The 72089-nt window shown below is 33.7% G+C and overlaps 5 protein-coding genes, 2 long non-coding RNA genes and 1 other non-coding gene across 8 annotated transcripts in view; 5 read left to right on the top strand and 3 right to left on the bottom strand.

Annotated features, from left to right (window-relative positions):
- LOC106709527 overlaps positions 1 to 1847 on the top strand; it is a 2919-nt gene extending 1072 nt beyond the window's left edge. The window contains exon 3 of the long non-coding RNA XR_001356949.2: positions 1770 to 1847. This is a non-coding gene — a long non-coding RNA (uncharacterized LOC106709527). The remainder of the gene's footprint in view (positions 1 to 1769) is intronic.
- A 720-nt stretch (positions 1848 to 2567) lies between these two features.
- Positions 2568 to 3335, top strand: LOC123722070. The gene is made up of 3 exons (XR_006756420.1): positions 2568 to 2632; positions 2960 to 3100; positions 3182 to 3335. It is a non-coding gene; the product is annotated as an uncharacterized LOC123722070 (long non-coding RNA).
- A 354-nt stretch (positions 3336 to 3689) lies between these two features.
- On the top strand, positions 3690 to 10503 carry LOC106709508. Its single transcript, XM_045682663.1, has 7 exons — positions 3690 to 3797; positions 3959 to 4027; positions 4124 to 4154; positions 4228 to 4271; positions 4589 to 5705; positions 6065 to 8626; positions 9302 to 10503. The coding sequence occupies exons 1-7, from the start codon at positions 3690 to 3692 to the stop codon at positions 10501 to 10503; spliced, it is 5133 nt and encodes a 1710-aa protein (XP_045538619.1).
- Positions 10504 to 16169: 5666 nt separating this feature from the next.
- LOC106709515 lies at positions 16170 to 18109 on the top strand. The gene has a single exon (XM_014501333.2). The coding sequence runs from the start codon at positions 16391 to 16393 to the stop codon at positions 17699 to 17701; it is 1311 nt and encodes a 436-aa protein (XP_014356819.2). The 5' UTR covers positions 16170 to 16390; the 3' UTR covers positions 17702 to 18109.
- A 3822-nt stretch (positions 18110 to 21931) lies between these two features.
- LOC106709519 (cyclin-dependent kinase 4) lies at positions 21932 to 26197 on the bottom strand. The gene is made up of 7 exons (XM_045682534.1): positions 25859 to 26197; positions 25394 to 25562; positions 24920 to 25061; positions 23977 to 24144; positions 23293 to 23453; positions 22600 to 22735; positions 21932 to 22063 (listed from the first exon to the last, which is right to left on the bottom strand). The coding sequence occupies exons 1-7, from the start codon at positions 25977 to 25979 to the stop codon at positions 21977 to 21979; spliced, it is 984 nt and encodes a 327-aa protein (XP_045538490.1). The 5' UTR covers positions 25980 to 26197; the 3' UTR covers positions 21932 to 21976.
- Positions 26198 to 26690: 493 nt separating this feature from the next.
- On the bottom strand, positions 26691 to 26762 carry Trnap-cgg. Its single transcript has one exon. It is a non-coding gene; the product is annotated as a tRNA-Pro (tRNA).
- Positions 26763 to 27238: 476 nt separating this feature from the next.
- LOC106709528 lies at positions 27239 to 55370 on the top strand. Its single transcript, XM_045682355.1, has 20 exons — positions 27239 to 27487; positions 35064 to 35257; positions 43670 to 45400; positions 45668 to 45871; positions 46124 to 46309; positions 46513 to 46699; positions 47079 to 47152; positions 47577 to 47692; positions 47899 to 47973; positions 48683 to 48799; positions 48885 to 49032; positions 49425 to 49503; positions 49908 to 50042; positions 50815 to 50940; positions 51332 to 51440; positions 51655 to 51723; positions 52893 to 52978; positions 53516 to 53598; positions 54828 to 54937; positions 55201 to 55370. The coding sequence occupies exons 2-20, from the start codon at positions 35179 to 35181 to the stop codon at positions 55321 to 55323; spliced, it is 3837 nt and encodes a 1278-aa protein (XP_045538311.1). The 5' UTR covers positions 27239 to 27487; positions 35064 to 35178; the 3' UTR covers positions 55324 to 55370.
- Positions 55371 to 57016: 1646 nt separating this feature from the next.
- On the bottom strand, positions 57017 to 62699 carry LOC106709520. The gene is made up of 10 exons (XM_014501342.2): positions 62605 to 62699; positions 60615 to 60698; positions 60263 to 60424; positions 60005 to 60174; positions 59806 to 59935; positions 59116 to 59257; positions 58773 to 58864; positions 58339 to 58480; positions 57993 to 58189; positions 57017 to 57192 (listed from the first exon to the last, which is right to left on the bottom strand). Exons 2-10 carry the CDS (start codon positions 60682 to 60684, stop codon positions 57071 to 57073), a joined length of 1227 nt encoding a protein of 408 aa, XP_014356828.2. The 5' UTR covers positions 60685 to 60698; positions 62605 to 62699; the 3' UTR covers positions 57017 to 57070.
- Positions 62700 to 72089: the final 9390 nt, after the last annotated feature.

Raw genomic sequence — 72089 nt, 5'->3', positions numbered from 1 at the left:
CGTATAGCGTAAAGGAAATGTATAAAGGGATATGTCTAAGCATTGAATCAAACCGTTAAAAAAACTGTGGTTACTCGATAAAAGACTCTGATATAAATCATTGAAATGTAAGTGTATTTTGTTGAAGGGAACTTAAAATTAATACACAATACTTAATATTACGTAAGTAATAATGGTTAGGTTAGTGATGGAATAATTCAGTTCGCAGTAAGAATATGAGAATATTTAACAAACAACGTCGTCCGTTTATACACTACAAGCTATCGTCCGCGACTTCGTCCGCGCGGGATTAAAAAAAACTTAATAAGTACTTAGCCTATGTTTTCTTACAGACTGTTGTGCATCTGTGTCAAATTTCATCAAGATCCGTTGAGCCGTTACGTACATACCTTAAAACAAACATCCATCTAAACATTCGCATTTATAATATTAGTAAGATTTATAAGGACGATGTTGTTTTCGCCTATAATATCTTTTGCTTACTTCAGCTGACCTCGATATTATTACAAGCAATGCAGTTATTAGAGGCTAGTTGGACGTTAACTAAATCACCATATTATATGCATTGTAGACAAATATATGTTATTACAATTCTTTTCAAATATCTTGACGGTCATCGACACGCTGCGACGCCCTCCCCCTACATTACGCTATGCCCCATTAAACCCAAAACTAAAATTATGTTCTGAGCAGTGAATCGCACGAAGTTAGAGCTGCCAAGATATCTGAAAACATTTATAGCTGTACTGACAAATTATAACTTGAAAAGAAAATAGTAAACGTTTCAATATTAAAAGCATGCTGTTTCCAGTCATTTAAGAAAATAATAATAATTTTATAAGTAAAATTTGTGACTTCAATCATCTTTTAGGCTAAATTACAGAATGAGTAGTTTACGACAGGCAAAAAATCTTAACATAATTATAAACTACCAATGGGATGCCATTTTCTAACATAAGTTTTTATAGTGGTAGATCCCACACGTGCACGAATGGGTTGGCTCGACCGGTGCAATACCATGACCACACAGAAAACAGGCATCAAGTGGAAGAAATTCCGCGTTTCGTCTAATGAGTGTGGTGCCGGAGGCCTAATTTTAGTCATCTTTCTCTTACCACCCTTTTCTTATAAGGAAAGGATGGATAGGGGAAGGGCATTGGCGAAGGCGGGGACGCATAGGAAGGGGAAATATCCTCTTTCTGGGCGTCCCCTTCTCCGTTGATTAAAGGTAGGCAACGCATCTGCATTTACGGATGTCTATGGGCAACGGTCACCTCGCTATTTCGGTGAATTCAGTTGGCCGTTTGCTCGTTTGCCATCTTTTGATATAAAAAAAGTTTGCACTGCATTTTCCAAAAGTCTTACTTATCAGATTAGTATGGTTTCCTGTCTGTCATTGAAGCACTATTGCTATGGGAGTTCTCTCACAATACCTATTGTGCTAAAACCCTTTGTATACTTCGCACATCACTTCAGTGATCATAATATTTTTACAGTTTTTTATAACATACACGATAGTTCAGTGTAACTGTTATCTTTGTTCAATATTTTTGTATTAATATAATTTTTACCCGACTAATTTAAGAAAGGGTCTTTGTCTATGCTTTTCGCGAGTATGTAAGTTTGTTTTTATATAGGTTTGCATGTAAATAAAATTTATATAAATTCTCTTGTTAGAAATATGTAGATGTGAAAGATAATACAATACGTATCTTTAAACTTCATTTTTCATCATTTCATAAGCTTATAAATTTTTTTTTCATCATCAGCACATCCCACTTCCGTACAACTAAGTCGAGCCTCACAAGATGGACGCCACAGACACTGCAGTCAGTATAACAAACAAACAACCCGCAACCATGCATATTATAATAGAAAATCAACCAACAGATGATTTTAAAAGCAGATTCATCAAACAACCAATACCTAGTAAGTATATTAACTTATTGCGCTACCCAAGAATATAATTTAAAAACCGATGGAGCGAAAATCTGATTTAAAAAAGCTTGTTGTATACAAATTGTCATAGTTAAACATTTCTGTAATTTTTTTATAATATTCTCAGGTATACAAAAAGAACAATTTCAATCGAAATCATCTCAAATTGATAGTAAGAAATCGCTTCAAGATTCGATCGGGTACCAAACGCATCATGACAGATTAGTCACAACATATCAGGTGATGGTAACAATATTTTAAATTTCCAATTCTATAACCGCCACTAAAAAGAGGATGGTGAACAGAGTTGCTAAAACGTACAGGTGTTAGAACTTCAGAAAATTAGCAAGCCGACGTTGAATATATTTCTTTATATTAGAGTATATGACGGATTAAAAATTCAGCCAGCGAGCTGCTTGCTTCATTATCAAGTTCCTGTTCTTCTCCGACTCACATGTCCAGATAGATCTATCTTACATCATATCAGTCATTATTCACTTCTTGATCATGTCAACTTTCACGCAATTCATCTTTCTAGCAGCCCCTCTTATCTCAAAAGGAAATCAAGACTCAGATGTTGTGTTACTAATGTATTAGATTTGTACACAGATTGCACACTGCAACGTCCCTGCAATTATCCCGGCATCAGCTTCCAGCGCTCCCACGGAATACCCTGTGCAAGAAGCGCAAACAGGTAACATTGGTATTATGTCCACTGTTGTGGCAAATTACTTATGTCACTGTCATTACACTGAATCTATTTGCAAGGTCATTAGCTAATTTTGCAAAGATAAAATTATTATGTTCTGGGACCACAATAATTAGGATAAGACTTTAAGATAAGAAATAAATAAAAGATTCTTCGTCTTTTGAGATGTCTGTCATACGACTATTTGGTTGATTCGCGTAGTAGACGATGTTGCGAGCTCGACTGCTTTCAAGTTTATTACATTTATCAATAAAATAAAAAAACTTAAGTATATAGCAATATGGATGTTCCTTTAATATCTTTTTCATTTAGGTTCGTTCCGTAAGTGCCGAGTGGCGCAAGTAGCAGACTCGTTCGCACAGTCTCTACGCAAGTACCCCCGAGCTCTGCCGGAGTTTGCTCGCTCCTCTGAAGTCATAGAGCGATTGCTATCCTCCACGCTTGCTAAACGACGTTAGTATTACTTGAAGGTTGATTTTTTTCTATACAGACTTGATTTGTATGTAACGCTACGAGTGTATTCTTTTTATTTAGTCAGTAAATCGAAAAAGAGTCATTCGAAACGTAACAAGAAGAACAAGAGCCACCATGAGGTCCCCTGCCTCAAGAAACTTCACCTGTACCCGCGGCGCCAAAGAATCGCGTTCGACTGCAGCAAGACAGCAGCTCAAGTTGCTATGAACATCCGGCCTACTTCCACAGGGATGTCTAGCCCGAAGAATCAATTTACAGATTTTGGGTTCAGGTAACAATAACTATAGTGTCTTCTTTGTAAAGTAAGATTGTTAAGAAAAACGCTTGTTTGTATTTTCTAAGATTTTGAGGAAATTCTGTGTTCCTGAAATATGCTTACGCTTTAATCCAACCAAACGGCATTCTGACAAAAAAGTGTCAAAAATTATATTTCGTTTTTGTTAATACAAAGATCTTTGTTAATGAAAATTGTTTTTAAACATTTATGGATTGACGGTTTGCGGCTGGTAACAAATGTTAACGACGCACATAAATTTTATGTTTGAAAATTATTTGTAAATACAGAAAGATGTCGCTGCTGCAGCCCATGGGAGGCGGCGCAGAAGTACGCTACCTAAACGACGTAAGAAAGTGCATTCGTGACGCCATCAAACACGTCTGGGACAAGAACGCGATGGTCAGTTACGTCAGGAAAACCATAATAATAGTATTTCCAAACAAAATCTAGTATATTTTAGTTTTATTTTTCTACAAAAAATTGTTCTTTACTTTCGTTGAATTATTTGTTTAAATTTTGTAAACAGCATCAAATGTTATTGATGTGATTTTTGCCTCCAGGTTTGTCCAAAAATCGAGCGACGGTTCTTACAGCACCAGAAGGAATATCACAGTCCCAACAACGATATGGTACATCTTTATCCTTATGCCTAATAAGTTAAAACTATGTTAAGTACTTAGAATTGATGTTGCTTTTAACTTAAAATACAATTTATCTATTGTCAGGCTTGCGAGACCTTTTGCATTGGTGCAAAAAGTAAGTAATTAGTAATTCTTTTATCTTTAAAAAATTTTATATTATCTTTTCCTTACTTACATTATCTTTTCAGGTCCTCCAAACAAAGGATTATTAAAAAACCAAACAGAGCCAGAGGTAAAGATAACAAAAAATGATCGTAATGCAACGGATTTTTTTTTTTCAGATTTTTTAGTAATTTTTAAAACAGCTATTATTGTTAAAAACGAATTAGCAGTTAATTTCCCTCTCATATTCCTACTTTTTTTAAGACGTTAATAACTACAATTCATTATATCATCCGTCGTTTCCATAGTCACCTCTGCATAAATAATAAATGTTCTAATTTATTTCATTCAAATATTCTCATTTATACTTAAAAACATCTAATAAATGAAAAGGTTTCCAAAATGTATTACAAATGTAAACAATTCTTACCCTGCGAATGTCCACAGCCGTCCATAAAGGATTCGCCAACAAACATACGCTTAAGAGTAGGTAAATGTTGCGATCGAAGTACAAGTCTTGAAGAACATATGAATACCGCATCTTGCTGTCATTTGTGTAAAGAAGAACAAGAATATTCCGTTCAGCTACTTAAACAAGTAATGGACTGGCAGCAGGAAATACCACTAAACGCCGATTGCTCTGAAGAAGATAAAGGTAAACGGCAACAGATAATAAGAACACTGGTAAAGTCATTACTGAGATTTAAAGGTATGGAAGACAAACAAAAAGAAGAAATTAAAAACGTTCTAGATATAATGCCAATGTGGCGACCTGTTGATAGCTATGACCGTGATCTGTTTATAAATAATCTTATAGAAAATCTTATAATTCGTATGTCCCTTTTAAAAGATGAAGACAACAGTTTAAAAACAATTGTCAATGATTGGATTGATAAGTTTTTCTTTAAGCAAAAAACACTCGATAAAAGAGTTGTAAGAAGAAACGATATTTTAAATAAATTTATGGTCAAAATTGCATCTCTGAAATTAAACGAAAAATCAAATAAGAACGAATATAACGAGACTATTCGATCCCAAGTTACTGATTTGTTTAAAAAACTTCTTGTTCAAATTCCCGATATAAAATTTGTTAATAAAGCTGCAGATGAGTTAATACATGAATTAAATAAAGTTCTCAGTAAGAAATGTGACACACTTAACCGTAAATATGGAACAAGCATGGAAGTTATGCCAGAAACATCAAAAGCACTTTTGGATATGAACATAGATAAAATTTTTGAAAATGGAAATATTGTCCAAAAAACAACTGCCCAGAATAAAGTCAAAGATGATATAAAAAAAATAATTGAAATTACTAAAACAAATAATTTGGATCCGAGAACTGAAAGTCTATTGATGGAAGCACTTATAATGAAAGTAAAAGCTTTGTCTTCATCGATGTGTTCAAATTCAGATTTCATGAAAAATAATACTAATAAGAATCCCAACATGCAAGATATTATCAAAATGAAAGTAAAACAAGTTGTGGATCAGTTACCCTTGGCTATTAAAAGCGTATTAAAAGATGAAATTGTTGACGTTATTTCCAAAAAAATGGGTACAGGTCAGTTTATTTTAATATTACAATAAATATTATGCTCCATATTAATATTATAAATTAAATGATTCAATTAAATTGTTTAAACTTTCGTGAGACATCATAATTAATTAATTAAGAAACGGCTTAACTCACGTTTGATCGTCCGGTGACGGCACCGACTAGTTTCGAACCCATCGGGGGTCCATCTTCAGGGCGAGTGTTTAATCCGAAGACTTCGCGGTCGCGTCGCGTCTCGCACTGAGAGAGTGACCTGAAGATGGACCCCCGATGGGTTCGAAACTAGTCGGTGCCGTCACCGGACGATCAAACGTGAATTAAGCCGTTTCTTAATTAATTAAATGATTCAATTAAAAACTTTTTAGAGTCGTCACTTAAATTGCCTAAATCATTAAAAGAGGAAATTCGAAGTTACGTGAGAGAGCTAGTAGCTGGTGTACTCAAAGCTAACGCTGGGGACATGAGAAATCAGAAGAAATTCCAAAACGACTTAACAAATCTAATTGCGGACCAAATAGTAAGATGTGATAATACTAGCAACTTCAAGGAGAAAGCGTACACTTTATTAAGCGAAGCAAATTTATCTAAGAGTGAAGTAGAGGATGTTTACAATTCTCTCTTAAGGCACACCATTGACATGTCGTTAAGTTTAAAACATAAAACGCATCTGTCGTCAACTTTATCAAGAGATGAAACTACTATGAAACGGACAGACCAATACGATTTGAAACCAACAGAAAACGAAGTTATTAGTTTCATAAGCCATATTAGTAGCAATTTAAATTCAAACTTAAAGGAAAAGTTGATGATATCTGCAAATCAATTAGCTGAAAAAATGGAAAAGATAATTTCTGACGTTAAATATACCACTAGAGAAAAAGAGGAAATGCTAGCCAAACTAGTTTTTAATTTTTTTAGAAGCCATGGCTTGCCAACAGATGATTCCTCCAAGCATAGAATTATAAAATGGATCCAGAGATTTTTAAAGTCTCCGCTAGAAGCATCCACTCCGAAAAAAATGTTGACTGAAAATTACATTACAAACCCAACATTATCATCAATTCAACAAGATGATGACAATTTTAAAACTCTATCCCAGGGCTCTCTTGTCCAAATTTATGAAAACCCATCATTAAATATAATATCACATGAAGTAGTAAAATGCATTGAGAGAATACCCTCAGCTCGCATGATTTCCCATGATAGAAATTATCATAAAATAGTCGCTAAAGAAATTGCACAACGATTACGAGAGGCAGCTAATCAAAGCTCAAATCCTGAAATGGTCCTAAAACAGACAGTAATACGGTGGTTACCGAAACTAGTAAAGAAACCCAACGAAACCGAAGTAACCTGGATGACATCTATCTTAAAAAAAATAATAGAAGACAAAGAATTGTCTGAGTTCTCTACACGGCCTGGATATCAGCGTCATTACATGGGTCACTCACCAATCACACCGGCTTCTGAATATACAAATCAATGTTCGGAAGCATTCAAAAACGTTATCATGAACTGGTTGAAAGAAACGTCCCTGTATCAAAACCGAAATGTCCATGAAAAAAGATTTCAAGAAAATTTGGTATCAGACCTTGCCCAAGATTTAGATCGAGTTATTGGTGACACTGAAAAAACTATTAATGACGACACTATACTCAAATTATTAGAAACTAAAGTAAAACAATTCCCAATGGATGCAAATCAAAAATGTGATAAGAGTTATCATAGAAGTTTGGCAATAGAAATTTTAAAACATTTAAAAGATGCACAATTAATACTTAGTCACAGAAGTACTTCATTAGATGAGATAACCAGACATGTACTGCGATGGATTAACAAAATACCACAAGACCGTATTATTTCTCAGGATATAAAACATCAAGAAGCAATAGCAAAAGAAATTGCTAAGCGAGTATTTGAAACAAAAAACAAAACTCAGAACCCTGATTTAGCTCTTGAATGCGAAGTACTGCGATGGTTGCCTAAAATTGTTAAAGAGCCTACAGAAACAGAACTACACGGTTTGAAAGGCAATTTGAAAAAAATTGTAAATCATGATGCTTCTATGAATGGTTTGCTGACAGAAACGAATCAATATGTAGACGCTTTAAAGTACGCTCTTATGAATTGGTTAAAAGATTCAGAAATGTATCCCAGACGTAACAAACAAGATGAATTGCGCCAAGAAACTGTTATGGAAAATCTCGCATTAGATTTAGACCGCATAAACAATAATTTACCACCCAATCAAAATATAGATTTTGAAAGATATATATTAAAAATGATAGAATCTCGACTCAAAGAATTACCATTGAACCCAAGAGTTCAAAATACTGACAATTGTAATTATACAATGTCTATAGATCTATTGAATTACTTAAAAGATCTGAATATGCTTCGGAGCATACGAAAAACTCCCGATGAATCAAAAAAGAATGTAGCCTTTTGGATTGAGAGCTTGCCACTGAAATGGACTATTAGCACACACGACGCTAGATCGACAGCTGATAGGATTTATTCCATTTTGTCTGATTATTTAGATAATGATTTACGATCAACTCAATCAAATAAAAATATTAAAAGTATCGTAATTAATGTGCTCAGAGACTTGCCCCTAAGAGAAGATTTCAAAAACGAAAAGAAATTAGAAATATTGGTAGAAAATTTATTTATAATATTGAAACATCATACAAAAGATACTTACGGAACAAATACTTCTGTAAATATAGCTTATTCTGGTAATAATAGTACAAATTTATTGGCAACAGAACTAGCGCATAAATGTGCTTACATTCCGATTGATTCAGCACAAGGTCCAGAAGATGCAAGAAAAGTTAGAGATGAACTCGTTTCTGGATTAGTTAATATGGTTAAGAAACAAAATTTAAATTATGCTTTGATAAATGGGGACACAGTTCATGAAACCAGTATTAGAAACGAAGTTGAACAATTACTAAACACTTTAAAAGTAAATGAACACTGTAAAAGAAATCTATTTTCTTTTAAAAATTATTTAGTCGACGTTATGAAAGACGTTTTCAAAACAAAGCAAAAAGAAAATTTTATAGGAAATTACAGACCACAACTTTATGATATTATCGAGAATACTTTACCGACGAATACGACTTTATCTTTAGACCAACAGACTTCTTTTAATAATTTAAAAGAAAAATTAGTTGAGGCTTTCGTTACATTGTTTAAAACAACGGATGTGAATACGAGCAAGTTCAAGTTGATTCTTAAAAATGAGGTCGACAAATTTTGCAATGATTATTTGAGAAGATATCCTGCCACACCTTTAGACACCGATAAACTATGTGATAATTTGTACAGTGTCTTGCAAAATATACGTATACCTGAAACAAAATCACCCAATTATTCACATGAAATAAATTGTACAAAAAACAAAATTAAAGACTACTTAGAAGAACTACCTTTAAAGGTTACCGAAGAAAATATATTACTCAGGAATCATTTTGTAAATTTAATACAACATTATCTAGAAAATCCATCAGAGATACAAAATACGAATTTGAAGGACAAAATAACAGAAAAACTTAAACAATTTACATTTTTGTCCGAACATAAATCAAATATTGCAGGAATTACCGAAAACATACTTCAAATACTATACAACAATGATCAAATGAATAAAGTACATAGGCAGTCTCTACAACAAGTATCGAGAACTTTACAAAATAATAATGTACGAACAGTGGATAAATTAGACAAACAAACAAGTAATATCAACAAAGAAGCCAAAGATACCTTCACTTATGATTTACCTGTAGAAGACGGAGATAGTTTCGTTCGTGATAATTTTAAGGAATCTTTCCGTGAATACGTAAGATATCAACAAGTAAATACAGGTAACAAAGATGTTCAAGTTAGTGGACCTTCAAATTCCATTGACAATCAAATAAATGCAAGGCCCGATTTGATTTGTGGAAAGAATAGAATTGATTTTCCCTCTTGTTCAGAATTTAATTGTTGCCTTCCGAATGTTACTGACAGTTGTTTAGATACTCTCACATGTCCAAAGCATATTAAAACAAAGTGTGCACAAACTGAAAAAGCATGCGACTTATCTCCGCGCATTATCGTTAAAGAGTACTACTGGGATTCAAATGACAATGATATGGTAAGCTCACACCAAGAGTTAAAAGGTATACATAACGAGTTGCGACGAACTGTGCCATCGTTGCCGTTCTGTAAAGTCGATTTACCCGCACCTCGCTGTAGATCTCGTAGACAATGTTTGCAAAGCCCCTGTATATCACATATTTCCATGGCTGAAGGTAACATAGCAAATTTCCCAAAGAACCAGCCATCAGTCGAAGAAGAAATTTGGGCGACAAGAAAATTACCTATGACAAGATATAGACAGTCCAACATAAGTTTGGGAAGAAATATCGACAGACCAGAAGTTCTACTCAAGCCGGTTTCCGAATCAAAGACTAAAAGACAGAACTTTTGTAACGATCAAATTGGATACGGTATATTTGATGAAGACAGAAGGTGCAGTAAGGATTATTGTTTGACTCCTGAGTTGACAGAGCGTGGTAGCGTCACAAGACCCCATATGAACCCGGCTAATGATGTAGGATACTCATTAGCACAAGACAGAGATGAAAAACAGAAATGCAACTGTTATGGATACGTGAACCAAAAAATTATAGGCGGACCTTCGCTTGAGTCCAGTGGAGTGGTGAGCCATCACAGCCAATGTCCTTGCAATATAAATAACTGCGTCAAGTGTCGAGGTGGAATCTGTCTTCATCCGAGTAACATTTACTTTAATTAGACTGATACGAAATTTAAAATTTACAGTAACAAGGATTTTTGAACTTCACTTAGTTTTTTTTTTCTATGTTTTTAATATATCTCTTTTCTTTATTGAAATAAAATTTACAATAGTACTTATTGTTTTTTTAACCCATTTCTAAAACTAGAAAGGGTTTTGTAGCTATTTTTGAAAAATATTGATGTCATTCTAATTGGCAAATAATATCTAAACATTAACTCGTAACGTTACATTAACGCTTATTAATAGTGTTATTAACGACCGTTAACGTTCCAAATTCAAAGGACAAACTGTTATAAAGTAAACATTGTTTATGGATCTGACCTGGCCCAATATTGAGATACGGAATTAGAATTGTACCGTTAACCGATTATTGAGAGGAGTTGGATAGCAGGGGTCAAGAGGCCGGGCGACGGCGGCCATTTTGAACTCAACGGCTTTTTGAATAGACGTCATTATTTGCATTGCATATTATGTTGATATATGATTATTTAAAATAAATAACTTTAAATAAATTAGATGTGCAAAAAAAGAAATATTAAATAAATATTTAGAGAAACTGTTAGATAATGAAATTATTAATCTAATTAATTTGAATTTGAATGAACATACACAAATCTAAATTGTATTATATTCTTTTTAATTAAGAACATAAAAATTATGACAAGGACTGTTGGTGAAATTCATACATTTATGACATAATATCGATCAATTCTTTAATCTGGTGCAAGGTTCAAAGTCTTGTATCGCTTGTGACTACGAGTATTGTACCGAATAAGATTAAGTGATCCGTGAAGTTGCGTAAACGAAAATCTGTGACATTACGACGGATGAAGCAATTTACGTCTTTGTTTGTTTACTGTGGGTTTCCGAGACATCAATGGTTATCTCAGTTTTTTTAAGACAACGAAAGGGTTGACTGTAAATGATCGTTATAAAACCATGTTCGAAAAAAAATTAATTTATCTATATGTTGAGGCTTTTAATAATCTTTAAACGTTCCGATCTATATATGGTTAATTGCTGAAACGACGTCGTTAACTATTTTAATTTTTATTCTTCTAAAGTTATGTAGTTGAGTATATTTTTAAGATTTAAACTTTGTGGAGATCTGTACTTGATAAATTATAGTATCCTTTAATATGCAGCTTAATTGTATAATATACGTGGGCGCAGAAATATTGTGTTCACAAACAATTTGTGTTGCAAATAGTTCAGATTGGGTTCATATAGTTCATTTTTAACAGTGTTAGACGCCAGCAACAACATCTGTTGCACGAATTGTTCGGCTCACCCGGTGTAATACCATGACCACACAGAAGACAGACGTGAAGTGGAAGATATACCGCGTACAGTTTGATGATTGCGATGTTAGATCTTAGTCCTCCTTTCCTTCCCGCCCTTTATACAGAATTTTTTTTTCGGAATCGAACATTATGTGATGTTTGCAGCGACTTTATGTCCCACTGCATTTCCATAGCCGCTGAATGGCCACTAAGCGCGTGATTTTATTTTATTCATTCATTAGACTAGCTGTCGCCCGCGACTCTGTCCGCGCGGCATTAAAAAATAAGTAGCCCATCTGTTCTTAATGACTATGTTCTACATCTGTACCAAATTTCATCCATCCATCTAAACATTCACATTTATAATATTAGTAAGATATCACAAGGGACAGTCACTCTTCTAAATTCAAATTGAATTAACGATTTCTAAGGCCAATTAATAATCATTGTTTTTGTCTTATTTGAACACAATGGAGTTCTTTTTCATTTCTTCATTGTTTAGATGTTTGTAATTTTTACGTGTTTACAGTTCGTAATACAATCGTATCTCGTAAAAAGTTTAGAAAGTATTTAAAACGTCTTTGTTACGGCAACACAAAAACTATGGCAAGTGAAAATATTGTCGGACTTACTTACATTTTGTTTACTGACGAATAAAAACAATTATTGAAGACTGTTTACAAATGTTTTCAAATATCTTGGACGCAATTAACTACGAACACAATTTTATGTGTAGCGTGTGGCGGGGGGAAGTCACTGCGCAGCGCGCTGATGACCTTGGACTGCCAAGATTTTTGAATAGAACTATACTTATGCATCATAGAAATTACCGTATTTTTGATTACGGCCACTTGCTACTTTCAATGCCTATTCTATTCTACGACAAGAAATTTTATATTGATTTCTCTTAGAAAAAGGTAAAGGTCTTAGTACCTTAATGCTTTATTTGGCACTTCAGGTAGAGGTTTGCTGTTTTTTCCGAAGTGCCGAAATAACTGTTATTTTGTCATACTTGGAGAGTTATTTTAATGAGATAGTTATACGTAATTTTTTAAATGCAGTATAAACATTTGACCTTATGTGTTATTCCTAATTAGGTATAAACATACATTTTAAGAAAACAAGTATATATTCGCATGCGCAACTTTTTACCGGTTTCATTACAGAATACGATGTACAATCGCAAACAGTTTTTATAAGAGACAAAAATACAGTCAAAACCGTTTATGGCGACATCGTTTAGAACAACATACCGGTTAAATTGACCAAAATCAAAGGTCCTGGCTGAATGTTATTACATATCTTTCCTATTAATACCTGTCACCGGTTGTTACAACTATCGGTTTTTACGACTCAATATGAGTAGTCCCTTCGATGTCGTTATAACAGATTTTGATTGTATTCTATTAAATTATAAAATTGTATATGCTATTCGAAATTTGCAATCAGAATCTAATAATCTAGAATTATTTCATGTATTTTCGAATCATCTACATAATACATTAACTAATGTTTATGATTATGCTCATTATATTTTATAGAAAATGCTTTCGCAGTTCCATTCCAGACAACTGAAATTGGTGAATAATATATCAGAGTTGGAAGTAAAGCTATCCCTTTCATACTCTTGGACAAAACAAAGACAATATGTAACAACACTCTATTTTCCCATTGTTATATTTTATTTTGCGTGCGAGTGTACATGCATAATTTTGTCAGATATACTCCAAGCTCAAGATCCAAGGCGAGGCGGTTGTAGATGACAAGGTCAGGCTGATCGCACAGTTTTTATTTAATTGCACGCATGGTCACGCTCCATTGTGTACATACTATGTATTATGTACATAGATATGAAATGAATATAACAGACTTAGTGTACCTTGAGTTGAGTTTAACCTTGTTTGAACTAAAACTAATTGCTAACATGCAATGTGAATAATTATTTAATAAAGTGTTTAAAAAAGCTTTTTCGATAAGTTTATAGTTGAAAATATAAGTAGTGTTACTCAATAGGATAGACAGAAATTAACTACTATTACTATTACTCCAAAAAATACAGTTATACGCTGTTTATTTAACCCTATCACCGCTGATATATAAAATTCTCGTGGGTTCTCACGGGGTTCGAACTTGAACTCCTCCGAAACGGCTTGATCGATTCTCATGAAATTTTGTGAGCATATTCAGTAGGTCTGAGAATCGGCCAATATCTATTTTTCTCTATACTATATATCTAGGTTTCTCAGACCAAAATCTCCGCTTAAACGTAATGTTATCCCTGTTTTATCGAATACATGAGGTTATTTTTATAGAGTTTTTTGGTGTTTGAAACCCACGGTAAGCTTTTTATGGTTAGGCGCTAAGAATTTTTCAAGAATAATGTTTTTCAGTGTAAAATAAAAGGTGTTCAATTAATAAATTCGAATCTAGGTTTAGATTTAGATTACAAGAGGCAACAAAGTTTTGTTCTTGTCACGTGGCTGGAGGTCAATGCCCCGGCATTCATTTAATTTCTTAATTTCACTAATTATTTAATAATATCATTCATTTATTAGTTATTTATATGTAACGTGTTTTATAGTTTTTTTTTCGTAGAAATGTAATTAATTAACTTTGTTCTTTTGTTTGTATAGTACAATATATTAGATATTAAGATTAAGACAGAGTCGAAGAATCTATTCGAGGTCTATACAAACCCTTGCTCTACTTATTTTTTTATATGAAACTATAGTCAGTAGTCACCTTATAAAAACTTCGCGCCGACTGTGACCAAGATTGAAGTAATTTTTAAAATATTTACAAACTAAAAACCCTGACCAAATTCAAACCACTACATGACGGTTACTTAAATGACTCATTTCTTACGTCAACAATTGTTGTAATAAAATTCACTTAAATTCTTTAAAAATGCTCTTACTATTTGAAGGTAGTTCATGTATGGAAGCCCTTATCAAGTCTTCTGGCGAAAAAAAATATTTTACAATAAAAAAAACTTTTGTCAAGGCATAATGTTTTTCACAAAACCTCCGCGGTTCAATTACTAAAGTGCTTCTACAAAACCGTAACATAATAATGACTAGCTCACACTGTAGTACATAATTATAATTTTATTAACAGTCGCCCCGCAACTACGCCCACTAAATAAAAAAAAATCTTCAAAATTAAAAAGTAGCCTATGTTTTCTTCCAGACTATGTTCCAAATTTCATCAAGATCCGTTGAGTCGTTCCGGAGATACCTTCTAACAAACGTCCATCCATCTAAATTAAACTTTCGCATCTATATATATAAAAGAAAGTCGTGTTAGTTACACTATTTATAACTAAAGAACGGCTGAATCGATTTGACTGAAAATTGGTGGGCAGGTAGCTTAGAACCAGGAAACGGACATAGGATAATTTTTACCCCGTTTTCTATTTTTTTTTATTCCGCGCGGACGGAGTCGCGGGTAAAAGCTAGTTTATAATATTAGTAATACGTATGTTTCTCAACACTCACCATGTTATAAAGTAGTTGTATGAAAATCCCTTCATTAATTACTATTATTTATTTATTTTATGTAACATTAGGTAGGTACACGTATTGGAAAAATACTACATTAGTTTTTTTAAAACATAATTAACACACACACACTATAAACAATTTAACAGATTCATTACACTACATAAAACTAAAAATGTTTTATTATATCGTATAATCTATTAGTAATGATATAAAACAATTACTTTTTATTTTTCTGAAGGTCAAACAAAAAAATTAAGGATAAGCATATTAAGGAATAAAAATATAACGTAATATAAAAGCTATCGTGTGTAACAGTATTTACTTCTAGTTGGCATCCTATTACATTCAATCAAGTCGCCTTTGCCACGAGTATATGTTGAAAAACATTAATTCTAGATGATAATAAATAAAAGAATAACTCTTTGTTCGTCACAAAACAAGCAAGACCATATTTCATTGGAATAGGAACTAGAAACGCATATCGGCAAATCTAAACTTGATCGTTAATGTTGCTAGTTTTGAAATTTGCCATGAGTCACGGGAAATTTTAATAAAAATCAAGTCTGATTATAAAAACCCAATTGTTGGTGTGAACAAATAGAATAGATAATATTTTAAACACAAATTTATAATGAAGAAACCAAAAATGTTAAAATAAAATAATATTAAATAGTAACAATTGCATGCTTATGGAATTTAATTTAGGTATAATTCAGAACTAACACCTTTTTTTTATTTTCTAATACATATAATAGTAGCAGCTTTCAGTCCATTCTTCATTTCTTGTGGTTACTTAACAAATGTATTGGGAGCTTTGTGTTTAAGTTGGCAATAACGTACATGCGCTTACGCTTACAACTTCAGTTCAGTGCGCTGACAAACGTTATGCGTGTGAGTCGTATCACCGATTGATGAGTTTTTAACAAAAAAGACCGTTGAAAAACGGTCGCTTTACATGGTAGTAGAACTCTAGGGTGTGATTGAACTATACATTACATTAGTGTATGGACGATAAAATGTGCAAGTGATTGAAGAGTTTACATTTGCAGTGTTGATCAGTTAAAACTTTAAACAACGTTATGATTTCGTAATTACAACATGGAGGACGTTTATACTATAAAAGTGAAAACAAAGCCCGACACGCGGAATTTGTATCCCTCCGAACGGAGGTATTCGGCGTCGACGGTGTCAGGCCTGGCCTGGGTCCACATCGCACTCGCCGCTACGTCGTTCTTGCTCGCATGCTTAGCTTTAGTCAATCCGAACGCCGACATCGAAGCGAATTCAAACCACACCGCTAAAAACACATCGTTTCTCGACGGGGATCCTGTTCTTGACTACAATGTAACGGACACCGACACGACAAAAAATGAAAATAGTTACATGTTAGTTCTAGCGCCGTCCCTCCTCACCGTATTCGCGTTGGCGGCGGGAGTGGCCGCTATCATGGCATCTGTGCGATGGTACGTAGACCACAACATCACCTGGCTCTTCGCCATGTCCGTGCTTTCTACCTTATTCGCCTTTATAGCTTTCGTAATGATCGCCGTGTGGTTTATAACCACCTCGGAGGAGGACATATCGGACTTTTATAAAGACAAAGTGCCGTTTAAAGACTTCATTGTGGTGAAGCACACGGATATTATAGATAAGAACGAATCTCACATGATCATAGCTAACAACGCGTCCACAGCCAAAGAAGAAGATTCTCATTTGTTTACAAAACGTGTTCTATCTATAAACATACTGATCGCGGCGTTTCTCGAGCTGCTCTGGTCTATTCTAAGCGTAAAGATATCTTACAAGGGCATGAGAAATAATTACAAGGAGGACGATAACGGAAGAAGAGGCAACTGCATTTCTGTGGTGACGACAATAAAAGGTAATAATACCAGTAAAATACCAAGAAACGGTAAGCTTCTACCGCCCAAACCGGATTTGATAGAACATTACCCGAGTAAAAAAATCAAGAGAATCTTTTTGGCTCAAAGCGATAACGGTTTCTATTTGAAGAATCAAAACAACAAAGCGAAGCAAAACACGGAGACCAGTTCGGAGTTTTATAAGGAGAGAATGTTGAACTTTTTGAACCGTTGCGCATCTTTGGAGGGAATTTCGAATTCGGAAATGCGAACTCCTAGCGTCCAGTCGGAGGCAGTGCTGAACCCTATTCCAGAGGTGGCCAGTATTGATATAAACGTGCAAGAAACGATACAGCCGGAGGTTAAAGATAGAATGACACCAATCAGTTGGGGCGATACTCCAGATCACACTATTTACAATCAGAATACGATAAATTTTGAAAAGATTTTCAATTTTGCCGGAAAGAAAACAAAAGATTCCACTACAACGGATGATGGGGACAAACAAGCGACTGAAGAAATAAGTGAAAATACACAGAAAAATTAATAAAGCGTGAAATGGAGATCGGATCATTGCACGGGACGATGTTTGTGTAGAAAGTGATTGCTTACGTAATTAGGGACTTCACACTGAAGCACAAGTCGTGCTAATTTATAAATAATTTTTATTTATTATTGAAGACTGTGAAAGCACTTTATGCTAATATTATCTTTATAGTTTTGCTAGTTTTTATAGTTAGTACCCTTTTATATTTTGTTAAGTATAGATATAAACTTCAGTGTAAAAATGTTTAATCCTGGGATAAAAACATAGTTGGTTACCCTATCATGTTAGAATAAACCTTATATTAAATCTTGAATCATTGTAACAGAAAATAGAAGATTTCTCACTTCTCGATAATTCATAAGAAGTGTTGATTTTTATAGCTGTATTGTTTTTTTATGAATTTTGTACTAAATAAAAACTAGAATTGAAACTATGTCCGGAATTTTTATTAAAAACTTGAATCTCATGTTTATCCAACGCATCTTTGGTTCCTCTGGTATTGCAGATGTCCTTTTCGGTCCTCAAAATAGGGAAAGAAGGTACTCTTCTTCTATGAAAAATTTTAGTCTAATGTCCATTTTCACCATCGAACGCATACATGTTCGTTGGTTATCGGTGATTTTAAAAATAGTTACTACAAAAATTCGCTAAAGGTACAGCCTCATAACCGAGGCAAATGCATCTTAATTACAATACAACTGTAATTATTACGGCCTTTAATAAACTTCCATCATGCTTTAATCGATTGTTTCGGAGATTGGAAACTGTTAAGCAATTGTTTGGGTAATATTTCTTCTCGGTAACATTATAATTTATGTGACCAATGAACTGCGTGGGTTCGGACGACTATTGTTTCTGAATAGCCATTATTGTGTTGATATAGGTATTGTGACTAGCAGTGTAAATAATATATTAATTTTTATCAATCATCCAATCGAAGAAATTAGGTATTGAACAATAGATCGCGGATTCACAGCAAATATTTAATTGTTGAAAATATTTTTATGAGAAGAATAAAACTATAATTGCTTTATTTATACATTGTTTTATTACAATGGTAACATTATACCTTCCCTCTGATGTTTTTGTTAAGTTGGCAGCGAAAAAAATATCATATTTACAACAGTACTATTGACACTTTAAATTATCCTTTATATACATTTTTTAAATGTGTAAAGTGGAGTCAGGACAAATTTACTAAAACGATAGGTCGTCAGATTTTTTATTGCGTATACTATACTAAAAACTAAATAAACTTAGCAGCTATAATAGGTATATTATAACTATAACTTTTTTCTATACAATAAAAAAAATATTAGTAAAAATTATCACAGTTACAGTGCAAACTAGTAGGCTGTTGCAAGCTTGTTATATTCTTGTATAAAAGCGATATTTCAATTAAATTGTCGAGAATTTATATCTCTGAGTGATGTTTGAAGCAATTTAATTGAGACGGCCTTGTTTATGAACGCAGTACAGTAATAATACGCAATCGTTATTGATGCAAAGAGATATATGATAGCTATAAATTTTTATTTATAATTCTTTTTTTGGTAAACTTTACTTCCATTTAGACAATCCTGGGACCTAATGCAAAGGCACAAACTATCCGTCGAAAAAAGTTTTCTTTTATGTCATAAATATTTTTTTGACATTCAGTAGGGCCCTAAGCCAGTCCATTTATTGTTAATTAAAATTAAATTAATGTTACCTGTACATAGAGAATTGAATCTACCATTCTATAAGTAAAATTCTAGATAATTAAACTGATTTTTTTAAGTAATTATATAGGTACTCATCTAAACAACGAATACTGTCGGAAACATTGAACGCATTTATTTTATCGTGAGCTGTTGTTTCCGTATAAATATCTTTACTTAACTTGCTTTAAATAAAAAAATACGCACGATCATGCAATATTAATAGGACGAGTAAATAATAAATATCTAGAATGGTTTCTATATTTTTTTGTACAAACAATTTAACTGGCACAATAAAAAAAAATGTAAGTGCTCACTATGGGAGAATTCTAACCTGCAAATTCATGTCACTCGGTAATCGAGTTTGTGTCAACTTTCTTTATTTTATTATAGAAACGTGACGAGATGTCGTTAATTATTCACTCGTGCGATAAAATCTTTCAAGATCATTGTGCAGTCGCCTTCACGTGAAGTTTTCACTTTGACTGCTGAAGAGTGGTTTAATCACTACTGTTTGTTACTAGAGTATCCTTACTATAATACTGTTTAGGTAACTAATTGTTGATTTCTGAAAACAAAATCCCTGTTTAAAACATATTGCCATCCCTGTTATCTTTGACGAAATAGACATAACAATCTATATATATATAAAAGAAAGTTGTGTTAGTTACACCATTTATAACTCAAGAACGGCTGAATCGATTTGACTGAAAATTGGTGGGCAGGTAGCTTAGAACCAGGAAACGGACATAGGATAATTTTTACCACGTTTTCTATTTTTTTATTCCGCGCGGACGGAGTCGCGGGGAACAGCTAGTTTTTGAGAAAGATGTTGGTATCAGAAACCAACGATAAGAGACTCTTAGTGAACATTTGACATATAAAATCTTTACTAAGGGTTCAAATTAATTAATTTAAATGCGGAGGAAGCTTGTTCGTACTTTGCGTGGATAATCAAGAAGGCCATTAAAATAAATGTAAGGGTTGGATTTCACTGCTGAAACACCTCTGAAAAAACTGTTTCTATTCAATGAGTAAGACGGAGATATTATTTGTTGTCTATGCAGTAGAAAATCATAGTTATACGAAATAAAAAAAAATCTTAATTCTATCAATAAGTCTGCGATTAAAAAAATACTGTGATAATAATCATTGTTACCTTAATCTTCTGCAAAGTTCTGATATATTAGTATTTATGAAGGTTAGAAAAAAGTAAATAAAAAAAAAACACAATCAGTACAAAAATATTTTTATTTGGCCACGATTCATACAAAAGGAACAACACAATGCGCATATTTCAATATGCAAATTCATAATATCCTACTACACAACCACTGATCTCTATAAATAGACTGGCTATAGACATGATATTTTGTGCCTAATTTGATTTTCGCCATTTTGACGTTATAGATAGGCTTAACTGTCACGTAATACAAGTGGAGTTAAATCGGAACGAAACAAAAGCTGTCAATTCCAAGCAATCGCCTATCCATTTATAGAGGTCAGTATATAAAACACACAAATTGCAAATATTATGAACATTATTTTGGTAGGTTACCAACAAGCAGACGATACACTACAAAAAGAAATTTATATATCCCTCAATAATATGTACATAGTTTAAATTTAAAGCCAAAATTAACTAAACAATAGAACGTCAAATTTCATGGCCATTACAATATTTCATTTTTCCACTTATTTTGTGAAAATTATTGGCATAAATTGCGAAAAATTGTTTTCTCATTTTGAAATTTTTGAATTTTTAGAGTAACATTCAATTTGTCTATGGTTTGGACAAAAACAAGTAACTAATATATTTTGTACATGTTTCGGCAGTGAAAACAGTTAATTATTTATAATCTATCCTGAGTAAAAAAATACCTTAGTGAAACTTATGTATGGACAATAATCCAAAACATTAAACTTAATATAAAATCAAATAGTGCTTAGTCAAACATACTAAGACGATAGTTTACGCTTAAAAAATATAATTCATTCACATAAAAACTAAATTTTCTTCAAGAAAGTTGCCATAAAGAAAATTTAGTTTAATTTTTTTTTTATTTATTTATATTTTTTACTGGTGGGCATGATTTATTCTTACATCTATCTATCTATATTTAATTTAACTAACATACTATATTATGTATTAACTATGTGTTTATTGTACTTTAAATTATACAATGCTTTATTAATAAAAATACTTTCACAAGATTTTTTTTTTCATATTGTTTTTGTTGAGATCATTCAATCTTTATTGTTTTTTTTTGTATGAATTATATAAAAATTACAAAATGATTATTATTGATATAAACAATATTATTGATAATTAAAAATGTCAATTTTCTTTTTCAATTATTCACATTATTTTTAACAGCAATTTAAACCATTTATATACAGATCCAAAAGAAAACCTCGCTGCCATTTTGAAGTAAATATTAATTATTTCTAGAATTATTAACTTAACTATAACTAATTATTAAAAAAAATAATTAGCAATATTACTTATTTGATTTATTTTGATTTGTCTTACATTGACCCCTTGAAAGTGGCAATGACCCCCCAATCGAGGGGTCTACGTGAGTGGTTCCTCTGTGAAGTATGGATGTTCCAGACAGTCCAGTGCTGTCAGACGTTTCGCAGGATCGAATACAAGCATACCCTAATAAAAGAAATAAGGAATGACTGATTTATTATTTAACTACTTGTCGCCCATGACTCTGTCCGCACGGAATTTATAAAACAATTTATTAATAGTCTATGCGTTATTCCCAACTATGGTGTAAATCTGTGCCAAATGTCATTAAGATACGTTGAGCCATTCCGGACCCACCTTCAAACAAACACCCATCCATCCAAACATTCGCATTTATAATATTAGTAAGATATCTATGACTAATATATATTTAATACTACACAATTAAACCTATAAAAATTAAAAGTGATAGTGTAAAATACCCTTTATCTTACTAATATTATAAATGCGAATGTTTAGATGGATGGATGTTTGTTTGAAGGTATCTCCGGAACAGCTCAACAGATCTTGATGAAATTTAGCACAGATGTAGACCATAATACGCATAGGCTACTTATTCATATTTTTTAATTTCGTATAGACGGAGTAGCGGGCAACAGCTAGTACTTTATATATGAATGATTTTGTCATTTCTCAGTAAACAAAACAAAATATAGTCTTACCTTAATCATGTTAACAGCGTTGGGATGTGCCCGGGGCAGTATGTCAGCCAGGTCACGGGCAGGGTAGGGGGGGAAACTGTCAGCAACTACTGACACATTGTCAGGCCACTCCTGACGCGGCGGCCTGCCTATCAGTCTGAAACATGTAAAACAAAATTTTGACGAGCATGTCTACTTCAGAAGCGTCTGTACTTCTCTAGCGTCTGTACTTCACTAGCCTCTGTACTTCACCAGCGTCTGTATTTCACTAGTGTATGTACTTCACTAGCCTCTGTACTTCACCAGCGTCTGTATTTCACTAGTGTATGTACTTCACTAGCCTCTGTACTTCACCAGCGTCTGTATTTCACTAGCGTATGTACTTCACTAGCCTCTGTACTTCACCAGCGTCTGTATTTCACTAGCGTATGTACTTCACTAGCCTCTGTACTTCACCAGCGTCTGTATTTCACTAGCGTCTGTACTTCCCTAGCCTCTGTACTTCACTAACGTCTGTAATTCACTAGCACCTGTACTTCCCTAGCGTCTGTAATTCACAAGCGCCTGTACTTCCCTAGCGTCTGTAATTCACTAGCGCCTGTACTTCCCTAGCGTCTTTACTTAACTAGCGTCTGTACTTCATTAGCGTCTGTACTTCACTAGCGTCTGTACTTCATTAGCATCTATCCTTCACGAAAATTTCTACACAATTACCTGAATATACAATGCAGCTGGTCGGAGTCGGAGGAGCCTGGCAGGAGGGGCGACCTGGTGTGGAGCTGAGCCAGCACGCAGCCGCATGACCACACATCTACCGCAGTGTTATACGATACGCCAAGTAGCACCTCTGGTGGACGGTACCAGAGTGTCACCACCTGGATGTTTAATATTGTATTTTCTTTATTAAAAAAGTGGCAAACAAGCAAGCAGCCACCTGAATTCGACAAAATGGTGACGGGATCGCCTTTAATCGACAGAAATATTTTCTTTTCTTATGCATTCCTTACTTTAAATCCACTTACGCTTACCATCCTTTTCTTATAAATGTATGAAGGCCTTACGCAATTAGTGAAGGAATGGTCAAAACATAAAGAGGTCAAAACAGTATACTTTGAACAAATTTCACTGTACTCAGTAGACCTAGATGATGTATAATATTGCGGGTACACAAGTAAAAAAAAATAAGCAACAAATGGTTTAACAAAAGCTGTATAATTTTTAAAAAGGTTTATTGGAATATCTAAATTAGATGTCAAGGAGTCATGTTTCTCTGGATATCATCATCAGCTCACTGTACGTCTCCACCGAGGGGCTCGGAGCCTACCACGAGTTAGGGGTGAATTTAGGGGTGATCTGGATTTAGCAAAGTATAATCAATAGAACGTATACTATACTCACTACACTGGTGAGCTTCATTTCAGTATCATAGGTCTTGGCGAGGCCAAAGTCAGCCAGTTTGACTCGACCTGCGGCCGTCACCAGCAAGTTGTGTGGCTTCAAGTCGCGGTGCACGATGCGGTGCGAATGGAGGAAATCAACACCGCATAGAATGTCGTAGGACATACTCTGAAAAATAACAAAGTAGGAAAACAAATCAGTTGTAGACCAAACTTTAAGAATGTTTCCATACAAAACTTTTAATCTTATTTTTGACAACAACTTAGTCATGCAGTCCCACTGAGGGTCTCGAGATATGGGCATCGTCGGAGGGAGGTGGGCAAATGGGGCAGCTGCTCAACCACCTAGAGAATCGAATAAATACCAAATAGATATATACCTATAGATCCACATAGATAACTCGGTAAGAACTTGTCAATTTTTTTATACCCTAGCTATTAAACATTACTTTGGAATTAAGAATTTTTTTCTACCTGCTCCACCCTAGATTTAATCGAGACCATTGGCAGGCCGTGCCTTTGTCTTAAGGCTACAATGTTAGGGAAGAGTAGGCCTCAGTGAATTGCACTGGCGGAGTGCAAATTTGTTGGCTACATACAATTATGACTACAAAACATGTATCTATATATATAAAAGAAAGTCGTGTTAGTTACACTATTCACTAGTCAAGATCGGTCGAACTGATTTAGCTGAAAATTGATGGGAAGGTAGCTTAGAACTAGGAGACGGACATAGGAACTTTTTTATTTTGTGTGCATTTTTTTTTATTCCGCGCGGACGAAGTCGCGGGTAACAGCTAGTTGTACATAAATAAGAATAGTCTAGTCATATTAACCATAAATAAATGAACCCATCCTACGAAAATAATTACATCTCTTAAGAGATCTAATGACAGATATAACTGTTTTCATCATATAGAGTTGAAATATTAAATTAACATTACCCTTATTCTGTTCTCGGAGAGTGGTCCCGGTGCTTTCTTTAAGTACAACTCCAGATCCTGTTCTACATGTTCGAAGACAAGGAACAGCACCAATTGATGATCACGGTCTACTGACTGACCACCATGACATACATCTAGCAAACTGAAAACAAAAAAAGTACTAATTACACCTGTTATTCAGCTAGTGGCGAAAAATTGTATTTAAATAAATAGCTGTCTCTATTTTTCCAACTAGAATGAGAGAGATATCTATATGTTATACATGATTTTTACTGTTTAATTCAATAAAGTAACATAAAAATAAATTGAATTAGTAAAATGCATAAAACCATACTTACATTATGCCAGTTTAAAAGGTCAGACATAAAACCAAAAAAGTTATTCATTGAGTTTATACCACAAAGACAAGAATAATATATTAGGAAAAGGCAAAACAGTTATTAACCTTTATCAGAATGAAAATTATACCCTCACCGAACTATGTTTGGATGTCTATATGCTTCTAGCTGTCTCAATAGCGCAATTTCTCTTAATGTAGAAAGAGGTATGCCATCTTCTGTTAGCGCTACTTTAACCTTTTTCATGGCCACAATCTGACCTCCATTGTGCAGATCTCTGGCTTTATACACTGTACCATAGGCACCTGAAAGAAATAAAAATATTTAATACATCATTATCTCTAGCACTTCAGAATAGGTGAGTCTAGACCTGGTCTTTAGGTTTTGCTGTTGCTTGATATTATTGTCCTGGTGTAAAATAAATAAAAATCATATATCTCTAAAATGTAGGATAATTAACAATCCAATTTAAGTAACAGGAAAAAAATGAAATTGCTTTACTCTATATTTAAACTTCGATGACATTGATTACAAACAAAAAATGCGCGAGATGTACTTCGCCGGCACATGGCATTAGTAGGTTATAAAGTAATAAATATACCTGTTCCTATAACGTTCAGTTCTTCATACTTCTTTGCTGTTTGAAATAAAGCACTGACATCGTTTATTGAGGCAATAGCCGGAGGACTTTGGGCGGTTGTGCTTGTACTTGCACCCGACATTATGTTATTACTAATTTATTGTTTTTTTTGGTATGAACTTAACAGTTAAACGGCACTCAAAACCACGTAAATGATAGAAAGCTTAGCTAAATTCTTATCACATTGTTAACACTATATAAAGAAATAAGTTTTATTACAAAAGTTTCTTCGTAAATTGTTTGGTTTTGTCAGTTATGTTTTCTGAGGAAAGAGGAGGGGAAGGGGTTGTTAAACGAACACCTGTCGTGTATAAACCAACCAAAAACTATGGACATTGTCCTACCTATAAAATTGCGAAGAGATGCAATTTGCTTAAACAGCTAGGGTTGTATTTTTTTTTCGTTAACAAGCCTGACATCTATGTTTCTACCAAATAATCTCTGCAAATCAGTAGTAATCCAAGCTTACAATTCTAAAATATCACATAGAGGGCAGTAATTAAGCATTTATCGTAAAATTTTTTTCGAAACCTTTAATAATTAAATATTGTGACTTTCTCTTTCGGATCTCGGCACCTATCGAATGACTAAAATAAGGAGTTTATTTTTATTTACATACTGCAAAATCTAACGCTGGATATACTTAACTATCCGTAAGTTAATCGCTAAACTTATTTATCAAAAAAATATATTATTCTATCAGGTACCAGAAAGTTACAGGCACTGCAAAAAATAATTAAAATATTATTTTACTTTTACTAGTTGACTTTAGCAGCAACAAAAAGGTACTTCTGGGCTCGTCCGGGATTTGAACCCGGGACCTCTCGCACCCGAAGCGAGAATCATACCCCTAGACCAACGAGCCATATCAGTGTGACATGAATTAGTCATTTTGAAAATGCAAGCTGTGACGCAAATAATTTAATAGTTTTTAATAAATAAAATTGTTTGATATGACATTAACATCTTATTATCAGTAGAAAATAGAAAACTGAAAGCGATTCGATCTGTAAAATGTTTTCCTAAATGAGTAGATAGTTTTAAATTTGAAATTTAGTACATTCTATAGGTATATTATGTATATTTTAAAATTATGTTAGGTAAATTCAAAGAAAATAATTCTTTCAAGATGTGTAATAAATATATGACAAAATTCATCATGTTTTAGAAAGTTGACGCGCGAAAGGAGAAAAAAGTTCCCGCTACGCTACACGTATAGCTATCACTTTCTTCATTATGACAAACGTATATTTTATCTCTTTTCCTCACAAATCTTGTGTGAAGTCTTCGAAGCGCGGCAGTTCGTATCGGCCATTACTGCGCGCGCATGTTTGAACATTTTAGTTCGTCGTTTGTATTTAAAAATTCATATTAATAAAAATATTTGTGATTGTTAAATAAAAATTTAATTATTTGTGTCAGACATAATTAAAATTCGTTAAATGTTTGCTTGACTGTTTTATTGTATACGGAACTCGTGTGTCAGTGGATTGTAATATGTGAAAGTTGGTACAACGTGTAAAAAAAATAGTGCTTGTTGATTTTAGCATACTTTTGAGATTAAAACAGCTGATATATCAATAACTAAAGGTAAGAATTTGTACTAATTAATTAAATTGAATGTCACATAAAAACGTTATTATTTGTGTTAAGCTTCTTAACGCAATTTTTCTTTAGTTAAGTTTTAAAAAACATTTTATTGTTCAATTTTGAACAAGTATCGATTATCGACGTTATTCGATTAAAGCCAGGCCTAGGGCTGGTTTGTTTAGTTTTTTCTGACTTGCCCCCGTTGGCCGGCCTTGATTTTACACCCCATAAGGAAAGCGTCCGGGTTTCTTCTTAGTTTTTTTTTTTATAAACCACAACCTATATATTTAATATAATCGAAACGGACATTTATAAAAGCTTGATTAGGAAGACGAACAGTGGTTTGGAAGATGAAAAACTAAAATATTTTAAACCGGTCATAGCAATAAGTATTTATTTGTCTAATAATATAAGTTTTTGAAAATGAAAAGATTAAAGAAAATGTCTCAATAAAATATGCATATCAGGCAGCAGCAAAATATGTAGGAAAAAAAAGAAAACCTATTAAATTAATTCAAATTAATTTTACAACGTGGTAGAAATCAGTATGAAAACGATTAGATTCGATGATCCATAGCTTAGAAACGGTGTTGCTTCACTTACCACCATGCATATAACCGTATACTATATTCACGGCAAGCACGCAACTGGGTGAACGGAACCGATTGCCCAGGGAAATAAACTATAAGATATTTCAAAATCAAATGTAAACTTTGTAAATGTAAGTAATTTAATTAAAATTAAACGAACATATCTAAATACTAGAAAAATCGCTCCATAATGAGGTTTAACTTCAGCACTCAAGAGACATTCGTCGCTAAGGCAGTCTTTTAGTGTAGAATTTTCATACTTAATCGCGACTTAGAGTGAGGAAGTAATTCTTGTTGTTTTGTTTGCTAACTACACTCGTATGATTTCACCTAAAAATACAGAGTAAAAAGTAGACTGAACGCTTCCTTGCATATCAATGAATGCCTTTGCATTTTTATAGTCTTTGGATAAAAATATCGATACAAACGCTCAAGCGATTCTTATTCATATGGAGTTTACGAAATTGTTATCCGGATATCACTTAGATATTCGAAAGGAAAAAAAAACAGTAGCGCTGTAATACAACGCTGGTATACAACTGGAAAAATGTAAACACTAACTGGCGTCAGTGTACCAAAAGATTCCTTGCCAAGCCAGTGGTACTGTACTGGCTTAATGTAAACGAGGCATATGTAACATAATACAAATAATGATGTAGTAACGAGTTCTGTTCTTCCTTTTGTTTTAAGTTAAGTTAAGTGAATATAATAATAGTATCTATTAATTATTTAGTCTTTTAGTATTTTCAAATATCTTCCCGCAATACCTAAAATGAAGTCCTGTGACTCCATACTCCAGGCTTACGTGTCTAGTGACTAGCGCAAAGTACCGCGAAGCTATCTGAAAACATTTACAATAATATTTAGAAAAAAAAATATAATGTTAAGTTTATAAAAACATACATGGCAGATGTTTTTCAAAATCCTAATTCAATGTCAAGGATTGCAAGTGAGAGTAGCCCACAAACAATGTAAAGTGGGTAACCGGGCGGCACTGGCACGAGCTAACCCAAATATTTCCACCTCCCGGACCGGTTCCTACGGACTTCGGCTGTTGTATGCGGTTATGTGCGCATTTCCACTGGCTGTGCAACTAAGACCGGTGATTTTAAGAGTCAAATGTCTTATTTCATTATGGAGCGAGTGGTGTCCCGCGACTAATCCCTAGGTGGAAATCTGATTTAAAGAAGTTTATTATACGACAAAAGTTAGTATTAATTAATTATGAATTACTAATATTAGAAATGCGAATTTGGATGGATGTATGTTTGTTCGAAGGTATCTCCCAAACGGCTGCTTGGCGTAGATGTAGAACATAACCTGGAAGAACACATAGGTAATTGAGTCATTTTTTGGAACGAAGTTCCTTATCGCGCGTTGTGAAAGGGGGCTAGACGGAAAAAATTCTTACGAAAAGTTGTCACGACACTTTTTGCCATAGTAAGTATGTTAACGACGAATGAGCGCTACTTCACCATGGCAACGACGTGACAATATATAACGAAAATTCATAGAAATAAAATGTACTTGTGAAGACTTAAGTTTTTTATTCATAGAATAAACATTGGTTCCTTCACTAATTAATCGAAAGTAACTTCGTTCCATCCGGGTGTCCCTTGACACCTCTCAAGTTTTTTTTCATTTAATTTCGCACGGGCGGTGTTGCGGGCAATAAATAACTAAAATACATAGTTTACCGTTGAAAATACGTCATGTTTGCTACATTCAATGGAACTATAGATTGGTGGATGATGAATTCCGTTATGTCTGCTTTGACTATTCATATAGGAATTTCTTATGTCAACACGCTATAGTAAGGAAAAATTGCGCTGAGTTGTCACTACTAAACACCCGTAGAAAAATATATTTATAAACATACTAGCTGTCGCCCGCAATTCCGTATGACGGAATTAAAAAAAACTTAATAACCTATGTGTTTCTCCAGGCTATGTTGTAAATCGATGCTAAATTTCAGGAAAATCCATGCAGCCGTTCTGGTGATACTTTCTTAAGATATATCTTTGTTTTTTTTTTTTCACCCAATGTGTTGTCGAACTAGTTGCTGTAATGAAACAAATGATGTAATAAATAATGTATTTAATTTCTAAGTACTTAGATATGTAAAACTAAAGTTTCTCTACGAGTACATACAGTTTCGATAACACTATCGCTGCAGTAGTTTTCGTTTACAAAGGGAATGCAGAATGTAAATACATGCGGGCTCACGATTTATTATTGACTATAATAATATAGTTGTTCACTTGCACTTTTAACGACTTGTTTAATATTTCAAAAGCCAAATAAAAAAATTTTTGCTTAAAATTGTCAAGAAAAGTTCCGTATTATTTAAACGTTACTTACCGTGGGTTTCCAAGACCAAAGTCCCATTTTAAAACATATTGTTATGTCTGTTTTGTCAAAGATAATGACAGGGATGATGTTTTATACACAGATTTTTGTCTCAGAAACCAACGGTCAATTGGAAAAGAGGAAAAACTAGCATATACTTCTGATTTGGTAAGCCATCTAGATTTCCTATCCTTATAGGAGTTAGAGGATTTTTATCTTTTTTATTTAGTCCGCAACAAAAGGAGTCGTACGTCACTTGTTAAGTAAGGCTTTAGTAGTGATTCATCGACTGAACATTGTGTAAGTTGTATTACGTACTTCGGAAACTTCATAATCCGGTTTGATTTTATTTTTATGTATTTACAATAACTTGTTAGAAAAAAAAACAAGTTACTTGGTTGAAATAAAAGGTTCACCACCTAATAAAAAATAAAATGCCGAAGTGACAAGTTAAAAAGTTGCAGATAATATCTGGAAAATAGAAAACAGCTAATTTATAGAAAAAGGATTTTTCCCCTTTCATATACACTCCCTACTCCTCGGAATCCACCTCCCCTTCCGGTCAGAAGGGTTAGGGGATTAAAATTAGACCTCCGGTATAAACAGCTCAGGCGAAACGCGGTATTACTCTAATTCGTGCTCATCATCTGTGTGGTTGGATATTGTATCGGTCGAGAGAGCCATTCGTACAGCAGCTAATGCTGCTGCGGACTCTACCCTTAAATCATATCATGCTTTAACATAAAATATGTATTTCAAAAGTGCATTAGTGGAGATGTTATTGAGACAAGAGTGTAGCGCCATAGACATTTAGCTCGTACAGTGGTAGAGCGTCACACCAGTGCACTTGCGCAAGAAAACTATCGTAACTCGGCCGGATTTCTGAATCATGCTTAATGGCCGTGCTACATCGCTGCCGCAGATCCGCTTCCAACAATGACAACTTGAGTTAGTGTCGACAGCGTAGTGTGATAACGAATTACGATGACAGCAATGATTGTCATCATCGTAATTCGTATGAAAAATAAAGAATTTTATCTTTTGGAACGAAGTTCCTTATCGCGCGTTGTGAAAGGGGGCTAGACGGAAAAAATTCTTACGAAAAGTTGTCAAGACACTTTTTGCTATAGTAAGTATGTTAACGACGAATGAGCGCTATAAACGTATAAACGAATAAAATGTACTTCTTGTGAAGACTTAAGTTTTTTATTCATAGAATAAACATTGGTTCCTTCACTAATTAATAGAAAGGAACTTCGTTCCATCCGGGTGTCCCTTGACAACTCTCAAGTTTTTTTATTATTTTTTATTCGTATACTTATGTATCTACTAGATGGAGTACGACTCGCGACGAAGTAACAGCCCGAGCCGAGGCTCCCGTGGGAGCCCTCGAGCCTAGTTACTCATAAACGAGGTTTAGGCTAAGCGCCATCTGCGCCCGGCCACCTCAAGCTCGGTGAAACTGTAAATGTCTCTGTAAGGCAAACAGTGACTACTCAGTCACGAAAAAACGACTCGCGAATTTGTGTCCTTCATAATTTTAACTGTAAACACCTATCAAATTGTTATCCAAGATTTCAATCTACATTGTAGATATTTTAAATTACTCAGATAAAGTATTGAATACGAGTATATTTAAAGGCAGCACGTAAGCATCAATAAACAAAGCGGGTTGTTAGTCGATAGCTCAGCGCGGCCGGTATGTAGGTCAACACCTGTCGTACCGTTAAAGCATGTCCGTATCTACACTTGTTCGTATACGCCGTGAAGATATTGCTCATTGTTTATTTTTCTCATGTATGATCTTGCTTATTGTACTTTAGGTCGTTGCACCAGTTTTTCGTCCTTTAGTGTTTAGTCCATCGAGCTGTCTTCCGTTAATCAAATCATATCACTTAACGTAATCCATCTCTTCTTAGGCCTATCCCTACTAGTTTACCATTCCACTTTATATTAAAAGGTCTACCTCTTCTTTTCATATAATTTAAATAAGTGATATACAAACAATATACTACGTACATAATGAATTGTAACCCATAGGTGTTAACTCAATAGCTCTTGTAATGCATTGTAGGATCTAGGCCAGAATACCAGGACAGTTTGAGCAAACATTGGGCACACACGCCAACGTTTGATCGAGCCACCGTTACTGTACGCTTGAGCTGCCACGTGAATTAACAATTACTTAGGTATTCGTATACTTATATAGCTACTACATGTGGCACGACTCGCGAATTTGTATCCTTCATAATTTTAACTGTAAGCCCCTTCTAAAAGAAATTACAGGTTGTAAGCACACACTTATTTAATTTACATGTACCATAACTAAAGCAACATTATAAATAGCTCATAAATTGCCCCAACGAGGTGATCGAGTCTACTCTGGAGCTGAAGTAGGAGATGCATAGGAAGGGGATATATGCTTTTTCTGTACATCCCGTCCTACGTCGATTAAAGTTAGGCAATGCATCTGTAATTACGGGTATCTGTTGGCAGTGGTCGCTTCGCTATTTCGGCGTATTCAGGTGGTTGCTCGTTAGCCACCTTATGATATAATCCACTCGGCTTACTTACCACTGTTACCATGTTGGCCCAGAGCTGAATACTTCACTTTACACACATATTTTTTGTCAGATATGTTTAGGTTGCGTCACATTTCCTTTTCAAAGTAAGAAAGTTAATAGCGATGGAAAATGTAAATATAATTTTAAAATTACATAATATCTGTTATGTTTCATTAATAAATTAGAAGTTTCTTAAGTTATTAGTGAAAATAAAATTTCTCTAACTTTACATTCTAGTTATTGACTTGCATATTTTATATTATGTAATCGACTGGTCGACATTTCAATGGTTTCTATACTCAAATTTGTTTCGCTTGCGGTCGAACCCTACTTTCTCACTGACAGGTTCTTTTTTAAAATTATTAGCTTGTTACCTTATATTATAACTTGCTTATTGCATTAAGTTACTGACTGAATAACAGATTACTAAAAAAAACTATAACAATAGAACTCTTAATAAGATTTAAACTCGACACTTATATTTATGTTACTACTATACTTAATTAGTCGTAAGTAGACATCGTAATCATGAAGGCCTTAATAAGTTACCTTCCAGAAAAGTCCCGTGAATGTCAGTCCCGTTTTGGAGATGGATGGAGACAGGCAGATAAACAAAAATATTAAAAATACATCATTTTCGCGATTTTTTTTTATAGTACTGCAGACACTCCAATTTTTTAATTTTATAGATATAGTAATTGTGTAAATGGTCTTCCATAGTAAAGGTCTTTGATAGACCTTTTGTTTTGACCCTTTTATTGTTTAATACAGGATCGTTGTCTGTACAATCATTATGTAAACTTACCAATTCCTAATGTGGCAGTCAGTTTTCTATAGATATATTTGGTCACGCCAAATAAATTTCAATGCGGTTGTGACTGTTATGTGTTTATTATTCAATAAAGTGCTGTGTCTTTGACATCGTTACCAATATGTACAGTCAAAGAATTATATATGCTTCCCACATAGGATAATATCGTACAGTATAATGTAACCATAAGAGCTACAATTTAGCACGTATTATTGCTATGAAAAATATTCTATCTAATTTAATTGTGAACGTTAAAACTTTTCACCTAAATAGGTACCTAGTATTTTGTACTTTGGCGGTACAGTTGAGTTTGTTGTTGTTACACCATTAAGCGCGTGTTTATAGAACTCGCGGGCTAGTTTTCGACTGTCATTATTACACCTCACTTCGCCCGCATCCACGAATTCAGTGTGAAGTAAAGCTATAAATTTCTGTATATATTGTATTCAATATCATATTCCACAGTATATAATAATCAGGGGTATAAAACAGGTAACCCACTGTCGTTTTTATTTGATCAAAACTTCCAAAACAACTGTAAGAAAAGACGGAGTTTAATTCTATTGTCAGGTACAATGTGTTTTATAACTAACATACCGCGAACGAAGGTGACTGTACTTCACGGTACATTTTTGCATGATAACATGTTAGTAGGTCAAACCAATGTAGCTACTGATAAAGTTAACTAAAGCGATAAGTGTAAATGTTGGTTAGTTTTTTTTTGCGCATTATAGGTTTTCGAATGATAGAGACGATAATTGACTATAACTAAATTTTAATGTTGTACTATGATGTCATATAAAAAATGTACATAATGTATTGAAATTAATAAAAACTTACCAAAAAAAGTAAGTATTAAAATTTATTTAATGCGTCGATTTGCATTATTTTCCAAATGACTCGTTGAAGTCTTTTGTACCGGGTGGGAATGTACTGTAAATGTTTAATTGTTTAGTCTACAATTGACAAAAATAAGGTCGTATTAGACGTATCGTTGGTTTCTGAGACCAAAACATATCATCATCCCTGTCATTAAATTTGACAAAACAGAAATAATAATATGTTTTATGGTCTCAGAAACCAACGATACGAGTAAGTCCATTCAACACTTACCTGGTAAGAGTATGATTTAGAGTATACTATAAATACTTAATACGATCATGGAAAACAGTAATTTTTAAGTCTTAATTCAGAGATTACGTCTCTTTTTATTTCTACAACGATGTATATACACATTCATAACATATTTTCCATTGTTGCAGATAACTTCGACAAATGTGATCTTCCGTGATTATAATTCTGGTATATATTTGTATAAGTAATGTGGTGTGGCACGGATGGACGTCAGTGAACTGTCAAGTTTGCCGCCAAAACAAAATGGCCGCTAGGGGGAGATGGCGGACACGCTGCCGGCTCTGCGCAGCGCTGTTCGCGATACTTATACAAGTTGTTAATGGTGAGTTGTCATTTTTATTTATTGCAACACGTTACATTTTATTGTATAACGTATTATGTTACACTAGTTGGGTGCCGCAACTACGTCCGCGCGGAATAAAAAAAAACTTAATAAGCCTTTGTGTTCTTTCAGACTGTGTTCTACATCTATGCCAAATTTCATCGAGATCCATGCAGTCATTCCGGGGATACTTTGCAACAAACTTCCATCCAAACATCCATCTAAACATTTTAATTTATAATATTAGTAAGATGTAACAATTGAGAGAATACCTCATCCTCTACTTGATGTGATTTTTTTATGTTTAGTATAATGCAAGATTTTTTTTACGAACTGAGAGTATGATCCAATATGGTTCTTTGTGACTCTAATTTCGATTGACATTATTAATATTTCACATTCTCGTAATAAAAACTAATAAAACAATCAAAAATATTCTACAAGTAAAAATTTCAAGATATTTCTACATGTAAGATTAACTTAACATAACTTTTAATAGATCATTATAAAAATGATTAACTTAATACTTATGTAGGATATTGAAGTTGTTATTGAAGGTGTAATACAGTGTTTGTGGGACGAGGATCACTTACCTGCCGCTGTTTTTATCCATTATTACTTAGTGACGTTTTTGCGTCTAGATAATGATGTTTATATTAATAATAATAAATACTAACTGTCGAACCAAATAATCGTATTCAATCCGTTTTTGTTGATCTAAGATATTTTAATAACATTAAAAAAAATGATTTTCATTCGACATACTTTAGAGAATGATCGATACAAATAAGAACTTAAAATCTTATCTATCTTCTATATATATAAAAGAAAGTTGTGTTAGTTACACCATTTATAACTCAAGAACGGCTGAATCGATTTGACTGAAAATTGGTGGGCAGGTAGCTTAGAACCAGGAAACGGACATAGGATAATTTTTACCCCGTTTTCTATTTTTTTTTATTCCGCGCGGACGGAGTCGCGGGAAAAAGCTAGTATATATATAAAAGAAAGTTGTGTTAGTTACACTATTTATAACTCAAGAACGGCTGAATCGATTTGACTGAAAATTGGTGGGCAAGTAGCTTAGAACCAGGAAACGGACATAGGATAATTTTTATCCCGTTTTCTATTTTTTATTCCGCGCGGACGGAGTCGCGGGTAAAAGCTAGTTGATATTAAAGATTGGTTTCAGCGGGTATTGGGTTCAGCGGTAAATGAATACGAATTAAATACAATTGTATCTCTACCAAACAATTTTCAATAACAACAATGTTTGCCATCAAGGTTCTCAATAGTAGAGTAAAATTATTTTTACTGATGTAATTTTCTTTAGATATATTACATCAACCAAAACACGCCAGAACGAGCAAGAAATGTTGACAAAAACTATCAAATGAAGAATTAACAAAGCATTTCGATTCCTCTTACTCCGATACAAATACTGTAATGATAAAGGCAGTGACACACAACGTGTATCAACAATTGCTATTGTAAATTTCAGTCGATCAAACGTTACTGTTCAGTTTAAGAGATAAAGAATAGAATTTCTTAATAGAAATGGCTATTAATATTTTACTCGTATGAGGCTAAATACATATTTGTATTTATGGGAAATTTGGTATATCTGTGAGTGATATTTCGTGAGATTCGTATTAACTGTCGCATTTAGAGCAAAACAGCTGCTAGAATTATTAAAAATCTATACTAAGGGATTGTTTATGTATCCATTTAACATTTCTGAGTGCGGCATTAAGTTATGTTTAGCGTAACCTACTGATATTAATGATCAGCCAAATTAAATGCTGTTTTTTTCTTGTTATTATGAGATTCACTAAAGTCACCTTATGACGTACACTTGTTCAGTGTATCGCAACCTTAATTCATGTCAAAATTCTCTCGAGCTGTTTATAGTCGTGGAGTGAGACGATCTCAAGGACTCGAGGTCGTTCCCCCATCGCCTACAGATCGCCAAATTTTTACGTTTGCTTATAAAAGCTTTTATATCATTACTAAGTGTATGATAAAGTTATTATGAACGTTCGTATCATGTATAAAATATAAATCGTTTAAAAAGTAAAAAAGATACATTACATATTAATGGCATAAATGTATTAGTTTTTTTTTTATATTAGTTATGTTGAAAGACAGAATATTGTTGTTCAATATTAATATGCAATCTTTTAAATTCAAACCGTGAATTATCCTATAAGGGCCTCCGTACACGGACATATTAAAGCAATCGACCACCGTCCTTCTATGGCACCCCTTAGGCTTTAAAGAGTATTGTAACAAATACATTAAGTAATATTGTTTATTTGTTATATTAGCCATTGTAAATTACACTCAATTAACAAAACAACAATTCGGTTAGATAAAAACGAAAGCCTTCGTGATTCGAGGTGAAAGTAAACCACGGCACAGGTTTTCGTAGGGATACTCAGAGAAAGAGATAGTTAATTTATCTATCTCATTCTACTTAACATGTATGTTTTTCAAATATTTTTGTACTTCGTACGATGAGTACCGACGTAAGATTGGTACTAATATATTATCATCTTTGTCACTCTTATAGAAAACGTCTGAGATAACATTATATTGTATACACGTATATTAAACTGCTTCTCACAATTGTACAACATAAATGGCTATTGTGGTATACTTATAAGAATGAGAACTATTTTTTTGAACACAATATAATTCGTGTTACCTCTTGACACACATTTCATCCGAAACAAAATTTTGAAATACCTGGATAAGACGATTTTTGTATTTATATTTGTGTAGTTATTTATACCGGGAATAGTAATAATATTAATAATATTTATGAAATAGCATTTTCAGTCTAGACTAGAAGTCGTCCGCGAATCCATCAGCGCAGAATGAAACGTTAAAAAAGTAACCCGCGTGCATCAGCTACCATCCCGTCGAAGTCCAGTCAAAATCGGTCCAACCGTTCCCTCAATTATCCGGAACAAATACGGCGTTTTGGACATATATACAGACAAACAAAAATTAATTAAAAAAAATGGTTTGTTAGCAATGATTTTTTCCTCGTTATTAGATAGAGCAACTCTAATTTTATAAAAAATACTAGCTTTTACCCGCGACTCCGTCCGCGCGGAATAAAAAAAATGCACACAAGATAAAAAAGTTCCTATGTCCGTCTCCTAGTTCTAAGCTACCTCCCCATCAATTTTCAGCTAAATTAGTTCGACCGATATTGAGTTATAAATAGTGTAACTAACACGACTTTCTTTTATACATTTCAATAATAGTTCTTAAAGAGACTTTGGACGTTAAACAAACAGTATTTCTTTTAATAAATGGAAACCTAAGTATCCAATAGTATCGTATTTAAAATAACGGAGGAACCCAAATAGCTAACAGCCGCGCCTAGACCTGTCCGTAGCCATCGGTTAACAGTTACCATACACTTTCGATAACAGTCCCAACGCAATCATGACTTAAGTAAGTTATAAGCAAACCATCAACCATATAATAACATTTGAAGCGCATAACTACTCTCTTTAAAGTAATTTAAGTTACAAGACACAATAGAAGTAAATTAACGTAGGCTTCCACTCCCGAATCACCCAAAAAAACCCTTTCTCACATATTGTTACATAATATTATGTAATAGCCGTCGCCCGCGACTTCGTGACTCCGGAAGAAAGTAGCCTATAAAATGCCTGCATTCATCAGCTACCTTCCTGTTAAAGTCCCAACAAAATCGTTCCAGTTTCGGAGATTACCCGGAAAAAAACGCGGATTAGGGGACAGAAAGAAAGATAGACAATCATTTAAAAAATTATTTATTGGTAAGCAATTACATCACGTTCACGAAATATGTTTTTTTTTTCGATATTAAAGAGCACAGATACTGCAATTATTCAATGAAATTGAGAGGCATGACAGACAAATGACATCTTGAGCAATTGAGCTACTGATCTACTCATCTTATAGATACTGTGTATTGTACAGTGTACATCTTCAATTTAATAAAAATATTTCGTATGGCTCATGTTGTACTTACCTTTATAAAGTTATAAGAAATAGGCATTTTCAAAATATCTTAGTCACCCACAGCCCTCAATAACTTAACGTTTTCGGTGTAGATATAATTGGCAGCCATTTTAGAAGCTTTTTATGAGGTCATTGTCCTCAATAGCCGGTGCGACGTGAGTTAAGAATGAATTTAAAAACTTCGATCACGTTTCTTTCGTTATCATTTAATGGCGTTTTAAAAAAACAATTACAAACTTCAAAATAGTTTTTATATAACACAAAAATATATTTCGAAATTATTCATTTTTCTAGACCACAGGAACTTTATTGGGAGAAATTTGTTTATTTATTCAATTGATTATTATGACTCGTCGCCCAGTTCTGGGAACACTATTGATTGAGTTGGCCCAACGCGGGTTGATTGACACATATCCTTAAATTTCTTCGCTAATATGTGTGGGTTGCAACACTATGTTTTCCTTCATCGTAAGAACGTTGGATAATATACATTTGGTATATTACAATACTAGCAGTCGCCCGCGAATCCGTCGGCGAGGAATTAAAAAAGCTTAATAAGTAACTTATGTGTTCTTTCACACTATGTTCAAATTTATAAAGATCCGTTGAGCCAGACCGGGAATACCTTCTAACAAACATCCATCTAAACTTTCGCATTTATATTAGTAAGAGTAAAATTAAGATTATTTAGTAAATATTATTGAACCGGTGACTTACACTTTCCCCGGTCTCTGAGATCATGTAAATTGCATTTCGTAATAAAATCAATGTAGAAAGTCTCAACGCATAATGTTTAGCTTTCCAGCTAAGTTAGGTCGTTAGCCTAGACAATTTCCAATCAACTTATTGCAGTTGTCTGCTCAGCTGTATAAATCCACAACAAACTTAAAACGGTGTTAAAAATAACTGAGTCTCAAAAACATGATGGTTTGACTATGCTCATCGTTTAACTATGCTTACGATTGGAAATAGATATAAGCTCAAAAAATATTTATTACATTCATTACCATAATATTTCTTTTCTCATTACTCATTTAATTTATTTTAATTTAAATTAACTTATTTACTTTTATTTTATATTAATTTAAAATTAAAAAATTTTTTGATCCTACATTCAAATTATTTAAAATAAGTTTGTGGGCCATAGTTCTATATCCAAGATTAACACTGTATTATAAATAAATAAATAATAAATAATAATATCCAGTACTCGCCTCAATCTAACAGTTGGTTTCGTCTGTAGTGATGATCGTATCAATACATATCGTTGTCTCGGTTTTGTCAAAAATAATGTAAAAGGTGTCAATATGTATTACAACTGACACTGAAGTTAGCCCTAGTCTAATAATTTCCACATTAACAAAATCTCTGATAAAAAATATGAAATACTGAAAAAGCCGTGTTTGAAAACTTTTTATTTACAATATTCAGCTGTTTTTATTTGGAAGGGGGTCGTACAGTCATGCTATATGTACAACTAACTTTCGCCCGCGACTCCGTCCACGCGGAATAAAAAAAAACTTATTAAGTAGCTTAAATGTTCTTCCAGACCATGTTCTACATGTATTCTAAATTTCATCGAGATCCATTGAGATTCAAACATCCATCCATCTAAACATTCGCATTTATAGAATCAGTATAACATCATTATTAATGACAATTGATTCAGAGATAATAGAAAACCTATAAAGGAATAACGGCCGTCAACTCAAGATATGACAAACAGCATTCACGATTTATAACAATTGATACTGAGTATAACCCTTTTGTGCCGATTCCTTTATCCTTTGCATCTATCATTTATTAATAGACAAAGCTCATTGTTTGTACAATGAAATAAGGTTGTGGAATACACTAGACTAACTAGATTGATCCAGGGTAATTACTTGCCTATTATCTTAGCCTATTTCCAATCATAGCAAGTTCAGGTAATTTTATAGCAATTCTAATCTCCCAGCAGGTTAATTTATTTTTTTCTATATGTTAATTTATACACTGGGAGACGTGCGTATACGCATCTGAATATTCAAGTACTTGGAATATACTTAATAAAACTTTAACCTCAATATAGTATGTTTATCACAAGACCACGTTATTCTACAGAATGTGGTCAGATCAGATCACAGCAATCAACTGAACAGGTGTCTATAAAATATTTGACAATTTAGGAGCAGTAAACACAACTAGTTTTCAAACTTACGATAAAACTAAAGTAGGTCTTGTAAACTTGATTGTGACTGGATTTTTGAAAGGTCATCTTTTAAATATGTTATAACTGTGTTCTTAACGTAGAACTCCACTGCTATTACAGTTATATTGATATATATTGTGGTGTTAGTTTTCCGACAAAGAGAAGAACGTACATTCTGATTTCAGCGGTAAAACTTGATTAGTACCCTATGTGTTCTTCCAGACTTTGTGTGTCAAATTGTGTCAAATTTCATCGATATCCGTTAAGCCGTTCCGAAGATACCTCCTAACAAACATCCATCCATCTAAACATTCGCATTTATAATATTAGTCAGATTGCTTCTCGGAAAAACAATTGTTATGTAACATAGAGTTGTAAGCTAGCAATAATTATAATAAACATTATATTATGATCGTAACTTACATAATAGGTTTTTTAGTACAGAAAGTTTTTAAAACTACCGAAACACGACTTTCACCATATAGGGCACAAACTGGTTGTTCACATTTCCATACTGTTTTAATTTTGTATTATACATAAGACATTGTATGTTCTAACTTTAATTATATTCGCGACTTCGTCGGCGCGGAATTAAAAAAAAGCTTAGCTAGCTTCTTCCAGATATGTTCTACATTTATGCTAAATTTCATCAAGATCTGTTGAGCCATTCCGAAGATATCTTCTAATAAACGTATATCCATCCATCTAAACATTCGCATTTATAAGTAAGATTACGATTTCCCTTTATGCAACAACAATATATTTGTCGTGATCGCGACGAAAATATTGGTGTATAGGGAGAAGGGATTTTTTTGGATATGCGTAAAATCTATAACAGGTTAGACGTGATTCAGTTATTAATAAAATCGAGTAGAGACTACTTTATTACCAAATTTTGAGTAAAATATACTTTGAAGCATTTAAAGTGTTACATTTATAATCTGTTGTGTTATCACAATTATAAAATTGATTAACAAAAAACAAAATTATGCAATGCACTAGCCTAGCATATCTTTAATGCTGTTGGTACTTATATTCTTGCTATAAACTTATTAATAATACAGCTATTACTCAAGATGACTTGAATCTTCACCGGCGCGAGTATTTCGGCATTTCTCTTTATACACACGTTGGAATAGAAACCTCCATCTTCTGATACTTAACGTCGCTCGAGCGTGACGGAGAAACAGTACGTACGGTATCGCCACCAGTATACGCCGCTTTTAAACAGTATACTCTAGGGATGGAGACGCTACTTGGTCGACGGGTGTACATGATGACTTGAACTTTTTTGTTACTTCAAATTACGTACGTTTTGGTACCCAGCTGTAGGTGGTAATGAAATTTAATTGTTAACTTTGATGAAAAACTCTGATTGATTTGTCTACTATGATAAATTGACAATCTAAGTTAAGAAAATGTAGGTTTATATTTAGTTTTTTTATAGCAAAAGGTGGTAAACGAGCAAGCTGACACTTGAATTTGCCATGATAGCGAAGCGACCCTTTGAGAAATCCACCTACCTTTCCCATCCCTTCTTATAAGAAAAGGGTAATAAGAGGAAAGGGACTAAAATTATGGCCTTCGGCACGAACAAACTATATCTAGGTTTGTCAATTGCACAGAAATGACAAGAAAATGAAATGACAGACATTTAAAAATAGTTTAAATAATAATAATATAATAACCCGCAGTTCAGCTAACTGCTCGTATGTGCTGGTGACAAGTAATTTTATTATCAGTCGCAATGTGTTCTGTTACGTACAGCGGTCCTATTGTTCCCTTTACAGTACCGTACACTTGTCTGACATTATGTCACACGTCAAATTATGTCACACGGAACTCGCATTCTGTCTGCTAACTCTGTTAGCTTCGTGGAACGAGCTGCAAGTATTAGTAATAGCTTGTGTTCAGTTAACTGCACCGGAACCAGACATGGTTGGCATTGGAACAGTAATTTTCTTGAGAATTTTAGTCGCAACAGTAGAATAAACGGATTCTCTTTATGAATTTATTTAGTATTGTATATATGAATATATTTGTAAATTGTTTCTAGACTTGAGTAGATTCGCTTATTTTATTGAGGAAGATAGTCTTTTACATAATAATTACTTAGTATTTGGTTTAGGTTCAATATTTTTAGAAGAAGGTTTTCATGATTTGATTGTAAATCTATTTATATGATTCATTTGTTTCAGGTTATGAACAAATATACACAATATCACAACTATCACCAAAGTCTGAAATCAACGAAAAATTAAATCTAGACGATGTATTACAAACAACAAACACAGAAAACTTAGCTTTTAGGATAGAACCTAGTGCCAAATTTGATGTAGAACTAGATTCAGAACTAGAAAAAGTTGTGGATGGAGAAGAAGAAGTAGATAATCATTTTATAGTAGCGAGATCCGCGGATCCAAATGACAGAGAATCGAGGTCTATTAATATTGAAGAAATACCCACATCGAATCACAACGAAATCGACAACGAGTTAGAACTTCATAATAAGAGAAAGTACTATGAAATTACACCAACGAAAACTCTAGTATTTTTACACGATCAAGGTGAGGAAATGTTCGTATCCTCAGAAGGATATGGTGATAAACTTAATTTTAAGTTTCCGGGGGAAGCCAAAAGGGTCCCGAAGGGGCGCGCACTCGCTCCTACGGGGCCCAAAGTACGGCCGTCTGCAGTGCAACCGATATTTGCAACAGCTACCCATAGAGAACAAGGCCGACAAAATTCAGAGATTCAAAATATAATAACGGGAATAGTTAAATTATTAAACGGAAATGTTAACGTTCAAGCGAATACCCAGCTCTTAAATGGCAGACCGGGACGACCGATGGCTTCGAGAATAAACAATCGTGGGCCGCCTAAAATATCGGACGTTCCCCCACTACCAGATCTCGACCAAAACGTATCACCTCCAGCATTCGCATTCCATCCAACTCCTCCTCCCTACCCTTTCGATCGCCCGCCATATCATGGTGTCAATTTACCAGAGCAAATTGTTCCACCAATGACTTCTCATCGACCAGGGTTTCGTCGACCGTCGCCTCCTTGGCTGAGACCTCGGCCATGGCCACCCCACAGGAGACCGAACCCTAGCATGCAAATATACAAACCTACTCCACCTCCTCCACCGATTGATATCCCTAACTTAGATTATGGTGATCCTGAAGAAGTAGTAAACGAAAATGGAAGTGGGCATTTAGAAAACAATATACACCACGAAGATAAGGAAACAATTTCTCAAAACGTATCAGAAACAAATACACCAGAAGTTGATGAAGAAATTCAATTTTCCTCAGCGGACACGACAACTTCTACTACCACAACTACTACTTCAACAACAACAACAACAACAACAACCACAACAACAACTGAACCAACAACTACTACAACATCAACAACGACAACAACTGAGAAACCGACCGAGAAAACAACGACAACGACCGAAAAACAAACTGAGCCCCCTACTGAACCACCAACACAACCTCCAACGCAACCACCAACAAAACCACCAACAAAACCACCACCCACAAAACCCCCACCAACGCAACCTCCCACACAACCACCGAAAGATAAATTCCGTACAACCTCAGTGAAGCCCACAACGCAGAAACCAATTATTAACAAATCAGAAAAGGATAAGAAAAAAGATTCACAACTTAATAGTGAAAAGGATAATCAAACCAAAGACAAACAAAAAGTCATAGAAGAAAAACCAATCAGAGTTTCGAAGAATCAAACAACAGCGGAGCATTTTATACAATCATCTATATCGGACATTAGTTCAACAACCAGCTCCTTACTTTCACCCACACCTACAGAAGGGCTCGCAAGTCATGTTCCTGCAGTTGTGCAACCCAGTGTTAATGAAGACATCACATCATCCTCCATCAATTCACAACCGCTGCCGAGTAAGTAAAATTGCTATTTGAATATAACATTTAATAAATGATGGTCGGAGTATTTGGACCTAGATTATCGGGTCAAAAAGTTGCTGGTTACTGCTTTATTCAGATCGTTATCGACTTAATACAACAGTTAATAAATTCGATGTCAAAATGAGTAGTAAAACTAGAGTTAGGAAAGGTTATTTTTCTTAAGCAATATAGAAATAATTGGAGTTTTAAAAATGTAGGCACTGCTTTTTACCTTGAGTATTTCGTTAAATCCTCTTTCAGCTTCACAAGGTATACCGTACCATCCTTACCGGCCTAGACCTGGTATAGTGCTGGATGACCCAGATTTCAAGCCACACGGCTCCCGGTATAGACCAGAAGCTTCCGTGATCACAGCACAAGAGCCCCAGCTACCGGGATACGGAGAAATTTTCGATGTTACAGTCTCTGCTATACAAGGCCCGGGCGAGAAAGGAGGCGCGTCTGGTAAGATTTCTTTTATAGACCGAATTAATTTTTATATTGTTATCACTTTCATTATATTTGAAACTCTTTATCTATGAAAACTCGCGGATATGTTCACAATTGCTTCTCATATATAGCTGATGCGACCATTCATTTGCCATTCAATTTGTTCGTCGTATTTTCATTATCATGTTTAATTTAAAGTGGATCAATAAAGAACAGCCAAAGGGACCTACTGCCCATTAAACTAAAAACTCAAAGACTATTTTCCAGTTCACATTCAGAACGTACACGCTGCAGCAAATGATCCTGATGACATAATTGTCTCCGCTGCCGGGTCCCAAGGCTTCGTGTCAATCGACGGCAAGCGGACGTACCTCAACTTGTTTGATTCCAGCACAGCCAGTATACAGCCTACCAATGTTCAGGCTGGACCACATCATACACGTGAGTTATTAGGTGATAATTTTCATTATTAATTCTCTCTTCCTTTAGTGTTTGTGTGCTATTGAATTCTTTAATAGGGATGCAATTGAACAATTGATCAAAGAAAAATAAGCCAGGAGAAGAATTGGATTTTTTTTTTAGAAAATAACGGTATTTTATTTATTGTCGTTTTCAGACTTCACCTTCTCACGTCTAATAGTTTAACTTCTTTGTAGCACCACCACCACAGTTGCCGCAACCAGCACTGGGAGCTGCAATCGGCACCGGAGTGGCCATTCCCGCCGACGATGTACCTCCGGTCCCACCGCGCCGCACTCCGCCGCACCCCGCTCATCCCCCGCATCCCCCACACGCCCCGCATACCCGCCCTCAGACATACCGCAGACCACAACCCACTGTGAGGTTAGTATACCACATCTGTAGGTACTAATACCCCTTTTACATTCAAAATTAAGTTAAATTATTATTATTACTGTATATTATTAAAGCTTTATAACATTTAAAAACATACATACATACAAACATACGTAATGGTGAAGTCATACAGACTGGTGAGAAGTTAAAAACTAGTTTCCTCGTAAGTTGGAAACTTAATATCATGACTTTAAATTATTTCTGCTTTTCATTCAATGACGTCATTATATTTAAATGTACACCGTCACCTCTCTAATTACATAACATCTTAAAGATATAAGTTTTTACTTTCTAACATTCTTAATTGATCTGAAAAAGGCAATTCTAGTCTACTTATTAAATGCATTTTAATATTTCTCGTGAATAGGATAGACACGTGTATAGTTGGTGACGACTCAACGTGTGATCAGGCTCAGAATGAGAAGTGCAGGACTGAATTAGGTATGTCAAAAATATTACTACTGTTAATTTTTAGCCGACTTCAAAAAGAAGAAGGTTATCAATTCGACTGTATTTTTTTTATGTGTGTTACTGCGAATAAAAAATACTTTAATCGAAAGGAGGTGCTTGCAGATGGGTCCCATTTTTTTTTTTTTTTTAAATAACTAGAAGACTAGTAGATTATGAATATAGCTTCAAAATTTGTTGCGAAAATTAGGGACATTTTTGCTTTCAGCGCTTACGTAGGCTAAACTATAGGACCTACATAAAAATGATGTATGGCGAATTGTAGCTCTTTAAATGTGCTAAATAAAAGTCCGCAATAGCATATATCTATCTTTTATAGTTTTCTCACAATAACCATTTTTACAAATATAAATATTTAGCTGTAGCCCTAGATTAAGTTAATGAATTTGTATTTTAGGTATTTCTAGTTGTCAATGCAGACCTGGGTACGCTCGGCGTACACACAGAGACCCTTGCCGGCGTGTTGTCTCCTTGTTGCTCAATTTAAGGGTAGACAGACTTTATGATAGAAAGGTAATTAGAATTATACAAATCTAGCAATATCTTGAACATTTACATTTACTAAATTTAGTAGCTTATGTAAAATTTCAGCGAATTTCCTGCAGACGTTCTGGAGTTACCTTCTAACAAACATCTATCCATACATCCATTCAGACATTCGCATTTATAATATTAGTATGATGTAAATGAATTATTCCATTTGACTTTATTTATTTCAGGTTGCTTGGGATAGTAAATTGGCAGACAAAGATTCAGAACCGTACCAACAACTAAGCTATGAAGCGGTTAGAGCTGTAAGTTATTTAATCAGATATACAAAGTTGTATGGGTTTTCATTTGTCAAAATACTTGTATAACACCACCAAAACCACTAGGTGTTTAACAATGGTAGACGTCAGCAACAACATCAGTTACACGAATTGTCCTCGCTCAGTGAAATACCACGACCACACAGAAGACAGACCTCAAGTGGAAGTGATTCCAAGTACAGTCTGATGAGTGTGGTACTGGAGGACTCATTTTAGTCCTCTTTCCTTTCCCACCCCTTTTTCTTATAAGGAAAGGATGGGGAAGGGGAGGTGGATTTGATGGAGGAGATGCATAGGAAGGTTAAATATTCTCTTTTTGTGCGTCTCCTCCTTCGTCGATTGAGGGTAGGCAACAATCTGCAATTGCGAATTTCTATGGACAGCGGTCGCTTCGCCATTTCGGCGAATTCATGTGGCCGTTTGCTCGTTTGCCAAATTTTTAAAAATAAAACAAATAATATTAAATATTTGTTCTATAGTAATTTTTTTGTGTTGTGATTTAAAAATATTGTGTTTTTCTCTCAATAGCTCTTGTACTAAATTACCTCCACCTTTTTAAAGTAATTACAGGAAGACTGAACAAGCTTGAGACAGCTTTAGCTGAACCATTTCCCATAAGCCAAAAACTATTTTTCTTCTCTCTTTAATTGATACTTTTTTGTAATTTTTTTCTATGGATAATTTTTTTTTTTAGATCGACTCAGCATTTTCTATGACTCCTTTTTCTGATGACTTTGTTAGCGGTTCTGTTAATTCAATACATCATGGTGATCCCCTCAATCAGGGTGTATTCGTTAACTATACTGTTTTGGTAAGTTTAACTAGTTGTCGCATTCGGTTCTGTCCGAAAAAAAACTGGTTTATTGGTCTTTAGTAATTTGTATTAATACAAACAGATGCAAGAAACAGCGGAGACACTTCGTTCAGCTGTCGCTACAGATATACAGAAACACTTGTTGGGTGTTATCCGACGTCGGTCTAACAATGTGGGTGCTTCAGCTCTTTGGGTTGACAGTCCAGCTGGCAGCGTATTGCCACTTGCAGGTAATGTCTGTCACTAGCGGCTGCACGCGACTTCGTTAGTACAGAAAAAAAAACCTATAACTAGGCCATAGTCAACCACACTGTCTCAGTGCGGGTTGACTTCACATATATCATTAAATTTCTTCTCCGATATGTGCAGCATCACGATGTTTTCCTTCATTGTAAGAATTTCGGATAATTGTAAATAAAAAAACACATTGGTACATGGTTGGATTCGAACCAAGGACCTGCAGATTGCAAGTCAAGTGCTTAGCCCCTGAGCCACCGACGCTCTGATTAAATAGTTGGAGAGTTAGTTTATTAGTTGTAAGGTAAAAAGACGGAAAGCACAATTTTCTGTTTTTTTTTTGTTCAAAAATTCAATTTTTAAATATTAGGTTAACTTTTTCTAGATGTAGACGAGTGTGCATCATCTGATCTCAACGACTGTCACCAGCTCGCCTCCTGCACCAACACATGGGGAGCTTTCAAGTACGTCATACTATAAAACTTACGAAAAATTTTTATTCATTAATTCAACCAATCATTCATTCTTATAGTCATCTTTTCCTTTCCACCCTTTTGTTATAAAGAAAGGAAGGTAAATGAATTTGACAGAGAAGGGGGCGCATAGAAATGGGATTCTTTCTTTACCTCCCCTCTCTCAATTACTCGAATTACCACCTTGGAACATTCATTTCATCTTTCTTATATTCAATCATTCAGTCATTTAATCATTCATTCATTCATTTAATCATTCATTCATTCTGTCATTCAATCATTCATTCAGTCATTTTATAATTCATTCTGTCATTCAATAATTCTTTCAGTCATTCAATCTTTCATTCATTTGTTCAGTCATTCAGTCATTTAATCATTCATTCATTCATTCATAGATGTGTATGTCCGGACACAACTCTGGACGCGGCGGAGGGTTCACCGCGAGCTGGTCGCGAGTGCCGCGCCTGCTCCGCCTCACACTGCAGCGACCGCGGTGTCTGCAGATACGCTAACGGACAACCTTACTGCAGGTATATAATATACAATTTTCTCATACATAACTCATTAAAACTCGAAAATACCAAATTTTTTATCACATTAGCTACATTTATTTCACTTTATCTTACAACTAGTTGTCGCCTGCAACTCCGTCAGCGCGGAATCTAAAAAAAAATATATGTGTTCTTCCAGACTATCTACATTTATGCTAAATTTCATCGAAACCAGTTTAGCCGTTATGGAGATACTTCCAAACATCCATCCATCAATCCATCAAAACATTCGCATTTATAATTTTAATAAGATTATCATGAAAAAAATTACTTGCTTTTGAAATTTCTGCGTGAAAGTCATAATGCGTTAGTCATAAGTCGTTCTAGACTAGAATCCACAAAGAACTTTGTACTTAGTATATAACATAAAGTGTTTTTGTACACCTGTGGTATAGTGATACTTCCACTTAATCGTACTGCTAAAGTATTATATAGTCTATGAATGTGGCGCCTTTATATTTAATCTATGCCAACTTCCTCCTCTCTCTCTTTCTCTGTGCTATCTATGTTCCTGACAAGAAACAAAATGTAAAGTTAAACAAAAAAGTAATGAGATTGAATGTGGATGGCTATAAAGGTAGAGGAAGACCAAAGAAAGTATGGATGGAAAGAGGATATGCGAAAGAAGGGGTAAATTCAGATATGACAGCTGATAGAGATGTATGGAGAAGTACATACTGTGCCTAAACTCCATAGGGATAAGGGCAGGTTGATGATGATGATGATGACTAAGATGTGTATATGTATATAGTTGTACATCTGGATACTACGGGTCTACATGCGAAGTGGATGGAGAAGTGGTGGGTGTGGCTGTTGGTGCATCTCTCGCTGCTGCATTAGTCATAGCTCTCACATTAGCCGCACTTCTATCTTGGAGGTGAGTACTCTATGGACAGGATATTATCATCAGCTCATTAGACGTCCACTTAGGGGAGCCTACCCTAAGTTAGGGGTGACTAGGATATAGTCAACCACGCTGACTTAGTCCGGGTTGACTTCATACATATCATAGAATTTCTTCTCAGATATGTGCAGCATCACGATGTTTTCCTTCATCGTGAGAACGTTGGATAAATGTACATATTTAAATCAGTGGTACATGGCGGGATTCGAACTCAGGACTTGCAGATTACAAGTCAAGTGCCTAATCCCTGAGCCATCTATGCTCTAAAGAACAAATTGCTTGTATAAAATTTTAGAGAATACAGTACATATTAGTAGAATACAGTACACAGGATCGACTAATTTATTATAATTTGATTCTTCAGTCGCAAATGGTCTCGGGAACAGAAGGCAGCAGGAATGGGCTCTCCTGTCTTCAACTACATGGCTTCAAACACTATAAAGACGCCTCCTGTCGGACAACCGCCTTATCAGGTTATAAGATATTATTTATTAACTAGTTTTAACACGCGATTCCATCCGGACGCAGTTAAAAAAAAAACTTAATTAGCTTATGTAGTTTTTCAGACTATGTTCTATATTTATATCAAATTTCATCAAGATATGTTGAGTTGTTTTGGAGATACTTTGTAATAAACATCCATCTTTTATCCATCCATTTTCTAATTTACTTAGGAATTTATTTCAGGTATCAATAGAGGAACGTATGCGGTGGGCGCAGATTGCTGAAGCAATGGCGCAGGCGAATCATTATGCGGTGAGATTATTTATCTATAAATCTATAGCTCCTACAAATAAGGGCTAATGTACAAATTGACAACTTTACAGTAGAGGCTTTCAAAGTTTCAACCATACAGGAATATATACCATATACATCTGTAAATGTGTATTTGTGTTTAGTGCATGTTAACTTAAACTAAGAAGTAACTTTTAACATAAAAAGTAAAAATTATTAATTTGGAGCGTCGGTAACTCAAGGGTTATTAAGCACTTGACTTGCAATCTGCAGGTCCTGGGTTCGAATCCCGCCATGTACATGTATGAAGTCAACCCGCACTTGGCCAGCGTGGTTGACTATATACTAGTCACCCCTAACTTGGGATAGGCTTCCCTCAGTGGGGACTTATAGTGAGCTGATGATGATTAATTTGTTACTTTTTATTTATACATAGGAGCCATCGTAATTGATAATTTTTACTTTCTTAATATTAAAAGTTACTTCTTAGTTTAAGTTAACATGCACTAAACACAAATACACATTTACAGATGTAATTTTTTTTTGGCTAAAGTAAAAGGACCTATGTGGTATATTTTCCTATATGGTTGAAACTTTGAAAGCCTCTACTGTAATGTTGTCAATTTGTACATCGGCCCTTATTCGTAGGAGCCATTGACATATAATAAAATTGGAGTGTCTTTATGTGATATCAGAAAAAAAATTAATACACATAATTTATTTGCGTTCTAAATAAAGAAAAATATACTTTTTTGATTTTTTTTATCTGTATCTCTGTCCGCATGGATAAGTCTGTTCCGGGTAATCTCCGGAACGGATGGTCCGATTTTGACGGGACTTTATCAGGAAGGTAGCTGATGAACACGGGAATGTTATAGGATACTTCTTTTTTTTATATTCCACTAGTAAATATATATATATATATATATATATATATATATATATAGTCAGAAAGTCGTGTTAGTTACACTATTTATAACTCAAGATCGGTCGAACTGATTTAGCTGAAAATTGATGGGGAGGTAGCTTAGAACTAGGAGACGGACATAGGAACTTTTTTATCTTGTGTGCATTTTTTTTATTCCGAGCGGACGGAGTCGCGGGTAAAAGCTAGTTAATAATAAAATCACTAATAAAAACAACTATTATCATGATTTTTTTTTAATAAATTAAAAATAAATTTCTTGTAGCCCGACCCAGCACAGACGATGGCTACCCGTCCCTCCTCCGCCATGTTCGGAGGATATCCAACACTACCGCCGGTACCTCTACCCAGGTAAAATAGCGAACAAAACAATATCCATAGACATCTAAAAAGTAAAAAATTGCAAAAGACTTGTCTATTACGAACAGAAGAATGTACAGAATAGGATTTTTCTTTCTTATGTCATCATCAGCCCAAGTTAGGGGAGACTAGGCCATAGTCAATGCTGACCAAGTGCGGGTTGACTTCACACATATCTTTGAATTTCTTCTCAGATATGTGCAGCATCACGATGTTTTCCTTCAACATAAGAAAGTCGAATAAATGTACATATGTAAATCGAAAAACATATTGGTACATGGCGAGATTCGAACCCAGGACCTACAGATTGTAAGTCAAGTGCTTAACCCCTGAGTCACCGACGCTCTTTCTTATATAAATAAGCAAGAATCCAAAGAACCGCGATATTTTTTTCGCTTATAAAGGTTTTTCTTCTGCCAATTCTACTTCCCCTTAATTCTTTCGTTAACAATTTTACACTGATATTAAAGTTTTAATATGTATATATCCATTTATTACATCTTTGTATATCCATAATCCATATTATAGAATGGGTATACATGGTCACCACACGGGTACACTGAACACGGTCACGTCGCGACCCAACACCATCTCACATCACAATATGTATGGTGAGTTATATATCTATTTTTTTATATCATAAGGTGGCAAATGAGTAAACGGCCACATGTATTCGCCGAAATAGCGAAGCGACCATTGCCCATAGATATCTGCAAATCCAGCCTACCTTCAATCAACGGAGAAAGGAACGCACTGAAAGAGGATATTTCTCCTTCCTACACGTCCCCTCTTCCATCAAATCCCCTTCTTTCCTAATAAGAAAAGGGGTGGGATAAGAAAGAGGACTAAAATGAGTCCTTCGGCACCACACTCATCAGACTGTAGTTGGAATGACTTCCACTTGACGTCTGTCTTCTGTGTGGTCGTGGTATTTCACTGAGCGAGGACAATTCGTGCACAACAGTGTTGCAAGTATTTAAAAAATATTTCATGGACATTAACATATAGTAAATTGACAGTTGTCATGTCTCTAATCATAAATGTAAAAAACAAAATAACAAAACTTAACACTATTTTTTTAAATTTGTAAAAAAGTATGTTAAACTTGTTATTGCTTTTCAAACATACAAATAAAAAAGCAGAAAGTTTGAATGTTTTTTAAAAAAAATTTCAATCCAAAAATTACCATTTGTACAAATTAAAAGGTTTAACCTGAAATTCTGAAAAGAAATTTATTCATAAATATGTTAACATTTTGTTGCCCTAAATCTAGTTCTGTTATTAGACTTTTTTTATCACATCTACGATTTTTTATGTTTTTTTAAATTCAAATTTTTCGTTTTTTTTTTAAATTTTGGAGCGTAATTTTTTTCGCAGACATTAAAAAAAAATGTATACATGTATTGCATTTAGGGAGTAATAGGAGGGAGAAAGAAAAAGCCTCAAGTTACTTTTTCGTTCAAATGCGCTTGCACAAGTTTTTTCACAGCTCATAGTTCTACAAAATATAACGCAAAGTTAGATAACAAAAAAATTTTTTTTCCACAGAATTAGTTGAGTTTTTCAACTTGATGTATTTTTTAATATTTATTTTTTAATTTTTTAATATTTAGTAATATTTATGTTTTAATTGAACCTCCATAACTTTAAAATATTGCTTGTTTTTCTTGCCATCTTATATCTATAGTCCATATTCCAGAACTAGATTTAAGAGCACCTAATCTAACATTATTAAACATCAAAACTTAAGAGAGCAAAAAAATACCAGTGTTGTCTTTGAAAAATCATAGACAACGATATTTTTTCCCCATTTATATTACAAAATAGTCGTAATTAACAGGTTATACAAATCATATGGCGGAGTCAACAAGTTCCGAAGCTTCGAGTCATGTACAGGACCGTACTGACTTGTTGGTGCCGAGACCAAAGTCACGGGCCAGGAGTATGCATGTATGTCACTAAACTAGTATATTAATATAAAAATAAAACTTATAACTAATTACTGTACGATACATTCTAGAGAAAAAAAATCGAAGATCTCGTTTGTACAAAAAAAAAAATTAAATTAAGAAATAAAAGCCATTTAAAGATATTTTCTAAATTTATTTATTTTTTAACATTGCTTAATTGGATTTATAAAAAAAAACTACAAAAAATGTGATTTTTTTTTCAAAAAAGACCGAAAAAAAATCTTTTTTTTTATTTTATTGCAGAATCAAAATGGTATTTACTACGACGTGGAGTATGAAAACAATCCTGAACCTATATACGGCAGTAAAGGAATCCCGCTCTCCACCTACACGGTCAGTAGGGGCCCGCCTTTCTATAGGTCATAGTTATTTGTATGTCATGTCTTATGATTTCATGTCACTCGTGGATCTACACTGTTTTTTTCTTTAATTAGTCATTTTTTGACGATTTAAAAAAAGCGATTACGAAAAAAATTCAAATTTAACAGTTACATGTCAAATAATTCTGGAAAAATTTTTAGAAATTTCATACTAAAATTGCGTCGACTTAAATTATGAAGTGGAGTATTTTTTTAATGTTGGTTATTTCAATATTTTCTATTTTTTGTTTGTAAATTGTTTCAAATTAATTTCAAATATTATAAAAAAAAACCGTTCAATTTTTTTTTCTAATATTTTATTTTAAAAATGAATAAAAATCTTGTATAATATCACAAATTGTGACGCATAAAAAATATAATTAAAATAGCTTTTAAATTGTATATAAAGTAGATTAGTATTTTATTAACGTAAAAAACTGAAATATTAAGAAACTCTTAAAGTGATGACGAAAAAAAAAATATTTATAGACTGAAGATAGTTTTTTATAAATAACAAATGTAATTAATATAATAATTACTAAGATATTGAATTTTCTTTTCATAATGTAAAATATAAAGGTGCGTTTTCACTGTCAAAAAAATTTTTTACAAAAACTTTCTGAAAAAAGGCATAACACTGTTTTTTTTACGTATTGAGGCATTTGAAATAGTGAAAAGTGATTTCAGTGACTTTTTTATTTAAAGCGATAACTTATATCAAAGTTATGTCTCAATTTGATAGAATCAGTTCATTTTTTTTTAATTTGTCAGATTTTTTTTGACAAAAGAAAACTCTAAATATTAAGGAATAAATATAGTCAATGGTCAAACACGAACTGCATTTATTGTGTACATTTTAATCGAATATGTATTAAGGCTTTATTTTTTTATGTCATATTTATAGATATATAACCTATAGATACCTAATCCTTAGCATAAAATAGCAAAAAATAAAAAAAAACTTCGAAGGTCTTTGATTAGGGTAAATACCCTTAGTGTTGTCATATAAAACAAGATAACATTTAGAATGTCGAATCTTGATTAGACGCAATTTTATGAAATGGTCCTTCTATAGATTATATATCTATGGATTATATATTTATGGTTTTTTATGTTGTTGTAGAAATAAAACATTACATACTACAAAAAAATCTTTTATTTTATACCAATTGAAGAAAATATTAATAACTAGCTTTTACCCGCGATTCCGTCCGCGCGGAATAAAAAATAGAAAACGGGGTAAAAACTATCCTATGTCCGTTTCCTGGTTCTAAGCTACCTGCCCACCAATTTTCAGTCAAATCGATTCAGCCGTTCTTGAGTTATAAATAGTGTAACTAACACGACTTTCTTTTATATATATAGATTAAAAAATAAAACATAAAAATAGTATCAATAAACTTTATTACTTTCTTATTTATTCAATAATTAAAAAATGCAAGATTGGTCTATTAACTATACTAATTAATAATTTAACTATTACAGAATTAATTATACTCAGTCAATATTTTTAAATATGTCTCACCCTTATCTATTTTATTATTTCTACCAAAAACTACTATTTCGTACGTGAAATGTACAATCATACGTAATCGTACAATTATACGAGCATCAAAATAAAAAAAAAACAATGCCTTTTATAAAACAAAATTAAATTTTCATTAAGTAATAACAAAATATACTGAATCATAAATTGATTATTATAAAATAGTGGAATACCGATTATTTTATTAGTAGAATACCGCTGCTAGTATTTATTTCTTGAGGTAACAGTTATTGAGCACATTGTAGTTGAACCTGTAACCGGACTCCGGCACTCCGTCAGTCACCAGGTTGTCGCTGTGGAAGTGCAGGTATACCGGCCCGGGGGGAGCGGCTGGAAGGGAAAAGTAGTTTTTTAGTTCTTATGAAGAATTACGTTAATGTCTACGTTGGATTCTATGATCAAGTTTTTGACTAATTAATACGTGAAACAATTTTTTATTGTCAGTATTTAATTTATAACTTGAAGTCCTTTAGGGATATATTTAACACGTTCAATGCCATATGTTTTATGCATCAAAGTGTACTCGCAGAGCGACTAATTGTAGGTTTCTGAGACTAAAATATTTGACAAACCAGAGATAACGATGTGTTTTAAACGGAGATTTCGGTTTCAGAAATGCACGGTAAGTTGCACTAAAGGTGGGTACAGACTGGAAAAATGTAACATGAAATGTATAATTGTGCCTTTCATTGCATGTTCGCTGCAAGCGTGGACGCATAGCGCGCTCTTAACGCGCATTTACTACGAACCTCCCGCGTTCGTCTGTTTGTCCCTTTGTGTTCGTTCGAAAAACCGACAAATCACGGATCGCTCCGCGCGCGGCTTGTAATGCTCGTAGCGTGCGCGTGAAATGCACATTTCGCGCGCACAAGACGTCCAAACTATGAGAAATTGTTACAAAGTGTGTTTCTTTCATGATACATTGCAGCAATGTGTACGGTGAATTCTTTAATTGCATGACACATTGCATGTTACGTTTCACTAGTCTGTACCCACCTTTAAATGTTACGTCTATTAATATCACTTGTGATTATGGACAAGTGCTATATTTCTACATCATGTTGTTCACGTCTAGTTAATCTAAGCTTAGGTATAAATAAAGTCCTGTAAACTAAATCTCTGATACTCACAAGCAATGATCTGGTTCTGTGCACTAGTGCCACAGAACTTGGACCCTCTGAGCCCCTCGACTGTCTCCGCTTCAGGTATGAAGAGATAGTCCTCCGACTGTGGTATCCCCTGGGTCACAGGGTTCACCTGGCAATCGGTGTCCACCTGCATGTTCTGCTCATCGCGGTACGCCAGTTCAAAGTTTGCAGCTGTCAGTCTGCAGGTTAAATAATGTCACAAAATTGCCTTTTCGACTTGTCTGTCCCGAATATCCAAACTAATAAAACTAATAATTTTTTAAAAGAGTGTACTCACTACTGTGCGGAACTGTACTATTCTTTACTAAACCGTACTATAAGTACTTACTTAACGCCGCAGACATCTGGTGTCCGCTTGAAGCAGGTGGCGTACGCGAGGTTGGCAATGTAGGGTCCGTCTCCGCGGTTGTAGTTGAAAGATTCTATCACACCGGACCTGTCCGGGAAGTACTGCAGGCAGCCAGGGGGCGCTAGAATAGACAATAACGCTTAAAATACGAGTAAAGTGTATTTAAATATGTACCGAACTATGCATGTACGGATTATCTGTATAGCTACAACTTACTAATATTATAAATGCGAATATTTAGATGGATAGATGGATGTTTGTTAGTTTGTTCTCCGGAACTGCTCAATGGATCTTGATGAAATTTGGCACAGATATATAACAAAGTCTGGAGGAACACATAGGCTAATTACGTTTTTTTAGTGATTCCACGCGAATGGAGTCGCGGGCGACAGCTAGTTATTATAAGTAGTCACCTATGAGGTACTCATCCCTGTCAGCGGAGGAAGAGAGCGGGGTGGAGGGCAGCGAGGAGGTGATCGCCTCCAGGATGCCGTCGCGGAACTTCCTGCAAAATTACATGCAAAACTCTAGTTTCAAACAATTTAATGAAAAGCTCCCAAACTAAGTTACCAGTATTTTAGAAGCTAATGACAATGAATTCAACGCTCGACAGCACAGATTCACATTTTAAAAATTTCCTCACTTCGGTGAACTAGAACCACCGCGACCGGAAACCCTAGAGGTCAATTTGGGCTAGTTTGTGACTCAGTGGCTTAAAAGATCTGTTATTGGGTTTGGACGTCAATCAGTACTTACCCGAGGGTATTGAAGCACTCAAGCTGTGTAACCTTTATCTTCCAAGTAGCCTGCGGGAGGTGCGGCTGCGTGTTGCGGTCCGCAATCTTAAAGTTGATGCGAATAGACCGGCTGTTGGTTGAGGCGTTAACTCGCACATACACTGCGAGACAATAAATATATTGAATAGGCTAATTTTCAACTATTTTCTCGTTAATCGTCAACAGTCATTCCTTAAACAACAAAGAGCAGAAGCTTAATATTGAACGTTAATTCGACGCCCCCACCGAATAACCCCGTAATAGGAAAAAATCAAATTTTTCAGGAGAAGCAAAAAACCGTATTTCTTTAGTAACTTCATCAATAATTATTGTACAAGAATCTTTCAGATACCAAAACAAAGCTAATTTTTATAGTTACATTTTTCATTCATGTATTCCGGACGTATTCTGTGCTATGAAGGAAAAATGATAATACCGGAAATAAAAAAATCTGTTTCAATAATGACTTTTTATCTCCGTAATTAAAATTAAGAAAAATATAAAAATAAATCACAACGTGTAATAGGACCTTTAGATGCCGAATTCGACGGAAAAGCAAAAACCCGTAAGAGTGCATTACAGGATTATTCGATGGGGTGTCGAATTGGTCAACAAGAATTAAATGACACTCAATGTAGTTACTTGTAACAAATGTAATTATATAACTTACAATGTTGTCCGCTATTGTCACCGCACAGAGAGGGCATACTGTCAGAATTGGCTTGTAGGTTGGTGACTTGGAAGATATCATTTCTGCAGGTGTAGCCTGGACGCTGCGTCACATTCTCTACTGCCTCCACCTGAAACATTTTTGTTTTAGCGCCATCTACTAACTACATTGTTAAACTAAATCGTATAGTTAATCTTACCGTTGTTGGTGGTGCAAGGTTGAAAGTTTCAAAGTCAATTCGCATCTGACAGACGTTGTTATTGTTTATCTCCACATTGTACGAGCATTCTAAGCCAGAAGACTCTTTATTCAGTGGAGGGTTGATGAAAATAGCAACTTTCGTGTTTGTTCTTATATCGCAAGCGTTTACTGCAAAAAAGCGCCATCTTGTGAGATAACATGTAATTAAAAATAACTAGATTTTGAAACAAAATATATTTTAAAAAAAGAAACTTACGTGAACAACACGTCGCAAATACACCACAAAATCCAATAGCTTTCCCTCCTTGAGTATTGCACTGATTCCTTGAAAGACAAACACCGCCCGTGCTTCTGTCAGATCCCAAGCATTGTTCACCGTTACCCACTGTGAATATGCTGCCCGGGGCCTGTCTGGGAGCTGGATTTTAAAATAGTAATATAGTTAATTTTCTTTTTATTATTTGTTTTTTTTTTTAAAGTCACAAGGTAGAAATTTTTAGCAAGTAGTATGAGCACTTACCAATAGATGGCACTCATTTAATATTAAAATACTTAATTATGTTTTAATTTAGGTTTCAGATAAGTAGTAGTTCAAAAAAATCACTTACACCTATAGAGATTTGTAGCGAATGTACATTGCGCCGCGGCTAATAATAGCAACACCTTGTGCAGCGCCATCTCTTGAAATTTACCTGCAACCAAAGTATTTCACCGGATAACAATAAGATCTTCGCGACCGTTATTAGGCGCATACAATCGATTGAGTTGTAACTAAACATCTGCTATGTTATTCTTACTAATATTATAAATGCGAATGTTTAGATGTATGTTTGTTAAAATGTATCTCCACAACCAACAACAGCTCAATATATCTCGATGAAATTTGACATAAATGTAGAACATAGTTTTGAACAAATTGTAGAATAAACGTTTTGTAAACTTTGTATAAACACAGGTATAAACTGTTCCTAAGTTAACAACATCTCCAAAAATCTTTTAACCAACAACCAATTAACGAATCCGCAGTGAAATTTAAAGGTAATATTTTAACATTAAAACACACCGACATTAAACTGATAATATGAAAAACTCTTTCGAGAAGCGGTTCCGTTACAAAAAAAAACAACTGGTTACGTCGATTAACCGTTAACAAGATATGGACGTGTATGATTTTTGTAATAAGAGAACCGTAGGCACAGTTAACTGTAACGTAGAGATGTCAGCGGGTTACAAATCGCTGATAATTACATGTCAAGATTATTGAAAAGAACTTTAGACAGGCAACTGTTAATGTAATATGTTCAAGTTACCATGGTAACGTTAGTAATTCGGCATTAGAAAATTACGTTATGTCTAATTAAGGGAAGATTTGATTGGTTGTTTATTTGCATTGAATAGCCTCGGAAACAATTGAATTGATTTGAAAAATTCTTTTACTATTGAAAAGCTACACTAATCCCGGGTTGACATAGATTATATTTGTTACTAGATTTTTTAAATCTGCACAGACGATGTCTGCAAATACTAGTTGTTAATAAATCGGGATTCGAACTTACGGCCCACTAAGTCGATGTCAAAACATCTAACGGTAAACTTCGATGCAAATAAATAGCAGTTAAACTTGATGTACCGTTACCCGATAAACTGTAAGATGAAAGTTTCCGATGCATTCACAAACGAATTACGTTTAAAACTCACCTTCAACTGGATTTTGTTTTAATTTTCATTCAATGATTTAAACTTAATAATAACAGTTAAATTATACGACAAAAATTTTGTACATTTACAAAAAAAAACATTGTATTATCAAAAACAAATTAATTAAAATAAAATCAGAATATAAATGTGCATTAAATGTGCTTCAAGAAAAAGAAAATAAGGGATAAAAACTAAAATTGAAAAAAAAACTCAATAATTAAAAAAAATCAGAAAGAATATTTCTAAATAATTAAAATATTTTTTTTTATTTTAGTAAAAACATTAAATCAAACATAAAAGGGAACTTAATTCGACAATAAGTGTGTCATTGAATGGCAAATATTAAAAGAGTGCATCCACCTTTTGCTCGAAATAAAAAATAAACTCAATCAGGTTTTAAGGATAAAGATACCGTAGGCTTTATTACGCTCAGTAACATTTAGACATATTTATTACGTTTATGTACTAAATAAATGCACTCGTTTAATCCAGCCGAGAATTTTTTATAAGTTTTTCATGTAAACTTGAATTCCAACTTCGCTCACATAACCTAACCACCGTAATTTCTAAAACCACATTTTTATCAAAAACTTTTATTTCATGAGATTTTTAACAGAAAGGCTATTTTATTTACACTTCAGGTTTATAATTTTGCTAATAAGAAACAAAATTATAATAATGGTTTTTTTAACTAAAAAAAAAACAAACCTTTTTACACTACTTCTTATAAAATCTTAAAGAGTTCACCCCTAATTAGACAAGATTACTTAAAATAAAACCTAGTAAAATATTATTATTTTATTACTAGTGATTATTTGAAATTTATTATCTCATAAAAATTAACGTTAAAATGATAAAAAAAAATTAATAAAATAAATTGAATATATAAAAAGGACGTACGTGCGTCGAAGCTCGCCGCGGCTTTGGATGTGATTTGATTATGTAAGTTAAAAAGCTTTTTATAGCTTTGAGATATACGACTGGTCTCCGGTCTCCGGTCTTTGGTACGCGTGTGCGCCGCGTCGACAAACAAACTTTAAAATGGTCAATATTGTTCTTTTTCATATTTATTCTATTTCCGGTTTTTGGAATATTTATATAGAATATAAATTATATTTCAAGTTAAATTCCTTTGATTGATTAGAAATGTGGCGGTTAGTGTAATTTGGTTTAGCATTTAATAAAGTTAAGTTTAAGTTTAAGTTTTTTGTCTTAAGTACTTCAATATTACGAAGTCGTTATTCGCTTGTTAACAATAAATTCGTCCTATATCTACTTTGTTTATTTTTTTGGATATTTCAAATAAAGTTTTGGTTGTTTATAAATTTAGATTAAGGTCTGCGATTGGTCCACTCGATATATTTTCGTTTTTAAAGATTATTTCTTTTGCAACAGGTTTGTTGATCCTAAGTTGAATAAAAATGTACCTTAACACGAAGTTGGGGTCAAATACAGTGCCAAGGACACATTTAAATGAGGTCGTAGGATTTAGACAATTTTACATTTTTGTAAAAAATATGAGCCCAACTATAAAAATAAAAACTTAAGCAGTGTTTACATAAATTTTCATCTAACTTTGATTGTGTACGTTTTCATAGCGACGTAGAATAAGTGACATGACAATGTTTTCATACACACATGTATTTTTTTTAATATATTATGAGGTGGCACTCGAGCAAGTGATCACCTAATTCGTCGAAATAGCGAAACGACGGCTGCCCATGGACATTTGCAATTACAGATTCGTTATCTACCTTAAATCGACGGAGGAGGAGACGTACAGAAATAGAATATTTCCTCTTCCTATACGTTCTGTCCTCCGTCAAATCCACTGCAACTCCCATTCCTCTCTTATAAGGAAAGGATGGGAGGAATCTAATTAAGCCATTAATTAAAAATGTATTTCGGCACATGCGAGTGGAACCCGTGAAATTATTGTTTTATTATAACCTTTCTAGAATCATATAATCTAATTTGAAGATAATTTGCTTTGAAACAGTTCATATTTTTCCCTTGAATGTAGAGGTTTTTTGTTTTTCCTTAACTATATGAGAAACGAATAAACATAATTGGAACGAAGTTCCTTATCGCGCGTTGTGAAAGGAAGTGAAGACGGAAAAAAATCTTACGAAAAGTTGTCACGACACTTTTTGCTATAGTAAGTATGTTAACGACGAATGAGCGCTACTTCACCATGGCAACGACGTGACAATATATAACGAAAATTCATAGAATAAACATTGGTTCTTCACTTATTAATCTAAAGGAACTTCGTTCCATCCGGGTGTCCCTTGACACCTCTCAAGTTTTTTTATTAGTAAAAGATAGGCTCAGTTCGTTTCCGCAGATCAAAAGGTCCCACGTTAGAACCTGTTTGTGCATTTAGTCACGCATAACTGTTTACTAAGTTATCTTATAAATTTTTAACTCAAATATAATTCAATGAACACTTAACACTATCCCAGTCAATGGTAATTAACAGACGAATGTCTGTATACATTCATGTTGTGGAGGAAAACTTGCGTAGGAAGAACAATTAGCGTATGTCTGTTGATTAGTTTTTGCATTACACTTACACTTACACTTACATTACAGTAAACATATAAAATATAGCTGTCGCCCGCGACTTCGTCACCCACATCTCTTTAAATATCTCAAATATATGCAAGTTGTATCACAATGTACATATTTAAATCGAAATACATATTTTGTGAATAAATAAAAAAAACTGAAGTAAATAAAAAAAACAGACTTTAGATCTGTATGTAAGTAAATTAAAGGTAATAAAGTAGTTCTAGCATGGATTAATTTAATTTATGAATAGATCTATTGAATTCGAACACAGATACATTCAGTATCATCCTGTTTTTTGTATATCAATAAACTTTATTAATAAACTTTCACGTTTACCAAAGTTGCATTCACTTTTTAAACTTTCAATATGTCTTATTTTGATGACATATTTGTAAGTAAACACTACAACAGAAAAACTATTAAGGTGGGTATAGATTAGAGCATTTACTTGTAACAAAACAACGAGCCGCTCTGTGATGTGTGTGCTTTGGAAACTATGCTTTTACCTGTGTCATATCATCCCTTAAAATATTACATTACATAGAAATGCTTGAGAAAATGCTCTAGTGTATCACCTTTACACAAATGTATTTAAACAAAAAAAATCTATTATGCCTTGACATTGACTTTATCCTTGGACTGATAGAGATTATTAATGTTTGGGATCCTTGATCCTTTTATAATAAACGCTTGCAATACTGTGAGCAACTGCTAGTGCTGCAAATTCATTGTAACTTTATCATATCATAGTTTTAAACGAAATAAGACCTTTAAGATAGTAACGTTAATAGACGTTTGCAGTAACCATGCGTTTCCGATAAAAAAGATGTATTAAATATGTCTTATTTTAAAAAGTAGGACTATGGTTGCCTATTTTACTGTCACATCTCATACTGTGGGTTTCGGAGACCAAAAACTCTGTATAGAACATATCGTCATCCCTGTTAAACGGAGAATTTAATCTCAGAAACTTACGGTTACTTTTTAATTACCTTTAAACAATGATTAAGCTGTTTGATATTTGATCACCATTTTAGTATAGTTCACCTGAACATACGCTCGCTCTGGTGGCGTGGTCTGTCAACATAGAGTACATTGCCCTGTCAATTAATTGTTTGACCGTCCATCGTGATAAGTGTTTGTCTTAGGCCACGGCTTTGGTATTTTTTGTTATGCAATACGTCCATTTTGCTAACGGTACCTGAATAAACTGCCTAAACATGATTTATTAGTTGGAACAACGGATATATTATTATACTATAAAGCGGCAAGCTTTAAACTTGTATATAAAGCTTATAAAATCAAACTATATTTATTAGAGATCTCCTTCGGTTATATCAGCGCCGAATTAAAAAAAAAATAGGCTAAGTCACACCCGTACACATCGACTACCTTCCAGTAATAATCCCGTCAAAATCGGTCTAGCCGTTTTACAGATTAACTGGAACAAACGCGGATGAAAATTATAAAAATTGGTTTTTCGTTATAATCTCCGCATATACATCAAGTTAGAGAATTTTTATTTTATTTTATTTTACATACAGACACTACCATCTTATCAATTGTAGAGATAGGTAAAACATATCGGTGTACTATTTAATTGTTATAATAAATTAAGAAATTAAATTTATGGAGAAATATGTATGTTTCGAATCATTTAAAATATTTATAATCAATTCATTTCTACTGGAAGAGATCATAAACGAAAAATATTAAAGTTATATAATTTCTAATCTTACTAATATTATAAACTAGCTTTTTCCCGCGACTCCGTCCGCGCGGAATAAAAAATAAAAACGGGGTAAAAATTATCCTATGTCCGTTTCCTGGTTCTAAGCTACTTGCCCACCAATTTTCAGTCAAATCGATTCAGCCGTTCTTGAGTTATAAATAGTGTAACTAACACGACTTTCTTTTATATATACAAGATAGATTTCAGATGCGAAAGTTTAGATGAATGGATGGATGGATGGGATTATGTTTGTTAGAAGGTATCTCCAGAAGGAATAAAGGAATCTCGTAGAAATTGAAAAAAACATGGTCTGGGAGAACATAGGCTAATAAGTATTTTTTTAATTCCACGCGGACGGAGTCGCGCACGATAGCTAGTATATTATAAATACGAATGTTTGGACGGATGGATATTTGTTGGATGGTATTTCCAGAACCTCTGAACGAATCTCGTTGAAATAATGTGGACGAAGTAACGCGCGACAGCTAGTGTTAAATAAGCCAGTGAGATTTAAGTACCAACAGCGATGTCTTAACAATGTTACTAAGAATAACTATATAGAAGTATGTATTTATGAACCATTACGTCTGTCGAGTTGATGACGTTGTTTGCTCAGAGGCAGCTCTGGTCGATGGGCTATGGGCGGGCACAGACGAGCTACTTAACAGTACAACAGGCCGATGTCCGTGTACATATTGACAACCTGTTCTATACTGTGGCCACGAGAACAGCGTGTTAAAATATTGTCATGTGTTTTCATCTGTAGAATATAGATGTCGTTGATTTACTTATCAGATCAGATATGTTATTTGCACGCTTAAATATCTAGAATCCAATATAATATGCCACAGTGTTTCTTATAAAAAATCTGTGCCAGTGGTTTAATAAGAGCACAAGTTCTCTGTTCAGTGGGTGTAGCACAAATATTTGCGACAATCGACTTCGTATGGTCATCCTTAATTATGTTGAAACCTTGATATTAAAGAAATGGGTGACACCTCTCTGAAAAAATAAAGCTAAAGCATCTTTACTTCATATTACCTTTAAAGTTCGTGTAATTTAACAAGAAAGTTATTCATTTAAATTGCCAGTTAACGCTACTTTACCTTTTGCACGCTTTGTTCGTGGCCACACATGATCTGAAGGGCCATCAAGCTTGTTATATTAGCGTTTTTACTGCTTGTTTCGACATCCCTTTGATAGCATTTCCGACTTCATTACTATGATGCGAGGAAAATTTTTACAATCACATTTAAATTATCTGAATTGTATTATTTATTGCTTTCTTTGCCTTAAACTAGGTTTTATGCCACTCAGAAACGTTCAGAGTCCATCCTTAGTAGCGAATTTACTACTACAATTGCGATAGTTAGTCTTTGACTTCACTTGTGTTGTCTGTTAAAATTTTATAGTTAAAGCTTAAGATTTTATAATACAACAGTTGAACCAAGGTAGTGAACATTTTGTATATTTTGATGTAATATTTGGACAAGTTTAAATTAATTGAAAGGTAATCTTACTAATATTATTAATACGAATGTTTGGATGGATGGATGTTTGAAGGTATCTCCAGAACGGCTCTACGGTTCTTGATAAAATTTGGCATAGATTTAGAACATAATCTGGAAGAACACAGGCTACTTATTAAGTTTTTTTTTTAATTCCACGCAGACAAAGTTGCGGGCAACAGCTAGTTATTAAATAAACATAAATAACCTCATACAAATGTGTTTTACTCATCTTTAGCAATACTGACAAATCTTGAATGAGGGCTCTGTTGCGCCCCCAAATAAGCGATTCTTTATAGTAATGTTTTTTTTTATTTTTTTCATAGTTCAACGACCTTAAGTTATTTCAGATTTTAAATTGAATGTGTAATATTGTTTGAATAGTAGAGAAGAGTCGACGACATTTGTAAGTACTTTGTAAAAGAAAACTCGCGCCCACCAATGCATATTTTAATCCCAAATTATTACTATGACGTATCTACATAGAGTTGTTACTTATCAACATTTAAGTGGGCACGTCGGAGAGAAAAGTACTCTACTGCTAAACGTGCGAACTCAAATACTAGATATTGTAAATCTTTTATATATATATATATTACAAGGTGGCAAACGAGCAAGCGAACACATGAATTCGCCGAAATGGCGAAGCGACCGCTGTCCATAGACATTCACAATTGTAAATGCGTTGCCTACCCTCAATCGACGAAGGAGGAGACGCACAAAAAGAGAATATTTAACCTTCCTGTGCATCTCCTCATCCATCAAATCCACCTCCCCTTCCCCATCCTTTCCTTATAAGAAAAGGGGTGGGAAGGGAAAAAGGACTAAAATGAGTCCTCCGTCACCACACTCATCAGACTGTACTTGGAATTACTTCCACTTGACGCCTGTCTTCTGTGTGGTTGAGGTATTTCCCTGAGCGAGGCCAATTTGTGCAACTGATGTTGTTGTTGCTGACGTCTACCACTGTTGATGATCTTATTGTTACAGAATAAGAAAAAGGTAGATGGAAGAGAAATGGGTCTCATTTGTAGAGAACTTTTTTGAACGTTTCTCTTGAACGTGCGACTGCTACTTTCATTTTTCTCATATCATCAATACTGAATTGACTTTTATATAACTGAACAAATATTACACTATAATTGCTTGTAAAGGTCGAGCGAAATGAAATATGTTCTTTGAAGAATGAAATCAATTGTGATTTGAGACTAAGGAAATGTGTTTAGGGAATTCATGGTATTTTGAGAAAGTAGTTTTATAAAAATATCAAGAAATAAAGGCAGAATTTTGTACGAAGGATATTAAATAAAATAGCAGTGAAGGATCTTTTTTATAATTACTTATATTGATTGTAAGTACCGTTATAAATAATATTGTAAAGAATTACTAATATTTGTCTACTTTACTTGTATTTGCCGACGTTAATGACCTCGTAAGATAAATAGTTGGGTATTTTAAAATCTGTGAATATTTTAACCTTTAAATGAATCATAACTTTCAAACATAAATATTTTGCTAGTTTAAATTTCGTTTTGTGGACAGCAAAAATTTACAACAAAACATATTTTTTTGGTGTATTAAAACCTCACTTTCACTAAGCTGCTGCTATCTCTATGATTAATGTAAAAATAGAAATCAATCTTGGTGGAAACAGTATTTTAAAGTACTTAGTATGCAATTAGTAAAAAATCTCGTTGGTTCAACAGCTCTATGAGATATCTCTACAGCCGTTCGCGAACGATTCTCACCCGGCCAGTCAGTTCGCAATAAGTCTGGATTTGTAAGAGACTAACACTGTCGCAGTCAAAACTCCGCTCGGACAAAGTTTGTAAAGTCCACTTTTTGTTGCGGCCACAGAAGTAAATAAATAAAAACAAAAGTTTTTTTACTAAGCGACTAAGCGACGAGGAAGTTGACTTATAGAAAGATACAAGTTGTATGTCTTTTTGTGTGGAAATTTATTATTTTACTAGCTGTCGCCCGCGACTCCGTCCGCGCGCAGTTAAAAAATGGGGGTGGCATGAAAAATAGATGTTGGCCGATTCTCAGACCTACTGAATATACTCACAAAATTTCATGAGAATCGGTCAAGCCGTTTCGGAGGAGTACGGGAACGAACATTGTGACACGAGAATTTTATATATTAGATAGTTACATGTTTTTCATAAATAATCATTACTCCGGATAATTTAAAACCATCTCTTAATTAACATGTTTAAAGTTTTATTTCTTTGTCACTTTGTCTCACAGACCAATAATTTAAATTTAAAAAACATTTACACTGTGTTAATTATTTCAATTAAAAATTATTTTGACATACAATGACCAATATCGATAGAAAATTAATAAAAAAAATATGACTATGAAGAAACTGAAGCTTATTTTATTTTTATTATTTTATAATTTATTTATATTTTTAATATGAAATATAAAAAAAATCTTACAAGTCTTAACTTACCATTACTTAAACCACTCATCCATTTAGAAAAGTTTATGAGATATTTCTTAAAATAACCAATTTAGAACATGACAGCAACATATCTATTAATACTGCTCATGATCCGGGCATTATTGAAAATGCACATTTGATCTCCCCACAACAGAATGTCGACGCTGCAGTCCATTCCTACCAATTCCTACTGTCTACTAACGCCCTCTACATCAATTCTTTTATATCTCAATCTTTTATACCTTTATCAATTCTTTTATACCTTTCAGTTGATATTAAAGTTCCGATAGCGGAAAGAAATATTGAATCTGATTGTTTTCTTTATTGAAGCAAACGCATCGTTCTACCAGGAATAAGTTACTTCGAATAATCGAACTTTGTGTAGATTATATGGTAGTATTCGAATCTAATATTTGTTAATAACATATAAATAACTACAATATGTTTTCTTTTCAGTCCGAATTGCTGTTTTTGTAATAATATTAAATTCAATTTTTACGTTGAATAATTTGTTTTTGATATTTCAAGATAGATATTTTGTTCCATTTGTTGCTCAAAAATTGTCTTTATCAATGAAATACAAATGAAAAAAAAATGTTCATTTAAACAGAATCGTACAATTTTTAATTTTTGCGCCATCTATTGTCATATGATGATATTACAATTTTCTTTTATCTTATTTGTCTCAACAAAAGGATGTTTTTCATTAGTATTTTTTTTGAAACTGTAACTAAGTGTAAGGATGATGACATTACTATTTTGAATATTTTTCCATGCTTTTTTTAAAAACTTGCAATTTTTCTAATAACGCTACTCGACACTAGATGGCGTTCAGGCCAGAAATAAGTTTTGTAGATAATTAATAAATTTAACAATAACTATAATAACCGTTGTTTAAATGTTTTCATTATTTTAATTTTAAAGAAATTAGGACTTTCACAAAATTAATGAATTAAATAACACGTTAATAGTTTAAATCTTAAGATCATAGATGGCGCTCAACAGGCCTGACAAAGGTACGCATTCATTTCTTGCTCCGTAATTGAAGTATGGATATCGCTTACAAATTGTAAATCAATCAATCGTATCGTAAAAAAGAATATCAAATTCTTCTTAAGCACTTCGAAGAAACGACTTGAAGCTGTTGATTATTCAATATGGCTGAATCTTTCTTCAATTCAATTAAAATTAAATAGAATAAAATATCTCCATCTATATTTTAAGTTTTGTAAAAATATAGAATAAAATATAAATCCTATATTTTTAAAGGCGTTACAATTTATGGCGACTTTGATGGCGTGACGAAAGAGCATTATTACGATTGCGCTTAAAATCTATAATCTCTGCCTACCTAAGTTGTAAGTTATAATTATATTAACTAAATAATTAACCGTTTAACTATATTATTATTATTAAAATTATAAAATGTTATAAGCGGGCAAGTCAGCGGTCGGTTTTTAAATAGAATGGCAATTTTTACGGTCACCTGCCGGCTGATTTGCCACGCGCGGTATGCGCGCACACGACACCCACACACACACACACATTCAAACACGTAGGCATACAGTACACATCTTAACACACGTAGAGACAATAAGGTAGACAGATAGGTAGATAACTTTATCGTTTAGACTATGATGACATAGGTCATTTAAAATGAAAAAAAAAAACTGTTTTAATTGCTGAAGTTTTCTTGAAAAAAAAAAATAACTAATCTAATCCGGAGCATAAAAACGAGGCGGAAAAAATCTTCCGGGTACATTTTGTAAGGGTAATTTCCCTTAGTGTTGTCATTTACAATACAAAATGACATTTCGTAAATCGATTCTCGATTAAACGTCAAATTTGTAAACACTCCATCTAAAGGTTATAGATAACAATATGTTTTTAATATGTTACGACAATGGAATTATACAATTAGCGGATTAACAAAAGATTCTATCATGAAATTTGCTCTTATAAAAATAGTATTTATTACAACATTGACACATTGATAACAGAAATTAGATATTAAGAAAACATTTTTATAATTTAACTATAAAAATATTCAAGACAAATAGTTTAATATTTATTAGTTGAAGGAAGTTTTTAATTCCTTTTAAATGTGAAATTCTTTTATTTT

Source organism: Papilio machaon, chromosome 19, assembly GCF_912999745.1.
Source record: "Papilio machaon chromosome 19, ilPapMach1.1, whole genome shotgun sequence".
NCBI lineage: Eukaryota > Metazoa > Arthropoda > Insecta > Lepidoptera > Papilionidae > Papilio > Papilio machaon.
Note: the sequence above shows the minus strand (reverse complement) of the source record. Positions and strands in the feature narration are given on the sequence as shown.

What these genes read in the sequence shown, in the direction of transcription:
- LOC106709508 (XM_045682663.1), top strand. Translation starts at nt 3,690, where the DNA reads ATGTCGCTGCTGCAGCCCATGGGAGGCGGCGCAGAAGTACGCTACCTA. An exon ending in ACAGTCCCAACAACGATATG is followed by an intron (nt 4,028 to 4,123) that starts GTACATCTTTAT and finishes ATCTATTGTCAG; the next exon opens with GCTTGCGAGACCTTTTGCAT. An exon ending in AAAACCAAACAGAGCCAGAG is followed by an intron (nt 4,272 to 4,588) that starts GTAAAGATAACA and finishes GAATGTCCACAG; the next exon opens with CCGTCCATAAAGGATTCGCC.
- LOC106709515 (XM_014501333.2), top strand. Translation starts at nt 16,391, where the DNA reads ATGGAGGACGTTTATACTATAAAAGTGAAAACAAAGCCCGACACGCGG.
- LOC106709519 (XM_045682534.1), bottom strand. Translation starts at nt 25,979, where the DNA reads ATGTCGGGTGCAAGTACAAGCACAACCGCCCAAAGTCCTCCGGCTATT. An exon ending in ACTGAACGTTATAGGAACAG is followed by an intron (nt 25,563 to 25,858) that starts GTATATTTATTA and finishes TATTTCTTTCAG; the next exon opens with GTGCCTATGGTACAGTGTAT. An exon ending in ACGCTGTTAACATGATTAAG is followed by an intron (nt 22,064 to 22,599) that starts GTAAGACTATAT and finishes TTCTTTTATTAG; the next exon opens with GGTATGCTTGTATTCGATCC.
- LOC106709528 (XM_045682355.1), top strand. Translation starts at nt 35,179, where the DNA reads ATGGCCGCTAGGGGGAGATGGCGGACACGCTGCCGGCTCTGCGCAGCG. An exon ending in GCTATGAAGCGGTTAGAGCT is followed by an intron (nt 47,974 to 48,682) that starts GTAAGTTATTTA and finishes TTTTTTTTTTAG; the next exon opens with ATCGACTCAGCATTTTCTAT. An exon ending in TCGGACAACCGCCTTATCAG is followed by an intron (nt 51,441 to 51,654) that starts GTTATAAGATAT and finishes AATTTATTTCAG; the next exon opens with GTATCAATAGAGGAACGTAT.
- LOC106709520 (XM_014501342.2), bottom strand. Translation starts at nt 60,684, where the DNA reads ATGGCGCTGCACAAGGTGTTGCTATTATTAGCCGCGGCGCAATGTACA. An exon ending in GAGTGCTTCAATACCCTCGG is followed by an intron (nt 58,865 to 59,115) that starts GTAAGTACTGAT and finishes GTAATTTTGCAG; the next exon opens with GAAGTTCCGCGACGGCATCC. An exon ending in CCAGATGTCTGCGGCGTTAA is followed by an intron (nt 58,190 to 58,338) that starts GTAAGTACTTAT and finishes TTTAACCTGCAG; the next exon opens with ACTGACAGCTGCAAACTTTG.